This window comes from Gopherus evgoodei, chromosome 7, assembly GCF_007399415.2.
Source record: "Gopherus evgoodei ecotype Sinaloan lineage chromosome 7, rGopEvg1_v1.p, whole genome shotgun sequence".
In the NCBI taxonomy this organism is placed as follows: domain Eukaryota; kingdom Metazoa; phylum Chordata; order Testudines; family Testudinidae; genus Gopherus; species Gopherus evgoodei.
This window is the reverse complement of record NC_044328.1, coordinates 70,364,511-70,436,599: the sequence shown is the minus strand read 5'-3', so window position 1 is coordinate 70,436,599 and position 72,089 is coordinate 70,364,511. Positions and strand designations below refer to the sequence as shown.

At 47.0% G+C, this 72,089-nt stretch overlaps 1 pseudogene; it reads right to left on the bottom strand.

Moving 5' to 3' along the window:
• Positions 1-40,028: 40,028 nt before the first annotated feature.
• LOC115655208 lies at positions 40,029-71,707 on the bottom strand (annotated as a pseudogene).
• Positions 71,708-72,089: the final 382 nt, after the last annotated feature.

The following is a 72,089-nucleotide window of genomic DNA, read 5'->3' as shown; positions in this document are numbered from 1 at the left end:
CCGACGACAGTCGCACCATCTCCTCTCTCTTCCATAACTCAGCCCTCCAACCAGGTGGCAATATCTACGTCTGCCCATTTTAGGGTAATGGCATTCAAATGACAAAAGTCCAACAGATTCTTCCATAACCTCGTGCCAGGTCTCTGACCCCTGACTCTGGGCCCAGTGGCCGTGGCAACCCTCCGAGCTCTGATGTATCCTTATCCCTTCATGTGAGGGAATTTGGGTCACCTTCCCAGTGGCTGGTGGTGGAATCCAGGCCCTCTCTCAACACTGGGTTCTAGTCTAGGACCCTATAACTAGCAGCCAAGATCGGCACAATCTCACTCCTTGTTGCTGTTTCCCTGGACTTCTTCCTACTCGGCCTTTCTTCCCCACAACTTTTCAGGGCTCACCAGCCTTTCAGGGCTAGGATCCCTGGGCTTATTTTCCCCCTAGGTTTTCTTCCTACCACTCTCCATTCCCACACAGTGACTACAACCTCTCTCCCTGCAACCCCCTCGGATACAGACTTCCTCTCTTTATACTAAGCCTGCCCCTGCACAGCTGGACCTCATGATCAGTCAAGCCTGACTGTCCCTCCATGTGCAGCTAGATAACATAACTGGCCTCTCAGGCCCACATTAACCCCTTCAGGGCCTGTGTGCGGTACATCCCCCATTATTCACTATTTCCAGTCTCTACCGTACATTTGACATATAAATAAATATATTATGGCAAATCTGCCTTGCTCCACACCCTGAGCTGAGCAGAGACTGGCTGTAAGCCCCCTGCAGGGAATTCACCTAGAGTGAGAAAGTCCCCTTAGGCCATAGCGCCGTAGGCCTGCGCCTGTCTCCTCGGTCCCCCGAGACCTCAGTACACAGGCTGGGGACATGTCTAGTGGCCAGGAGGGGCATAGAGGAGCTATCTGTGATCCAGCTATCCTCAGCTGGTGGATGGGTCCTTGGAGGCCATTGCCAGCTGATGCATGTTAGATGCCAAGGCTGGGCATAGAACCAGGGAGCTGTGACTCGATCACCCAAGCAGGATCTGGATCCAGCCCATCGGAACTAATTAATTATTGCATTAATGAATACATGAAGGCAAGCGACGGGGCGCATGCTACTGCCGTGCTCACAGCCGGTTCAGAATGGGATCTCCCCAAGAAAACGGCGGTACCCTTCCCAGGGTGAACGTGCCGATGGGAGCTGGTGTGCCCTTTTAATTGCTCTATTAGCACAAAATAAAAATGCACATAAATGTTAGTGCTTTTCATACAACACTTAGGGCTGTTTGCTAGCTGAAGGTAAAGTGCTTTGAGAAGGAAAGCACACTTCCTCACTGGGGCTGCTTCCCATAATTACCTGGAGTATGACTGCTTAAATTGTAGCTGGGCAGAAGTGTTTTGCTTCAGTGAGGCATCAGCGGCTCCACAACAGAGCTGCCTTTCACGTCCACTTCGTAAGCGTAACAGCTCATTTGGCCGGGAGTAGCCAGGCTCACATAAACTGGGTTTACAAAGAGTTATTAAAAGGTTGGAGGATGGGCTCTCTCTCTGTCTCTTTCGTGCTTATTCCAGCTTTCCCTCCTGTATAATTAATGTAACCACAAGGCGATGAAGTCCAGTTTTTCTTGGATGGGGTGAATCTAGATCAATAAATATCAGGCACAGTATATTAATCTATCCACCACTGTGTGCTGAAAGAGAGACACCCCAGTTGTGTTAGTCGAAAGGAACCTCAGCGTTGGTTTTGTTCTCTGTTGGTGGGGCACAATGCCTGTGTTATGCAGGCACTGCTGGAATGGGAAAGAGCCAACATGTGCTATAGAAAATGAACTGGCTCAGGATCTGGGTCATAAGAGAAACGGCGTCTCCTCCGGGTGGGCAGGAGAACTCCACACCATGAAAAGACCGCTGTCAGATCAGCTGAGATTTGCAAAGCTGCCTAGGGGAGATGCATGTCCAGTTGGGAAGTTAGGTGTCTAAATCCCTAAGGCAGCTTTGTACATTTCAGCCAGTGCTATGCTCAGGAGTCCGTCATGCCCAGGGCACTATTTCCTCTCCTTGTGGGAGACAGGTAACTCCCATGGACTCCACTGGGTGCAATTCAGACATGGGCAGAGGGACAATGCAAGGCATAACGGCCACTTAACAGGCCTGAAGCAGGACTTAAGTGGTGCATAGTTCTTGTGCTGGCCGTTGCACGTGAGCAAATTTCACCCGTAGGGCCTGATCTACAGCTCTTGGAAGTCAATGAGAGTTCTGGGAAAAGACACCTATTGACTTCCACTGGCTTTGGATCAGGCCCATACTATATGGGGTGTACATGGCTCTTGGGTCAAGCCATGGTTCTTCCACTGACTGGAGCATCACCCCACTTCAGGGGGGGTTGCCAGCGTTGATTAGGATCGAACCTTCGTGCATTTGGTTGAGACCCCTGCATAGCGATGGCTTGTCTCCAGAAACAAGCTTTTGTCATCACAAAAAATACCAACGAAAAGGAATCCCCCTTCCCCTTTTAGTGGTTTCTCTGTCAGTTTCTCTGACAGCCTTAGAGTGTATATTAAGTGTACCAGTCACTCCAGCTTTTATATATTTGTATAAAATTCAGGACATTACACTATGTAAAACAATTGAGGTGTGTTTGTGTGTCTCTGTCACACACAAAACTCAGCTTGTTTTACATTATGTAATGTTCTGAAAAGATTCCCGCCTGGGACTGGAATGGGCACACGGAATCTATCCCATGATGATTTGTATGAGCCCCACAACATGCTGACACATGACTTCATGTGTTTAAGTTAGTGCTTTGTAGCCACCTGGCCAAAGTGGATGTGTTCAATAAAGCTGCTGGTTCTTTTATATTAATAGTGACTCTTAGTCATGTTTGTTCCAATTCCCGGCAATCTGGGACACAACACGCTGATGAGGTGCCAGGGAGACATCAGTACAGTCCATCTGGCTTACAGCTATGGAATCGTTATGGCAATATGTCATTAATAGAGAAGTCAATAAGTGTACGTTGCTGCATCACAGCTGATGGCACTTTGCTTTTTAATTAAGTCTGAAACTAATATTCTTTTGGTTTGGAAAGCCTCCAAGAGAACATAACTTTACATTTCATTGGCCGTGAACAGATTTATCAAAGTGTTCTCGTTTTTCTGACACCAAGTGAAAACACCTGATCTCAGGGACTCATGAGTAAAGGAGAGCCACAAAAGAAGCAGTTTGAGATGAATTCCAAATATAGGACCGCATTCTCTCTCCTTCTCCATTCCCATGATGCTGCTCCAGCAGTGCAAAAAAAGCAGAAAACTGGCCACCAACTCCTAGCTGCAGATTTCCTCCATGAAAGTTCCCCCAGCAAGTATGGAGGCAATGTGGTGAGCATCTATACCTCCTTCCCCCAGTCTTCGGTGCAAAGGGCATGGCCGGCAGGAGGACCATACCTGGGGCAGGGAGAGCTGAACAGCAGATATGGCATTCCTTGGACACCATTGCTAGTTGGTGTATGTTAGAGCAGCTCCCAGGCTGCTCTCTCTTGTTCTTGGGGCCACGCAGAACTACATGGAGCTCTAATCAGCTCCCAGACATCACCTCTGCTGCATCCTGCTAGATACAGCCGAATCTGGCTCACAGTATAAAAATAATATGCACCTAGATCAGTTCTTTCATATGAGGAGCTCAGCAGACTTTCCAAATGTTAATTAGTCACCAGCCCTTCAATATTGATAAATATTGTTATGAGCTGGGTTAAAACTTGTTCAAGCTGTGGGATGTAACAGCTGCCCTTAACTGATGAAAAGCAATTGAGCTCCTTTATGTAACTAGAAAACCTAAACATTAGGAGCCTCCACCCAAAACACAGGCATGTCACTGCCCAGAACAAAGGTACATGCAAGATCACAGAAACTGAGTTATGCGGGCAGAGAGGTTTTGTTTAGATGTCTGCTGAGAAAATCAGCAGAAAGACCAGAGGAGAGAGTCAAGCCATAGGAAGTCAAAGACACAAGCACGGAAGCACTGCTATTGTGACCCTGAGAGACAGATGAGGATAGAGCTTTTGGGCTAAGTGCTGCTTAGAAAGGGGATTGGAACCGTGAGTGAAGAAACTGTCTCCTGTCTGATTCCTGCTGTGATCAGAGAAATAGGCCTTCATATATTTTTGGTAAATAAACAGGATTGCACCAAAGAAATACCTGGCTCCATCATTAATTTCTCTTCACTGGAACGACCTGTTAGAGCCTGGAGTTTGGCTAATTGCTCATGTAGTGAAGGGGTAACACTATTACGAGCTGCATTTTACAAATGGGCCAACAGAGTCATGGTGGGATTACCTGCCGAGCCCAGAACCAGGCACCTGCAGAGCTGGGAAAGGGGCCAAGGGATTCTGACACCCAGTGCATTGTTCTAACCAACAGACTATCTCACAACCCCGCACCACCCTCTGACAGCAGAGAGCTGAGGGGCTTTTTTCTCTGTGAGTCTGAGCTTAGTGTAGAAGGATGGGTTCTTCCCAGCAATGAACTGAATCGAGAAGCACTGATCAGTTCGCACTGGGGAAGTGGAGCTGTGCAGCGCGCCAGCATTGCCACCATATGGGGAACGTGGGCTAGGCAGATTTTTGGTTACCTGGTGGCCTGATCTGGGCCTGAATGAATTCGATCAGTGGTTCCCAAAGTGTGGGGCACACCCCCCCCCCAAGAGGCGCATGGAGGAACATTCGGGGCGGAGAGCACGTAGAAGGGTCAGGGTCAGCCTACATCGAGGGTTGGGAAGGGAGTGCCACACTTCCAGCCCCGCTCCACCCCCAGACCAGCTCCATTCCCAGTCCTGTTCACTCCCTAGTCCTGCTCCACCTCCAGGCCTAGCACCACTCTCATTCCCTCTTTCCCCACCCCCGTCAGGCCAGCTCTGCCTCTAGCCCCGGCTCCTCCTCCATCCCCAGCTCTGCCTTCAGCCCAAGCTCTGCTGCTAAGGAAGCCTTGGCTCTGTGGTCACGGAAAGGGCACATGGATAGATGCCATTACTGGTAAGGGTGGGCGCAACTGGAAAAGTTTGAGCACCACTGAATTAGATAACACCAGTGAGTTAGGGACATATGGGCCAGGGGAGGCATTGTGTGAGACCTACAAGGAACTTTCAAAGTTGCTGAGCCAGGGCAAGCTAAAATAGAAGTGACAACTAGCAGCCAAGGCACAATTCTCTGCTATACACACAGCTTGGGTGTGTCGTTGTTTGCAGAGCACTGTGGAAGGGCTCAGGGGATTTCTCCAGCCATGCGAATGCCAGTGCTTTCAGCTAGGGGCTCACTCACTGGTCAGGCTCATCACTCACAAGCACCAGGAAAGTGAATGATCACATCACTTACACAGATTGCAAATCTCCTAGGGCCAGAGCCTGGCTCTTTCTGCACATGACCTGCCAGGAGCCCTGTCCCACTTGTCCACCTACTTGGGGACATCAGTGCAGGAGCTAGAGAAGTCAGTGGTACTAGATATCCCAAAGGAGAGGGACAGGCTGGAATGGGGCATTGCCCTGGCCCCTCCCCCTTCTCCACAGTCTGCTGAATCAAGATGAATAGAGTGCTGGATGGAGCAGTAGAAGCCAATCCTCAGTGTGTTTCCTTTAGCCCCCGCCTGAGGTTTTTCAGGATGTCTCACCAGCTGCCATCTTCATCCAGCTAAACATGGCAGTGGCTTAAGTTGTAAGCCCACAGTGCCTACACTGGCTTTGCACACATTTACGCAGTGTATACCAGGCAGCGATTTAGACCCAGGCTGAGATTTCCAAATCCACCTAGAGGATTTAGACACACAACTCCTGTGAATTACACTGAGAATGAGGCAACCAGACCCCTTAGGCATTGTTGAAAATCTCAAGCCTTAAACCAGACATGGTTGGAATTCATTCCTCCACCCAGAGCATATAAACATTTTCCATGCACCATACAGTGCATTCCACTAGCTCACACCATACAACACTGCGTCCCAGAACAATGAGTCTCCTATGGGCAGTGCCAGCGCCCGCCCCAATCTGACCTTTCAACCTCCCTCCTATTCCTCAGCTCTGGCAGCCAAGGTAATGCCGAGTAAGAGACATGGAAAAAAATAAATAAGACATCGTGACCCAGAAAAGCACACTTGGCTCTGACAGTGCGAGTCCTGGCGAAGGGGAAAATATGTACAAAGCGCGGCCTTTGTTTATAGGGCTTAGTAACTGGAACAGGCCAGAAAGGGAAAGTTGCAAGGAGCAGTTCTAACTACAAGAAAAACAAACGGAGTCCCTTTGCCTCGTTCCAATCTGAACTGAGATTTCAGTGAGAAGGACAGACCCATGCTCACTTTCCTGACTGAGACCAGCTAAAAGCTATGTAACAAGCAAAAATAAATCAAAGGAGCAGAGGAGGGTCAAAGGTTAGAGACTCAGATTTCTGCCCTCTGTGAGCCTATTCTGTTAGCCCTGTCACTGTCTGAAGTTGCTACAGCTACTGGATCATGAGGCAATGAACTCATAAATGCAATCAGTGCCAAGGAAGCAGGATTGTTCCATGCTATTAGAGGGAAATCTGCCTGTTGTTATCCATGATGAGAACTTACCAGCATTCCTTGCAGTATTGTTCTGAGAAATGCCTATGGCTCTACACACATCCACCCAGACGCAGTCCTCCCATACGTGCTCACAGTTGCTATGTCAATACATCTTCCTCACTCCCAGTATGCATGCATGCACACGCGCGCACGCAGACACACACACACATTCGTACAATCCTGAGGGAAAAAAAAACCCTACTTGAGTAGATCTTCCTTTGGTGTAAATTGAATAGTTCTATGGAAGTCGAAGCGCTAATTTCCACCAGCTCCACTTACAAGATGGGGGAATCTTTCTAAAGACCTGCTCCAGCTCAGCAGATGTTATGGGCTTGATTCAGGAATCACTGGATGAGGTTCTGTGGCCTAGATCAGGAGTTCTCAAACTGGGGGTCGGGACCCCTCAGGGGGTCATAAGGTTTTTACATGGGGGGGGTCGCGAACTGTCAGCCTCCACCCCAACCCCCCCTTTGCCTCCAGCATTTATAATGGTGTTAAATATATAAAAAAGTGTTTTTAATTTATAAGGGGGGGTCTCACTCAGAGGCTTGCTATGTAAAAGGGGTCACCAGTACAAAAGTTTGAGAACTACTGGCCTAGATGATTATCATAGACTAGAGGTTCATAACAGTCCTTCTGGCCTTAAAATCTATGGGTGAAATCCTGGCTCCACTTGAAGTTTTGTCATTTACTTCACTGGGGCCAGAATTTCATCCTATGAATCCATGAACTTTAAGCTAAGGTTGGAAATGTTTAGTTTGGATAAACAATGAATATTCATTCTCACCCCCTCCGAGTTCATTGGTAAATGTTGCAGTAGCAAACGCAGTCTGAGTAATGGGAACGTAGCTCAGCCTTTCTGCATTTTAATTGTTTTGTGGAGGGGCTGGCTGCAGCTCCATAATTAAAGCCTGAGCTGAGGTTTGGGAACACACAGTTAAGGCACCAAGATGACCTTAACTCTGCCCCGTAGCACTGCCATGAAGAAAAAGATAAAAAATCTGAACTCTCTTTAAAAATCAGTTTAATCTCATCTGGGACCACAAACATTAAAATGCCTTAATTGTAACCATATATTATTGTGTGGCATAACTACAGGGCAGAGTTGAAGTCATTGAGTGCCCTATCTCTGCACTGCTATCCCTTAATATGCCTGGATTTCTTTTAAGTTTACCCATAACTCTATTTCCCTGAGTTTAGTTTGGTTTGAGGATCCCTGTAATGGATTTTACCTTTAATTATGGACATGGACACCGAATTTTAACTTCAGTTTAAACATACTTTTTGTCTGGGAAGAGTATATCTATAGATTCATAGCTTCCAAGGTCAGAAGGTACCATTGTGATCATGTAGCTGGAGCTTCTGGTCTGACCCCCCTGCATAACACAGGCCAGAGAACTTCCCCACAATAATTCCTAGAGCAAAGCTTTTAGAAAAACACCCAATTCTGATTTCAAAATTGTAAGTGATGGAGAATCCGCCATGACCTTTGGTAAGTTGTTCCAAATGGTTAATTTACATTTTATTTCCAATTTGATTTGTCTAGCTTCAACTTCCAGCCATTGGATCATGTTACACCTTTTTCTACTATATTGAAGAGCCAATTATCAAATATTTGTTCCCTGTGTCAGGTACTTATAGACTGTGATCATGTCACCCCTTAATCTTCTCTTTGTTAAGCTTAAATAGACTGAGCTCCTTGAGTCTATGTTTATAAGGCATGTTTCTAACCATTTAATCATTCTCAAGGCTCTTCTTTGAACCTTCTCCAATTTATCAACATCCTTCTTGAATCGTGGGCACCAGAACTGGACACAGTATTCCAGCAGCAGTCGCACCAGCACCAAATATGAAGGTACAATAACCTCTCTGGATCTTGGCCTCTTTGCTTTACTCAAATCTGTTGCTGAGAAATGTTTGGGTATAAGGGTGTTTCTTGGTGGAGTTAAGGCTTCATTTTTATGAGACGTTGGTATTAGTAAATTTACCATTTGACTATAAATTAATGAGAATTAATATTTATTTTCAGCACCCTTAGCTGAGAATTTCCAAACATTTGCATGCTCAAATTTTGTAATTATTCCAAACCAAAAACATTTCTTTCCAGAAACTAATTAAAAATATACGTGATGACAGTGTCATTCCCTCCACCAATGACTGGATTACGTATTACAGCATTTTAATGACGACCTTTGCATCCATACCCTCTAGGAACCTCTCCCACATAGAAAACAGTAATGAAATCTTTCACCCTGCAGCTATTCACCTTGGCCCAGTCAGTTAGCACAGAAACCACTAATGACTTTCTGGGTTTAGACCAGTTCTGTTCAAAACTGCCCCATGCACCAATTTCTCTGGTAGAAATAGAGCATTAGAAGTTTGAATTTATAAATTCAAGCCATTTTCTAATAATAATATTCAGTCCATACCGAGTGGAAAAGATCATTCTTTCACTGCTGAACTGGCTGATCCAGCCCACGAGTTTACCCATATCCAGCTTTTCTCCAATGACAGGCTGAAAAGTTAGGCAGAGAGTCACACAAGTGCATCTCATAGAAGAGGGAGCAGTGTGACCTTCTAGCCTGAGCACTGGACCAGTACATAGAAGACGTGGGTTCAATTCCTGCCTCTACAACAGGCTTTCTGGGTGTTGTTGGGCAAGTCACTTCACTGCCCCATACCTCAGTTTCCCCTTCTGGAAAATGGGGATACAGCTCCTGACCTCCTTGGTAAAGCACTTTGAGGTCTATGGATGACAAACACTGTAAGAGCCTGAGGTATTGTTATAATAGCCAATATCTATTGCTAATTGGTTAACAATGTCTCCACCTCCTCTTTAACTTTGCAAACACTCAGGGCTTGTCTACATCAGAAAGTTGCAGCGCTGGTGAGGGAGTTACAGCGCTGCAACTTAGGAGGTGTACACATCTGCAGGGCACCACCAGTGCTGCAACTCCCTGTTTGCAGCGCTGGCCGTACTCCCGTTTTGTCTCGGGTGTAGAAGATCCAGCGCTGGTGATCCAGCGCTGGTAATCAAGTATAGACACTTACCAGCGCTTTTCTTGACCTCCGTGGAATAAGCAGGTATCCCAGCATACCTGAGGAAGCCTCTGGTAATCAAGCTGGTCTCCTTCCCCGGCTTGCTCTCGCGTTCCCCGAACCCCGAGCAAGCAGGTCTCCTTCCCTGAGGTTTGCTGGGTGGTTCCGGGAACGCGAGAGCAAACCGCGGCGAAGCTGGTCTCCTTTCCCGGTTTGCTCTCTCGTTCCCCGAACCCCCGAGCAAGCAGGTCTCCTTCCCTGCGGTTTGCAGGGTGGTTCGGGGAACGCGAGAGCAAACCGCGGCGAAGCTGGTCTCCTTTCCCGGTTTGCTCTCTCGTTCCCCGAACCCCCGAGCAAGCAGGTCTCCTTCCCTGCGGTTTGCAGGGTGGTTCGGGGAACGCAAGAGCAAACCGCAGCGAAGCTGGTCTCCTTTCCCGGTTTGCTCTCTCATTCCCCGAACCCCCGAGCAAGCAGGTCTCCTTCCCTGCGGTTTGCAGGGTGGTTCGGGGAACGCGAGAGCAAACCGCAGCGAAGCTGGTCTCCTTTCCCGGTTTGCTCTCGCGTTCCCCGAAACCCCCTTGAAGCCGCCCAACAGCGCTGCAGTGTGGCCACATCTAACACCACTTGCAGCGCTGGTTGCTGTAAGTGTGGCCACTCTGCAGCGCTGGCCCTATACAGCTGTACTAATACAGCTGTAACAACCAGGGCTGCAAAATTTTAGATGTAGACATGGCCTCAGAGTGTTGCTTTGGATATGTTTATATGCTTCCCAGGGATGGTAGGTGCAGTCAGATGGCTCCCCCTAGCCTGAGCATACCTTCCTCTGAGAGCTGAGCCCCTTTCCTGACAGGCTGATTGCCTTTGTGCATCACTAGTGCTCTGGCTTCTGCAAAGCCCTGAGCTCTGGATGCACATAAGAAGCATCTCCTCTTCCCTGTACTACTGCTCCTCTGCAGCTGTGTGGGGAAATGCCATGGAATCCTTCACATCTCCAAGCACCCTGGACACTGCTGCTGGTAGTACCATCTATAAAGTCAATGCAGTGCCCCTGACACCTTGCTGGGGGGCATGGGTTCCATTCTGACCCTATGGAACCCCGTCCCCCTCACCATTTCCTTCAGCAATCTGGGATTTGTTGGAGCGGGTGGATACAAGTACTGACCCCACTTAGTTTAACAGATGTGTTGAATCTGCAGAGCAGAGACAGGGTCTGTGTGAGACACTGGCTTGTCTAGTTTTTATTTTGAGCACAGGGCACTCCTCTTATAGGCCTGCAGACCTGGGTTCTTGCTGTTCACTTTACAGCATGGGAAATCACATATTTAATTTGTAAAAACACTTGTGACACCAACTCCTGGACAGATTCCCAGGTGCAACCCAGATATACAGCTCCACCAACCAGGCTATTGTTCTGATGCCAGACTGTACAAACCAGACTTAAGAAGACAGCTCAGCACAGTGGTGACTGCTCAGAGTGGGAAGAACGGCACTGTCCCTTCAGTGGCTTATTTCTGTAGCAAACTACCACACATCCTGCGATAGCTCTGCTGTTCCAGCCAGCAACTGTATGGGGAAGGGAAGAGGGTGGAGCCAAACCTATGCCCGTTCCCTGCCCACTTTTTATCAGGAGGGAGGAAACAGGCCGGTAGGCCCACTGAGAACCCAGAGCCAAAGCCACATATATTCTTTTCCCTCTTCTTACTCCCTTGTGTGGATGTCTAGTCCAAGTCACAATCCAGTCCTCTGTGCATAAGGCTCACTTTGCCTTCTGCTGCAAAACCACCCACCCTGGGGTAGAATGGAGCCGCAACAACTACATGACAAGATATTTCCAGCAGGAAATGAAGAGGGATAATGTCTCCAGTTGAAATGCAGGGTCAGGTAGAAGGGCAGCAGGCAATTGCTGGGGTTGGAATTCTTCCAATTCACAGTGGCTGTAACTGGAGCCGGGAGAACTTTTTTGTCAACCAAAAAAAAAAAAAAAAAAAAAAAATATGCAGATTTGAGTCAGTCAATCAAAACATTTTGTGAATTTACTGAATTATTTCAGCCAAGAAGACCCCCCAATAGAAAATAATCCCCACAACTCAAAATCTTTTGACCTTTCTAAATCAAACATTTCAACTTGTCAATTTGAAATGATTTTTCCCTTCAAATTCTATGTCAGTTCTATTCTCAGAATGTAAAAGGTGAATGCCTCAGAAATGAAACCAAATCTTTCCTTCAACCCAGACGAAATCTTTTTGGTTCACCTTAAAATTCCAAAAATGTTGGTTCCAGGTCGTTGAAAAGTGACTTTTGTTTTCAGTTCCCTTCAGCAGAAGAATCAGTTATTCACACTGTAACTGTAATTCGGCAGATGTAATTTGGTACAGGGTCCATGAGCCAAGTCATCCCTGGTGTAACTCAGCAGAGCTCCATTGGCTTAATGGAGCTATAGATCGCTGATTTACACTGGCTGAGGAACAGGTCCAGTATCTTGGTTTTATGTCTCATCCAAAAGACATACTACCAAGTAGCACAGTGCCTCCTAACAGCATTGTCAGGATAGCTCTGGGCCCAGGCAACTATAAAAGGATGACCCCCACTGGAGAGTTTTTGGAGCCCTCAGATGGCCACATGTATCTAAAGGAAGGGGCTGGGCTCCCAAAGGTTGGGTGGAAGGTGTGGTAGCATCTTCAGAGCTGGAGCTCTGGCCCTTTTGTTTTTCTGTGCATTTTAAACCTGAACTGCTTCCAGTGCCTCAACCCCGCTGTGCTTTGCCACAGAATCTGTACTAATTCAGAGGGAAGAGCGCCACCTATTGAATCACTGACAGCATTTCCTGCAGCAGCGAGGGCTTTCCCTGGAGGTCTCCTCTCCACTGATGGACCCAACTGGGTCATGCCTGCGGAGCGCAGATGCAGCTTTGTGCACTTTCATGGTTGTTTCTCAACAAAAATATTTCAGAGCCAAGGAGCTGGAGGATGAGGTGGTTACTATGATTCTGTCCTCAGACAAAGGGAAAATTGAGGTGCAGCCAAGTGAAGTAACGTACCTAGGGTCCCCCAGCAGCCCAGTGGCACAGACAGGAATAGACCTCTTGATTCCCAGTGCAGTGCACTAGCTACTAGAACACACTGCCCCTGAACATGTATTTACTATATACATGAAATAATAATTAGTAATAATGGATGAATAAAGTAATTTCTGTAGAATGTACCAAAGAAATGATTGGTGTTGAAAAAAAAAAAAGCAAACAAAACCCCATATCGTTCTAACTTGGGGAGAAAGTTTAAAATACAGACCCAAAGGCATCCCTCTCCTGAGTTCAAAGGAGTGACACCAAGGGTGAATTTGGTCCAGTATTTTATTCAATTTGTCTACGATTTGTCAAGCTCATTACTTTCCTCCTACTTCCTTCCCTGTTAGCCCAGGAACAACAGTTCTTTTGCAACAGACATTGAAAGCAGGAAATCTCTGAGTATGTTTCTAATTGTCAGACTTTTTTCCTCCCCTTCTGCTGTTCCTCTTCTTAAGGCAGCACGAGGGGGCTGAGTAAGGTGCCACTGGGGAAGAAAATCAAGGGCAAAGGAAAAACCACACAAGAAGCAAGAAGAGAAGCTTGCAGATAGGTTCATGACCTTAACATTTCTTCTGATTGTCCAGGAAAGGAAGGGAGGGAGAGAGATAGGAAGTTAATATTGGAGCAGATGTGTTCAGAACTCCTGACAAAAACCATCAGAGAACCAACCAGAGGGATGAACTGCATCAGCTACCACATTTTAGGGTTCGTACCTCTCATCATCTGGGGAATACCCAAGCAATGTGTCTGTTATTTGTTCCCAGACAGCTGGGGTAATTCCACCAGGTAAGGGCAGACCATTCAAAGCCTGGCTTCCCAAAAGGATTCACACAACAGAGAAGCCTTGAAAAATGTTTGGTAATACAAAACAATTTTGTAAGCAAAAACACCACCATTCAGATAAGAGCTCCTGATCACTTATGGTCATTAAAGATCCAAGGACACTTTTCATAACAGTAGACAGGTTAGTAACCGCTGGGTCTTGTCCAGATTCGAATTTGGGTAATCCTATTTTTTTTCCCTAATTCCTCTCCTCCTATCGTCTTACTGGGACAAAGTAATCTACATTTGCTGCTCCCTTTGGATGTAGAAAGTGGCCGGGCCTCTATTTAGATACAGAAAATGTTGATGAATCAATCAGTATGTGGCATACTTCTCCCAAAGTCAGTATTTATCCGGTGCTCTGACATGGAGGAGCAATCTTTCTGGAGACTTAACGCTCCTGACAACTTGTCATTTTATACATTCAACAAGACCAGTGTTATTATTAACGGTGGTGCCTTGGCTAAATTCCACGTTGAACGATACATTCTTGGCTAGTTAAAAACAAACAAACAAAAAAGCTTCAGTGAACTTTAAATTGGTACTAGATTCTTTTATTTTGGTCCTGTGACAGAGTGCTGGGAACCAGTAGCTGAACCAGCACTCTGATCACTTAAATACCAATTAATTCTGCCCAGTGTGGCTCTGACTGTGCTTAATTAGCAGATTAGAATGGACTGGGGAGGACTAAAGAGCTAATTAGTACACTAGCATGGAGGGTCGGAGGGAAAGAAAGGATGTGCTTGGGAGAGACAGGCTAGTGGAAGAATCTCTAGGTGCAGAGGTTTTGTCTCACTCCTCGGCAGAAGGTTGAGGAGGAACAAGTGTTATAAATTACAGGGTGGTGTTTATCACCCAAAGATCTCTAGATAGTCTGTGTAGAAAGAGCAGGACCTTGCCCTGTCACACAGCCCAATCCCTATTTGAATTCACTCAGAACTGCAGATGCGCTGCATCGCACAGGATTGAGCCCTTTATTTTCATAAAACGTTTAGTGTTGCTGTGCACTGTTGACCAATTCCACACCAGAGGTGACTGCATTTCAGTGGCAAAGTGATCCCCACATAATTGTGGCTCCCAGAATTTGGCCCATAGTTTCTACAATCTCTTTACAAAGTACTTTAAGAGCTTTATTGACAGATGCCACATAGATGTAATATTATGGGAGCTGGTTAAAAAAAAAGCAGGAAAAATATTTCATGGAAGTTTTTTCATCATTTCCCCTTTTTAACTTGGAAATTTGAATTTTGGAATATCATCAAAATTTGAAAAATTTCAGACAGTTGTAATCATCATGGTTGTTTTTTGCATATTAAAAATGCTAAGAGAATTCCTCGGAATGCAAGATGCGTTAACATGACCCACAAATCCCATTTCAAATGGAGGGCAGACAAGAATTTCAAGGCTCAAACCGTATCCCTGATGTGTGCTGTCATGGCAGCAGAGCTCTGCATAATAGCATGTTAAATCTCATTTTGATACAAGATCACAAAAGATGGTGGCATCTCCGACTGTGATCTGTGGACCCCAGAGATCAATGGAGCCTTCTCAGGTGGCCTCCAGAATGAAATATTGTACACATTGTGCAGTGGGCCTCTGGGAGGTTGGAAGAGAAGATGAGTCTGTGAGTGAACATTCATCTTCCTGAGTGCATCACTGTATAAAAGTCAATGTGCTGCTAGCGTAAGAAGTATTTTCCATCCCTCCATAACCTCACCCACTGCCCAGTCACCTGGATTGCCCTGGGGCAGCAGAATCTGTGCAATTTACAGATTCTCCTTAGTCTAGGCAAATACACTAAGAAGCTATGCAATGCACTTCAACTAAGTAAAAAAATATTCTGAGAGACATGTTGACTCTGTAAATTATAAAGACTTAATTTTTCCAACCACAACTAGCAGAAAATGGCTGTGTGAAATGATAAATGGAAAGAAACATTAATATATTTATGCTCTGGCTACCAGTAGCTGTACATCTTCCAGCTTATCCTGCATGCAGCAGAGATGCACCAGGATTCAATGAGCAGGAACCCCATGGGAGAGGTTTCTAATGCTTGAAATAAATACAACTCAGCTGTTACCCAAATCAGGTACCTGCAACAGGCTCCCCAGTGAAAGAACAGGGTGAGGGAATCAGGGAGGAAAGGAGAGAGTCGAAAGATGTGCTATTCTGTAAAAGGATAGTTGGTCATTAGCCAAAAGCAAACATTTCCTGGAATTTTTGAAAATATTTTCGTTTACCAGTTTTTGAAAAGAACTTGTTTGGAAGATGTTCGTTGAATTTTACACTGAAAATTATTTAAAAAAAATGCATTGGTGGGTATTTCTTTTTTTCCCTTTCCCCTCCCTTTTCTGTGTTTGCTAGAGGGGGCTAGGTAGCAGAGGAGAAAAGGGAAAGTGGGGGGTGGGGAGGGAAAAAAAATCGAAGAAAGAAAACCAAAAAGTAAAGACAAAAAATGAAAAATATGGAAACCAGAATTTTTCATTTTCTAAAATAGGCACTTTGAAAACTTTCAAATTAAACTTTTTCTTTGAAGTTCGTTCTTTCCATAATGTCTCTCAGTCCATTTCTAGAGGTCTTCCACAATCAGGGCCGGCTCCAGGCACCAACGCACCAAGCAAGTGGTTGGGGTGGCCAATGAGAAGGGGCGGCACGTCCGGCTCTTCAGCAGCAATTTGGCGGCGGATCCCTCGGTCCCTCTTGGAGGGCAGGACCTGTCACCGAATTGCAGCTGAATAATGAAGAGGTGGCAGTAAAACTGCCGCCTAGTGCTGAGCGCGACTTTTCCGCCCCGCCCCCACTTCGGATGGCAAAAACGCTGGAGCCGGCCCTGTTTACAATGCTAATGAGCTCACCTTTCTGCTGAGCCCAGACAGCCACAGATTGTAGCTTGCACACAAAGCCCTTAGTTCTTTCCTCTTTTCATGAGTTAAGACCATTCTGCCCCATCCAATGAGGAAGCCCAGAAGAAGGGGCCAGAGGGAATTGAGTGAGAGCAAGAAGGCATCAGAGGTCAAGGAAAACACCTAAATGAACATTTCCCACACTGCAACCAAGATCCTTTGCAAGTGGGATGCAAGATGTCTAACCTGGTTGGCTGGGAGAGAGGCTCTGGTGACTCTGTAGCTGGTATTTACATTAGCTGTAGGTCAGCACAGAAGCATGCATTATCCACCATTTCCCAAGTGGGACAGAGGCAGAGCAAGAAGGGGAAATTACAGTGGGACTCTCACCTGCACTGAACATGGAATTAATTCAGGGAAGTCCTAGGACCCATGGAAGCCAGCAGAAAGACTCCCACTGGGTTTGGACCAGGCCCTCTGTCCTTCATACCTACAATTCTATCCTTTGATTAAAAGTCCATTTGCTTGCATTTTTTTTTATATACAAGATGTTCGTTGAATTTTACACTGAAAATTATTTAAAAAAAATGCATTGGTGGGTATTTCTGTATTATATACTGTATGATCTGCATGGAGAGCATCATATGGCCCCTTGTCCAGAAGCCATTGAGAATTTAAATTAAATAGTTCCAGGTGAACTTGATTGAGAATGTAGCTGATGCTCAGCTGGGAAAGACTGAACTGGAAACATACAGAGTTAGATGGAGAGGAAGATGGTTGTTTCCTAAGGAGTTTACATTCCTGGGCATCAGAGAGGGAGGAAATCTTTTCCACAAAAACATCATGAGTGTAAGAACACAAGTTCAAATACACAGAAACTCAGGGAATTCTGAAAACATAGGATCATACAAATGTAGGACTGGAAGGGATCTCCAGAGGTCACCTAGTCCTGTGCCTGGAACATTGCCCAGCATTGCTGACAACAGCTCAGCTCAGCAATGCTAGAAATGGTAGGAGCTCTTGTGTAGACAAATTGACCGATGGTTTAAGACCTATGTCATGTAAACCTACTTCAAGCAGGTCTCATCAACAGCAGCAGCCAACAGCCCATCAACACTGGGTCTTCCACTCAGAACCTGGTGGAGCTGAGCTGGTGTTAGCAATGATAGAGAGAAGGCTAGAGAGGGAGTCTTAGACTAGGGGAATGCGAGTTAAGTCTTCTCCGTTTTAGTTCCTGCTGCTTCCATTGACTTGCTGTGTGACCTTGAATATGTCCCTCGGGGTCTGCAAGGTGATTTTCTTGTGATGTTTTAATGCTGATGAAAGTTACTATATTGACAGTCCTGGAGACCAAAGTCTTCTGCTTACTCACTGAAAGGATTCAGCATAAGAAATGCCAGCTCCCCAAAGACTGCCAGTGAGACTCAACCCTGGCCTGGAAGGACTGTCTCTAGGATAGAGACACTAGCTTCACCTCCATTGCCTCTTTACTAACTGGCATCTTGGCTGAGAACTGTGAGCACTACAGCCATTGTGATGATGCTTTTTGGGGATGTAGACACTTGTCTTCTAGGAACTGGACTGGGACCACAAACTCATCTCATATGGCCTACTCTATAGTCATAAGATGGTAGTGCTTTTGGTCCCTACCAGCCTGGAATGCACTCTGTATTCCATTGACAACTCCTTGAGCCATCTGGTCACCCATAACATTGAAATTTGATATGCAGGCAAAAGCTCAGATATTTAGTATTGTCACAAACTAGGTGTAGTGGGGCATTAGTATTTAATTCATAGAAGGAAACCTAAGGGTCAAGTTTTACTCCCCCTGAAGGCCAGGAGATTTTTGCCATAGACTTGACTAAGAGTAGGATTTGACCACGAGTTACTATTCAACACAAGCGAAATGGTGTTAAGGGTCTGATGACGGTCAACAATCCACCTCAGCAAAAACCATCCAGATTTCTATTTAATTTGGGAATTAATCGAAGCTGTGAAAACACCTAGCATCAATCTAAATGTTTCCACAATATCAAACTGGAATAAACTTCACATCAAAGGACATTACGGTTAAACTCATAACAGTGAGAAAATACAACGAGACCATTGGAAAGACAGGAAGCTGAATGACAAAAACATATCTCCAGACCAAGTATCTAATGAAAGCTTAAAAATAAGATTCATAATATCTGAGTCAAGATGAAGAAGGCCCATGTGCTAGCTTTGCCAGGAGATCATTTCACAGAAGACTTTCTTAGCAAGACCTATTTCAAGGAAGCTTCCCCCTTTCCCATAGCAAGGCCTATCTCAACAAACAGAAAGAGCAACCAGCACAAGGCACTTTAGGGAGGGAGGTTTTACTTATATTCCATGTAGAATGTGTGATTGATCTCAAAGAGCTTCCAGCACTTCTACACTGCAAGCAGATCGACCCAGAAGCTCCTCTTCCACACACCATATAGGCATAACATCTTCATTCTGGTCACATAAACAAGACCCTTCCAAGCTCACATTAGTACCATCTCTGGAATTTGGACATCCCCACAAAGGTCAAGGTGTTACACAATATTGAATGCAAGATCTGGGTATGCATATCAATTGATGTGTATGTGCATTTATCTCTCGGGGTATATGTATAGGAAAATGGAAGGTTTGGGTACATGTACCACAGACTTCTACTAGATGAAATGTCTCAGAACTGCCCCAAAATGGATTACAAGACTGAACTGATGGTTCCATAATTAAGAATGCAACTGAGGGTATGTCTGCACTTCATGTCCGGGGTGCGATTCCCAGCTTGAGGAGGCATACTTGTGCTAGCTCTGACCAACCAGGGGTGGCAGGAGGCGCTAGACACATACCAGGGGAAGGTAGCCCCTTGCACTGCCACAGCTACACTCTATTTTAGTGACTAGTGACAGGTATATCTTCTCCAGCTGGAAACTACATCCTCAGCTCACACTGTACACATACCCTGAGTTTTCATTTTAAGTCCAATTCTGCTCCCTTGCCTAAAATCCATTTTAAAAAATGGTTACTTTGTTGTGAAATCCTTCATTGCATCTCTAGTTACAGGACCTTGCTTCCCAGTGCATTGATTTCTTCTATTTTTGCTGCCACTGGCCTTTCTTCCCTGTGGGGAATTTGACTTCTTCTCTCCTTCAAAAACCTTTTTCATGTAACCGAAGGCCTGAACTTTCAAGCCTCAGTTATTCAGGCCTCAGATCCATTTGTGCAGTTTTCTCTGGAGGTGAGTACTGGCTACTGTTGTGGAATGCACCAAACTGAGTGAGGTCTACACTGGATGATTCACAAAACCTTCACTGATCATGATAAATGATACACTGGCTCCCCGAGGTGCACAAGCTTGGGAAATCCAATGCAATGGAAGCTCTCCTTAATTAAAGACATTCAGAAGCCTATGGACATTTTTTGTTCAAGTTGATGGAGAGATCTCAAAGGAAAGAGAACAGGAGAGAAAGTGTGGGCACAGTGCTCAACATTTTAGAACAGGTCGGTGAACATCAAACAGCATGGGAGCCTGTGTCTGATTTCCACCAGGTGTCAATGAGGAGTAAAGCCAATGAAGTCAGTGGGGTTGTAGCAGTGTAAATCACATCAGACCCAAGCCCTGGATGGGTCTCACAACTGTGGACCCATTCTTCCCACTTGTTCCTTACTCACACAAGTATTCCAGTTGACACCCATTACTCATACACAGGAGGGTTTGCGGGATCAGGCTTTGCAGGTTAAATCCTGCAGGCACTGAAATCAAACAGTAAAACTTCTGTTGACTTTATGGGAGCAGGACTGGCCCTACTTGGAACCTCTAGGAAAGTAGGCTTGAAATTGCACAAGGATGGGTTTCCTCACTAGGTTGCTGCTGCTCCCATCAGATGTCTCATGAGAACAGCCTTCCTTTCTGTATTTCAGCACTTCCTTTGCCAGAAGGAGGGCACAGAGCCATGCGCAAGGGGAAACCAAAAGTCAACTTCAAATGTGGTTTGGGTTCACAGCAACCTTTGGGGTGAGATTCAGGGTTTATTTCCAAACTGACTCAGCCATCCCAAGCATATGAATCTTGACTGGGAAACATTTCTCTTTCTCGTCCTTCTCAAATTAGCTTCTAAATGCAGCCAACTAGGGTTGCCAATTTTGGTTGGATGTATTCCTGGAGGTTTCATCACATGGCATCATCTTTAATTAAAGATTAACCTTTAATTCCTGAAGACTCCAGGACAATCCTGGAGGGTTGGCAACCTTACAGCCAACATTAACCCAGTGTGGGGGCTGGTCTACACTACGGGGGAAAATCGATCTTAGATACGCAACTTCAGCTACGTGAATAACGTAGCTGAAGTTGAAGTATCTAAGATCGAATTACTCACCATCCTCACGGCGCGGGAGCGATGTCCGCAGCTCCCCCTGTCGATTCCGCAATTCCATTTGGGTTGGTGGAGTTATGGAATCGATATAAGAGCATTCGGGGATCGATATATTGCATCTAGATGAGAGGCGATATATCGATCCCCGAGCAATCGATTGCTACCTGCCGATACTGAGACCCTCAGTCTCCGCCCTCCTCTAGTGGCTGGACCTCATAAAAAAGATCTTCACAAGCCTGCTACTGCCCACAAGCTAATGGATTGGTTCTTTAGCTCCAGGTGCAGAGTCTCATGTGCTTAGATTCAGATCAAGCAGGCTTGTAACAACAGTCCTAGTTGGGTCTCCTGCAGGGATTGAATCCAGAGCCTCTGGACCCAAAAGCATGGGCCATGAGCATGGAAGGAGGCTCCAGTAGTTCAGGCCCTGACTTGGGAATTCTGTGCTCTGCTGCAGACCCCTGGATGATCTTAGGCAAGGTCTGTCCAGCCATCTGTGAAGGATGATGCTTCCCTGCCTTTCTGAGGTGTTGTGAGGATATACACATGAGAGAGGGGCTCAGATACTACGGTGACTAGGGCTTCCCCCTTCTCCATCAGCCCCTCTGTGTGTGCAGACACATTTATTATATAAATCACTCACACAGGTGGCTGGGCCCTGACACTTGGGAGGTTTGGTTTCCAGAACACTGGCCTCTGGTAGAAAATCCCATTAGCTACTAGTAAGTGGGCATCAGCACCCAGAAACACACAAACCAAGATAGCGTTTAACGGAGCACGGGGAGTGGTGCTGAAAGGCCCTCGGACTGTAAGGAAATCAATGGGAATAAATGGACTATGATTTCAGTGGAAGCAGTAGCAGGGTAATTAGGACTAGATTACTGCTTTGTTTTCTGTACAGCGATTGGCTTGGGGCTGTCTGACAATGGGGGCCTCATGCATTGTTTAAATACAGGACATTCCAATTATTTACTCAAACAGTGATCTGGTGCTGTCTCAGCTGCTTGCTCCATGCTTTAGGGAGTCAGTGGCTACCTGCTCTCCCACTCATTTCGTTAACCGCTCCAAATGGCTCCTTGGGGGCTCTTCAGACTTGACTGAAAGGTGAATCGCAGAGCTTCCAAACAGTGTTTTCCCGTTACAACTTCAGATCTCAAATCAGGAACAGAACACAGAATGTGTGGAAGTTCACCCACAGGACTAACACATGTGCTTAAAAATAACAGAGACTGCCTGTGTCATGGCCACACAGCCGGCTGGCAATGCCCTTCTCTGGGGAGCAAACAAAGGGGAATCCTAGCTTTCACTGGTGGTCTTCTTTGTTTCCTAATTACCCAGAATTCTTTATATTAAAGGGAGATGGAAAAGTAGAGTTCATTATTGCAACAATTTTGAGTCTGCATCACTTTTATTGCCTCTTCCTTTATCCATCATCCTACTTTCTCTCCAGGTCCTGTCCTCCTAGACATAGCTCTTAGAGGCCTTCTCATTCTCCATAACCTTTTTATTGGGTATTAACTGATTTTTTGTTCCCCTTTATCTCTTTCCCACAAACTCGGACTCACTACATACTCTAGTTTGGCTACCTCTCCATGTTCCCATTGCTTTTGGAGACCATCGAGTGATCTATTGTGAAGCTGCGGGCACCATGTGGCTAGCTCATGTTTAAAGCTTTACGAGGCTGCTTCTGCCCTTAAACTACTAGCTCTGTTCATTTAACTGACTCTCCCTAGACGATCTTACCAAAGGCCTCATTACTCCAGTTGGTTGGAAAATGATTTTGCCCCCCTACAATCAGTTGACAAAACAAAAATGTTTTTCATTTTTGTCAAAAGTTTCCTTTGAAATTTTTCCATTTTTTATTGAAAAAACAAAATGTTGTAATTGATGATAACCAAAACATCTTCTGCTTTGGGGCAAAACCTGGAGATTTTCAATGAAAATAGATTTATTTATTTATTGGCTGGGGAAACATCTGTGTAGCTGAAAAGCCGTTTTCCATCAAAAAATGTTTTGATGGAAAATTTACAACCATCTCTAGTCATTTCATGCACTCTTATTTTTCTGGGTAATTGTGTTTTTATTATAATGTCTTTTTTATGATTCACCAATTTAGATTCATCTCCAAGTCTGGATCAGAACCTCTAAACCTAAATGTGAAACCACTACTCATGGGAGGCAGACAGTCTCACTGATGTACTTAGTATTTCATAGGAATGTTCACATTGGATCACACCAGGTGTATCTAGTACAGCATCCCTGCAGCACACAGCAGTTGCAGGCAGAATCTGTGAGCTCCCTTGGTTCACGCTTGATGTCTCCTATCTCAGTGCTAATGGTCTAACTCCTCTCACTGCCTGTCTGTTGTATACCCTCAGCAAAGCATCCGGCTCCTCCCCGTGCATCCAGCTTCCCCAGGCAATGTGATCAGTAGTTACCTGGATTTGCTCCCAAGTTCACAGAACCTGACCATTCGGACCTCAGTTCTGCTGCAACTGCTGTTATCACAGGCTCCACAATGCTAAGGAAATAGCAATGTCCCAAGTTGTTGCCCAGGAGAACACAAAGCTGTGAGCTCCACCCTTGCTAGGGGCAGGTGGAGGCAGCGTGTGTTGGAAGGAGGAGTATCTAGAAGAGCACCGAGCACAAAAATTGGGCATGGCTGTGGGACATAACGAAGAAGATAGGGCAAGTTGATTAAGTCCAGGAGGAAGAAACATGCTGCAGTAGAGAAAAGTCCTCATGGTCACTGGGGCTTCCTCCAGAGGGGTTGACAACACAGGAAGAGGAGCAGAGGAACTGGCTTTTGGAAATGGAGTGGGAGGGACTCTCAGGTGGGACAGAAGACCAGGAAGTCACAGGTGAAGGAGGAGGGGACCCTGGAGCCTGCTGAGGGGAGGGCTCAGAGAGCTGGGAGCAGGTGAGTGGGAGAAAGGATTGGAAATGATGAATGGAAGATCTGGAAGATGGGAATTGCTTGGTTGACCATGTAGCGCAGGGCAATATTAACATGCCTTATGCTCTTGGTAGCGAATGACTGAAGTTTGCTAGCATCTGTTTGCTACGGTGGCCTGTGTGAAATGAATTGGTGGCTGCAGGCCAGTTCTGAGTGGTCAGCAGGGCTGGCGCTTCCATTTAGGCGACCACTAGGGCGCTAGGACTTGGGAGAGTGGCAGACTGCTCCAGTGAACCTCTCGCAGGCATGCCTGTGGACTGTCCCCCGGTCCTGTGGCTCCGGCGGAGCATCCGCAGGCACGCCGGCGGCAGGTCCACCGGAGCCGCAGGACCGGCAAGCCGGCCCTGCGCCTAGAGTGCCAAAAACCCTTGTGCCGCTCCTGGTGGTCAGTGTCCAGATCACCCCAAACCCAGCCTCCCAACTGGCACTAATTGGTCCCCTGGTTGGCACTCTCACTAGAGAGACTACAGACTGAGCTGGCCTGCCTGTCACCCTTGGAGGTGGTCCCTGTGGCTTGGAGTGGAGGCGTCCTGGAAAGGCTGCGTGTGTGGCAGAGACACTTGCTTGTGTTGCGCCTATTCTACAGACACAGGACCACTTTCTGTAGGGTTGTCAGTCTGGCATTCACTAAAAGAAACGTGAGAAAGGAAGAGTCTATTTTGCCATTGCTGTTTATTTTAATCATACAATGAAAATGACAATTTTTATGTAGAAGCCATTAAGGAGGCAGGACACGTTGGTGCCTAGCCCTGGGGTTCTCTCTTTTTGCTGGGCTGTGGCAATGCAAACACGGCCCATCATGATATTTATACCTTTAGCTCTCCCATTCAGTGCATTACTAACACGCTGGTGGGCCCCTTGTTCTTGGTTTGTCTATTTCCTTAAACTTTCTGCCCCCTTTTTTATTTTTATTATTTTTTCTGTCATGTGCACAGTTCCCAAAGGTCAATCAGACTTCACGGATAGAGCCATTCTGTTCAGGGGCTCGCAAGCAGCTTGCTTATGAATGAAGAAGGCTTTGTGAACTTCCAGGGACCTGCTGAGTTTTTCTAAAAAACTACCAGTGAGACAAGAAGCTTGGGAAAGCGAAGGCCTCTTACGGAAACAGAAAACAGAGGTGCACTGCCAATAAACTCGAGCTGACATTCCGGTTTGTCAGACTCATGTCCAAGTAACAAGCCTCTAGGAAACAAATGGAGTAGCTATGTGGCCGAGATTGAGCCTTCTGTGCATGTGTGCTCAGTGCAGTATGTGTACTGCCACAGCGAGTGGTTACGTCAACAGTCGAGCATAAAGGTGCCATAAGATAAACAGAACAAAGATCAGGGCTTCATGGAATAGAAAAACGAAAGGATGTGACTTAAAATGAAGCCGTTCTGAGACAATGCCTGGAATGTAGGCAGAGCAGATACATACTAGGCCCAATTCAGTTTTACAAGGGTGAAACTCCAATTAACCCTCATATACACAAGTGTCAGAGAAAAACCAGGAACCACTGTGCTTATTACCAGACACTCCTCCCCAAAAAAATCTTTGCTACATTACAGATAAGCTTGCTAAAAGCAATTCAAGAGATGATGTATCATTAAATACATCCACAAACCTCTCCTGTAAACATTAAAAAGTATGGAAATCACAAGCTAAGGATAGATTTTTCCACATAACCTTAACTCCGGGCCAGTAGTGCTATTAATCACTTTGATACTTTTCTCATATTACATCTGGACGATTCAGTATATTTCTATATTTTCCAGATGGGGCTCAAAATGAGGTTTTGGTGGCCATGCTAAGCAATTTTAGACACTCCAGTTGAACATAGTGGTTTGAAAGTGACCCAGGTGATAAAAGATTTGATTTGGGAATAATCAGAAGGGCTGGGGGCATCCCTGCTTTTTGTAAAACTGGCTATTCTGCACTGACCATGAGTCACCACTGCATTTTTTTACTTCTAAACTGGTGTCATCACTCAGACTGAATTCACTGGAGTGGCACGAACGGAGAGAATTGAATTAACCCAAGAACCTGGAACTGAAGTATCCAGTTGGGCCCATTCACTTTTCTACCACCTTCATTTTGATTCAAGCAGATAAGATGCATAACTTATCATTTTCACCTGGTTCCTACTCACCCCAGTGTGATGGTGTAGACATGCCAACTCATGCCTGCAGCACCTCCTGCTGGTTGCCCTCAGGAATTAGCTCCTTCTCCAGCCAGGATCACCTTCTGCAGGCCGGTGATCTGCCTGTCCTCCCTGGACCCCGGTGCCTTTTGACTGGGGTGCTGCCCCCTGGCAGTAACCCCTCAGTCTTAGGGTCTCCCCTCCCCAAGGAACCCCCACCCACTATTCCCACCTCACCTTACCTCAGTATAAGGCTACTGCCAGTCATCATCTAACCCCACGCCCTGGGGCAGACTGCAGTAGCAGCCTACTCATCACTGGCAAGGAGGGTTTGGACCTGCTGCCTTGGCCTACCCCTGGGCTGCCCTCTGCCCCTCCCAGTACCTATTAGCCCAATGCTAGGCCGCAGCCTGGGGCTTTCCAGGCTGGAGCTCCCCAGCTTCTCTGCCTTTCCCCAGCCCTGCTCCACTCAGATACCCTGTCTCTAGCTCCCTGCAGCCAGGCCCATCTCCCTCTACAAACAGAGAGATACTCTTGAGCTCCTGGCTCCCATCCTCTTTATACAGGCCTGATTGGAGCATGGCGCAGCTGCAGCCACTTCCCAATCAGCCCAGTTTAGCAGCTCCCAGCCACAACCTTCGCCCAGGGCTGTTTTAAGCCCTTCAGGGCAGGAGCAGGGTAAGCATTCTGCTATAGATGACAACTATCCCCAGCTCCGTGTGCAGGTGGCGGAGTCCCCCGCGGTGTGCCAGAGGTTGGTCCTGGAGGAAGCTACCGGGGTCGGAGATCTCCTGGATTATGACCGGGGAGGCTGGCTGGATCCCCTGACGCTTGCTCAACACATGGGGTCTCCAGACCTTGCACTCCCCGGCGCGTATTCCAGGAAGTGGAGGCCACTTTGCCACCCGCTGCTCGGGCCTACCTCGACCGGGTCCTGCGGGAGGGCACGCCCCGCCCACCCGCCACCCCAAGCCCTCCAGACCTTTTCATCGGGCCTCTGTCCCGTAGGTCTGACCAGCCCCCCTGCCACTTCTCCGCAAGCCGGCTGCACGACCTGCAGCCAGTCCGTTTCCAAACCGCGCCAAGGAAACAGCTCTACACGCTCGTGCTCAACACCCTTCACTTCCGCACCCTCGTGTCCCGCCCCGATACGAAGTGGCAGGACCTCCTGCCACCTCTGGAGGGTGAGGAGCCCCGTTGGGTCAGCCTCTACCCCACCCTGGTCCCAAGGCCCACTGGGAATATCAGTTGGCAGCTCCTCCATGGGGCCATGAGCACGGGCGTGTACTTGGGGCGGTTTACTCCTGTCCCGGACACCTGCCCCTACTGCGGCGTGAGGGAGACCCTGGCGCACGTTTACTTAGAGTGCACCAGGTTGCAGCCCCTACACCGGCTCCTCATTACCATCCTATTACTTTTCTGGTTGCACTTTTCCCCTCACCTCCTTCTCTACGCACTCCCTATCCATGGCCCCATGAAGTCCCGGGACCTCCTGGTCAACCTCCTCCTCGCCCTGGCAAAAAAGGCCATCCACGCGACCAGGGAGGGGAGGTTGGCCGATGGAGACTCCGGTGACTGTGGGGCTTATTTCCGATCCATGGTCCGATCACGCATCCGGGCGGAGTTCCTCTGGGCGGCGTCCACTGGCTCCCTTGAAGCCTTCAAGGAGCAGTGGGCGCTGTCCGGGGTTCTCTGCTCGGTGTCCCCGTCAGGTTCCCTTCTCCTGACCCTTTGACCTCACTCCTGTCCCTGTTCTTTTCTTAGTTGTCCCCCGAACTCAGTGGGTTCTGTGGCCCTGTGGTTCCTCCCCTTAGGCTCGGGGAGGATCCTTTAGCAGTGGGTGGGCTTTGCCCGCCCACTTCCCAGACACCCAATAGATACAGATGACAACTATCCCCAGCTCCGTGTGCAGGTGGCGGAGTCCCCCGCAGTGTGCCAGAGGCTGGTCCTGGCAGAAGCTACCAGGTCGGGGACCTCCTGGACTATGACCAGGGGGACTGGCTGGATCCCCTGACGCTCGCTCAATGCATGGGACTCTCCAGACCCTGTACTCCCCGGTGCGTACTCCAGGAGGTGGAGGCCGCTTTGCCACCCACTGCTCGGGTGCACCTCGACCATGTCCTGCAGGAGGGCACGCCCCGCCCACCCCCCACCCCAAGCCCTCCGGACCTTTTCATCGGGCCTCTGCCCCGTAGACCCAACCGGCCCCCCCCCGCCCCTTCTCCGCAAGCCGGCTGCACGATCTGTAGCTGGTCCATTTTCAAACCGCGCCAAGGAAACAACTCTACACACTCATGCTCCACATCCTTCACTTCCTCACTCTCGTGTCCCGCCCCGATACAAAGTGGTGGGACCTCCTGCCACCTCTGGAGGGTAAGGAGCCCCGGTGGGCCAGCCTATACTCTATCCTGGTCCCGAGGCACGAAGGGGATATCAGTTGGTGGCTCCTTCATGGGGCCGTAAGCACGGGCGTGTACTTGGCGCGGTTTACCCCTGTCCCAGACACCTGCCCTTTCTGCGGCATGAGAGAGACCTTGGCGCATGTTTACTTAGAGTGCACCAGGTTGCAGCCCCTACACCGGCTCCTCACTAACATCCTCTTACGTTTCTGGTTTCACTTTTCCCCTCACTTCCTTCTCTACACACTCCCTATCCATGGCCCCACGAAGTCCCGGGACCTCCTGGTCAACCTCCTCCTCGCTCTGGCAAAAAAGGCCATCCACGCGACCAGGGAGGGGAGGTTGGCCGATGGAGACTCCGGTGACTGTGGGGCTTGTTTCCAATCCATGGTCCGTTCACGTATCCGGGTGGAATTCCTCTGGCAGCGTCCACTGGCTCCCTTGATGCCTTCGAGGAGCAGTGGGCGCTGTCCAGAGTTCTCTGCTCGGTGTCCCCGTCAGGTTCCCTTCTTCTGACCCTTTGACCGCACTCCTGTCCCTGTTCTTTTATTAGTTATCCCCTGTAATCAGTGGGTTCTGTGGTCCTCTGGGTCCTCCCCTTAGGCTGGGGGGGGATTCTTTAGCAGTGGGCGGGCTTCGCCCGTCCACTTCCCAGACACCCAATAGTACAGATGACAACAATGGAGGAAGTAGAAAGATTCTACTGGCATCTCATAGGTTCTGCTGGCCTCTTTTGGATTCATCTGGTGGACCAGAAGCCATAGGACCCAGTAGCCATGGGAAACGGTAAAGTCCTTTAGCTAGTCTGAATTTCCACTGCTCTGTTCTGAAACCTATCTGCCAACTCAGCTGCTGAAATTTTTGTACTGGAATTTCCACTGGCATGGTGGTTACACTGGCCACTGAGCTTTTAGGGCTAGTGTCCTCCATGGAAACAGATGGATGTGAGCAAGAGGGCCAGCAGAAGGGCTGTGCAAGACCCAAGGCTCTCATCTGCAACACTAGCTGATCCACTCATTCAAAACTGATGCCTGTCCCGCGGCAGGGGTATTAAACCTTTTTACCCTGACCTATGTCATGTGACATCTCGTCCACGTATTCAGACTTTAATTATAGTCTCTGAACTGAACTAAATCTGTGGCAAAAATGGAGCACACAAAGCTACCTGAATTCCTCAGGCTAGAAGGAACTTGGCAGAGGCCAGGAGCAGGGGATCGCAGCAATTCCAGATTTTCCTGGAAGCATATGATTTTGCAGAGAAATTAGAGTGAAATCTTCCCACTGCTACAGAGGACAGGAGCAGAGGCCCTGGAGAACTTCAATACCTTCCTGTGGGAACACAGAGTCATTGGGAAACGTCATGGATATTGTGATCTATGCGAGGACGTCACTTCAGGAAGGTGCAGATTGTCCCTCCATCACAACCAAACAAAATACTGAACAACTGCTCATTCCTTGAGCATCATCCACCCTGTGAACTGAATGAGGCAGGGGTTCAGTGGAAATAATAGTGCAAGATTGTGCATAAAAGACTATATCAACCAAATTCAGGTTGCTTGGGCAGCCTTAATACTGGCATTTCCTAGCTTCTGGGTGCTTGACTTTGCAATCTTAACATTATTTTAACAGGGGTTTTGTGTGTAATTTTCTAGAGGTGTTTTTTTTTTAAAAATCAAACTGAAACACCAGAAATCCCATCATGTACCAGCATATCGATACCCACCTATGTTACCAGCAGGGCTGGAACCTTTGGATCCACTGCACACACCTTTGCTACTTGAGCTAATGGAGTAACTGATAGTAGAGTAGGTTGTCATCCTCCCTAAGGACCAGCACTAGAGGGCAATGAAATACTTAGCCAGTGGGTTTCACAGTTATTTGCTGGCAGCAGCAAAGGAATGGTGAGACTCAGGAATTTCGGGTTCCATTCCGAGTTCTGGAGGGGAGCATGCTCTAGTGGTTAGAGGCCCTTCTGCCCCATTCCCCGCAAGCCAGAATCCTTCACCTTTTCCCCCTCCAGTCCATCCTTATCCTGTCTCTTCCTTCATACACATCCAGCTCCTCATCCTAGTCCCAGTCTCTCCACAGCTTCTCATCCAATCTCTTTCTTCCCCTATCCTACTGGCTGCTAGCACTAGTTTTCATCTCCCCTCAAAATTGCTTTCAGTTCTTCCCCCGCTGGCTTCTTGGCCTAATGCCCTCCTTTCACTAACCACCCCCCATCAGATCCTATTCTTGTCCCCTCTGCATCCAAGTCAGGCTTCCTTCTCCTTCATGCTGCCTGGTGTGTTACAGCATAGGAAAGAGAGAGAATTGTGGAGCCCACTGCAACAGCAGCCCCCTGCTTCCTTCAGCTGGAACATGCTTGGTGAAGACAATCTTCAGAGAGTTTAGCTGCCAAACTCTAAGAAATCTCTACTGAGCATGTGCAAAATCGTCTTTCAAAGGCCTATAACTTGGCTAAATTTGAGTAGGTGTCCCCCCTGACCACTCTGGAAAATCAAATGGCACGTTCCTGATACTAGGGCCAACCCACTGCTGAATTTCATGTTCTCTACTCCACAGTAGGGGAGTGCTAGAACTTCTCAGTGAAATGATTGCAAGAATTTTTGAACATGGGCAAACCAACTGATATTTGTGAATCTTGTTCTTAGAAACAGCTGAAATATTTTTTACTGAAACTTTCCAAAAAATTAATTCTAAGGCAGGTAACTGGCATGGAAAATTTTAGCCCTAGCAGTTTAAGTTTGTTAAGTTGTAAGTAGACTTTGAAGGACTAGATTTTTTCAGGAAATGTCAGTAAACATCAATTTCACTTTCCTCAGAAACGAGTGAACAAAATATTTCCATTGATAATAATCAAAATTTACAAAGGCTAAATAAGAAAAATGTTGCTTGAGAACATAGGGTTTGATTTAAATATATTTACTTTGTATATATTGACAGGTGATGTTAGCTATTTGTGTTTTAATAGTTATAAAGCTTTTTGAATCTACCATCATTAAATAATTATTGTCTGACATCCCCCAAGTTTAATCCCCCCATAATATTCTGCAATTGTGAAAAATTAAATTAATACAAATAAAAAAATGCTTAAAATAAACATCAATATTATCCATTGAAACTGTAAAAAAATAAAAATCGAATTCTACCAAGCCTTGTTATAAGCAACTGAAAACAGTCTTACAATGAGAAGCACTGGGCAACCTTAACTATAGACATTACTAGTAAAGCTGGGTGAAATTTTTCAACCAAAACCTTTCTTTCGGTGAAAAATGCAGTTAGGAAACATTGGAGTATTTTGCAAATCCATGCTGATTTTGTTCAGTTGAAAAAATCAAAGGAAATTCCAAAAATTGTGAAATGTTTAGTTTTGACTGTTTTAATGAAACATTTTGAATTTTTGTTTGAAATGACTTTTTTCCCAAAAATTCCTTTACTTATAAAAAATTTAAATGTTAAAAATGCTTAAAAGCAGAAGAAAGCATTTAGTTCTGCCCAAAGCATTTAACTTATTTATTTATTACTTTTCAGTTTGCCAAACATTTCAAAAAAGTTTGTTTTCAGGTCAGCCTGAAATGATTTTTCCCCAATGTTTTGGCATTTCCAGTGAACTGATAAATCTGCTATTTGCCCAGCTGCAATTGCTATCTCTGCCACGTGTAACTTATCAGCAGATGATCATTATCAATCATCTTGCATTGCTGCAGGGGTGCCAGCATTATAATAAAATTTGGTCTTTTCTCTGAGGATCTCACAGCACATTAGAAACATTAATTAAGCCTCCCTCCCTCCTTGCAGTGTAGGTGTTACATCAGTGTTTCTCAAACTGGGGTCACCGCTTGTGTAGGGAAAGCCCCTGGCGGGCCAGGCCAGTTTGTTTACCTGCTCCGTCCGCAGGTCCGGCTGATTGCAGCGCTCACTGGCTGCGGTTCACTGATCCAGGCCAATGGGGGTTGCTGGAAGTGGCGGCCAATAAGTCCCTTAGCCCACGCTGCTTCTAGCAGCTCCCATTGACCTGGAGCAGCGATCCACGGCCAGTGGGAGCCGCAGTCAGCCAGACCTGCAGACGGGGCAAGTAAATAAACCAGCCTGGCCCACTAGGGGCTTTCCTTACACAAGCAGCTACCCCAGTTTGAGAAACATTGATCCAGTGGTTAGCAGGAGCCAGTTTGCGCCAGTTCGCAGGAACCAGTTGTTAAATTTAGAAGCCCTTTTAGAACCGGTTCTCCCACGCAGGACAACTGGTTCAAAAAGGGCTTTTAAATTTAACAACTGGTAAAGCTCCAGCTCCCAGCCCCTGGCCCCAGCTCACCTCTGCTTCCTCAGCTCCTCCCCTGAATGCTCTGCCCCCCTTCTCCTCCCCCACCCCTGCTTCCTGCGAATCAGATGTTCGCGCGGGAAGCCTGGGAGGATTCAGAAACAAGCGGTGGCTTCGCAAGGTAAACTGGGGCAGGGGGGGTGCGAGGAGGGCTCCAGGGAGGCACGGCCCAGCCCAGTCCTGCTCCAGCCAAGCAGCTCCAGCCCAGCACCCTGGCCCCGGTGGAGAGACTCTGGCCTGGCCTCGGCTCCGGCTCCAGCCGAGTGGCTCCAGCCCAGGACCAGCTGAGTGCCCTGGCTCCAGCCAAGAGACTTCGACCCAGCACAGACTCCGGCCGAGCACCCCTGCTTCAGCTCCAGCCTGGGCCTGGCCAAGCAGCTTCGGCCCTAGTGGAGAGACTTCGGCCCGGCTCCAGCCAAGAAACTTTGGCTCAGCCCCAGCTCTGGCCAAGCGGCTCCGGCCGAGCGCCCCTGCTTCGGGTCCGGCCCAGGCCCAGCCGAGCAGCTCTGGCCCCAGCTCCGGCCCAGGCTGAGCAGCTTCAGCCCAGCCCTGGCTGAGTGCCCCTGGCCCAGCCTCCAGCGCAGTAAGGGGGCAGGAAGCAGGGAGGGGGTGTTGGAAGAGGGCAGGGGAGTTTGGGGGGGTGGATAGGGCAGTCAGAGAGCAGGGAACAGGGGGATTGCATGGGGGCAAGGGTCCTGGGGGGACAGTCAGGAATGAGAACAGGGGTTGGATGGGGCAGCAGGGGGCAGTTAGGGGACAGGGAAGGGAGGTGGATGGGGCAGGGGTCCCGTGGTGGGCGTCAAGGAACATGGGAGGTTGAATGGAGTAGGAGTCCTGGGGGGCGGGCAGGGCCACAACCCCCTCCTGGGGTGAGGAGGTGGGAACCGGTTGTTAATTTTTTCACAGCTCATCACTGCATTGATCTACATAGTACACATTGTAGCCCATGGTACAAAAACGAGGAAGCACAAAGCAGTTAAACAACTTACACAAAGGCACTTACTAAGTGGAAACGTCAGGACTAGAATTCAGGACCCAGAACTCCATGCCCTGTGTTCCAGCCACTAATCCACCCTTCCTTGTTTGTTAGAACAAACCTCTATTGTAAAAGTCCAGACGGGTAGCTTTGCTGCTAAGAATTCCCTCTGCACTGAAGTTTGCCATATAAGGGCTCTATAAAAGGAGCAGATTTTGAGTTGTGCCAACATCTATTTTGCTGTTTGGAAGTTATTTGAAATGTAACAGGCACTAATTGATTCAATATTTTGACTGAGGATGTCAGAGTAGCCAAGACCTTTTCAAAATGGCTTCATAAAACAAAGGCCACAGCACAGCTTGTTCTGTGCATTCAGCTCCTGGCTTTGCAATGTATTGGCTTGGCATACGCCATTCAAACGACACCTTCCTCCTCTGCTTACCTTCTGGGAATGTGCACGCTCCTAACAGTCACTGCTGCAAATTGCACCTTCTCCTCAGGACAGCTGTAGCTCACCCTCAGGCACTGGGGTCGCTTTAGCTTTCAAGTCCTCTTGCCTAGTGAGCTGCAGTTATCCCCATGCTCACCCCTTATAACTGCCAGAGCAGGAAATCCAGCTCTAGTACAGTTACAGGCCTTCAATGCAGTATTTATGGAAACCTGAGTTCTCCCTAGCTACAGACACCAGGCTTCCTAGAGCCAGATTGTGCAACTGGTGTGTGTTGTGAGTAAGGGGCAACACTCCAGGTAGCTGAGGGAACGCCTTGTGACAAGGATGCCTGGCGCTGAGCCCAAACCCTGCAGCACAGTTGATCAGGCCGTTAAAAGTCCAGTTGGCAGAGCTGGCAGGCTCCCTACCTGGCTCCGCGTGGCTCCCCGGAAGCTGCGACGTGTCCCTTGGCTCCTAAGTGTAGGGCAGTCAGGGGGCTTCATGCGCAGCCCCAACCCTGAGTGCAGCTCCACAGCTCCCATTAGCCAGGAACCGTAGCCAATGGAAGCTGCAGGGGTGGCGCCTATGGATGGAGGCAGCATGCAGAGCCCCCTTGCTGCCCTCCACATAGGAGCTGGAAGGACTTGTCGCCGCTTCCAGGGAACTACCCAATATCGGCACTGCCCAGAGCCTACACCCCTCACCCCTCCCACATCCCAGCCCCCTGGCCCATTCCTGAGCTCCCTTCTGCACCCAAACTCCATCCCAGAGCCAACACCCCCTCCCATGCCCTAACCCTCTGCCCCAGCCCAGGGCCCCCTCTTGCACCCCAACCACTGCCCCCAGCTTACAGCGTCCCCCAACTGCACTCCAAACCCCTCGGCCTCAGCCTGGAACCCCCTCTTGAACCCCAAATCCCTCATCCTGGTCCCACCCCAGAGTGCACACCTCCAGCCCGTACCCCAACCCCCTGTCTCAGCCAGGAGCTCCTTCCCACACTCCAAACTCCTCGGCCCTACTCCCCAGACTGGAGCCCCCCCTTGCACCAATAACCCCTCATTTCTGGCCCCACCCTGGAGCCTGCACCCTCAGCTAGAGCCCTCATTCTCTCCCACAAAGCCCCTGCTCCATCTCTGAGGCCCCCTCCCACACCCAAATGCCCACCCAGAGCCTGCACCTGAGCCCACACTCCAGCCCCTGTCCCAGCCCTGAGCTTCCTCCCGCACCCAAATGCCCTCCCAGAGCTTGCACCCCAAACTCCCTCTTGCACCCCAACCCCATCCCAGCCCTATGAAAATGAGTGAGGGTGGGGCAGAGTGAGCGACAGAGGGAGGAGGGATGGAGTGAGTGGGGGTGGGGCCTCAGAGAAGGGGTGGGGGTGGGGCATGGCCTCGGCAGGGGGCAGGGCAAAAGTGTTCGGTTTTGTACAATTGGAAAGTGGGCAACCCTGTGGAGCATGTGAGTGAGTGGGGTGTGAAGTGTGGCTGCTGCCCTCACCATCTTCATGGATTTTTCGGAGAGACGTCATCAGACTTTCTTGCTCCCACCCTGCAGCAGCGAGAAATACTCCAGCCTTGCAGCTGCCACTGGCTACACAATCTGAGTCTTTAATCTTTTGATTCCCAGCAGCGCCGAACAGCACCCAGGCATTCCCTGCAGCACCGAGCTCAGGTCAGGCGAATCCCCTTTTCCCCTGGCTCTGGCTCTCCCTTTCACTAACCTGTTAGCTCAAATCCAGGCTGGCAAAAAAGAGCTCAGCTAAAATTAACCAACCCAAGCCACACTGGGCTGCAGTGTACAGAGCTGAGCTCAGCACTGCAGGGAGCTAAGAAAATCTACTAGCCAGATCCCTTCCTAATCCCTCTCACTTCTAGGGTTTGATTTCTGAAAAGAGCTGGACAGCTAACCCCAGGCCAAACCCAGGGAAGCAGTAAAGGGGAGTCAAAATCAAGCTAGCTCGACCTTTGATCCTGTAGTAAGGGCTTTGTTCCTGAAGGCACAATGCCCCCTGCCCAATTGGGACACATGGCCCTGTCTCATACCACCCCACCTTCCATTTATGCAGCTCTCCTCGCTGGCTAACCTGCCTCTCCCACCCAGCCCGTTTCATTAGCCATCTTTCCCTGCATCACAGGGTGTACTACCTACTATGGAGGGGCAAGAAAGAACATGGTTGGGTAAAAACAAGCCCTGGCTAATGTGCTGCTCTCTCCAAAGTGCACATGGCTTTAGCAAAGTGTTGAATTAGCCTCCACAAACTTCTTTTCCTCGCCTGCAGATTATAGTGATCTCAGCCCAAGAAGCCCTGGAATGCGATTCCTTCCGAGGACATGCTCAGTTGAGATGTAATGACATTGACTTGGTGTGCAACAGAATGTAGTAAGAAGAGCATGGAATGAATTAACACTATTGAGCTGCTTGTGAATGATGTTGTGATTATAGATACTGGTGACTTCTTTCCCTGAATGTCACTGTAATTGGCAGTGAAAGTCACTAGATTTGTCACAAGTTCACTTTGACACTTATTTTCTCGCTAAGGAAACCAAAAAGTCACTAAATCTAGTGAGAGAGTAGCTAAGCTGGCAACACTCACACGCGGGCCGTGGCCCTGTCCTCTCCTTTCTCCTCTGTACGCAGGCCAGGCTTCTACCCCTACTTGCACGTGGGCTTTTGCCCCATGCCAGCCCCTTTCAAATGAAGGCCACACCACACCAGATTCCCCTTTGTGTGTGGCCCACAGCTTGTCTTGCTCCCCCTGGTATGTGGGACTTTACCTATCCCACTCTTTGCTCGTCCCACACAGGGCCAACAACGGGGGGCAGGGGGGAAGCCGGTACAAATTACTGGGGACCAGTGGTCCGGAAGGAGGCCTGGGGCCCGGGGCGTGGTTTCCCCGGCTTCGTCGGCGCTGTTTAACCGGTCCGCCCTTGATGGGGGGCCCGAAAAAAATTTTTCACTACAGGTCGAACCCGCTCTCGGCAGCCCTGGTCCCACACACCTAACATTTGTCCCCATAGACAGTCATTCCCTTGCTGGTGTGGGAGCTTTCTCCTCTACAGCTCCAGAACTCTGTAAGTCTTCCTCTGTATCTCCTTCTCTCTGTGCCCCTGAGGGTCTCTCTCCTCCTCCATTTGTCTCTTGCAGAGCTGGGCTAGGAATTCACAACAAATCACTGATGCAGCCATTTTTGCTTCTTTTTCAGTTCATCAGCTGTCCACAAATAAATCACAAATATGATTATAGGGCTAGGGTGACTCTCGCATGAGACTGAAAAAATATGGACTCTTTAGTTTAGAGAAGGTTTGAGGAAGTAGGGACATGACAGCAGTCTACAAACTGATTAATGGTTTAGGGAAAGTAAAATGGGCACTCCTATTAACCCTGACTCATAGGACAAGGAAGAGGAGACTGAAAGGCAATATTTTAAAAAGAGAATAAAGGAAAATTTATATAGTTGTAACCCTTCTGGCCAGGCCAAATTAATAGCAGCAAGGGCCGGGTTCAATACATAGGGGTCCCTTCCCTACAATGTAATGCAAAACCAGCTCGAGCCCCCACCCAGTGACCTGGGAAAATCTTACACACACCCCTGGGCGCTTCGATGAGGCAATGCTTCCCCTCTCACAAGCACAGAGGCTTGGTGTAGCAGAAAAGGTTTAATTACATGAGATAAACAACAAGCACTAAATTGGGAAAACACCTCAACTAGAGTTCCTAGACCAAACCGTGAGCAAAGATCCACCCCAGGAAATTGGGCCATGTCCTTTTCCCCGGGCTCTTGAGTCCAGCAACCCCCAAATCACCCCAAGACTCCAAAGTCCAATGCCCCAAATGTCCGTAGAGTCCAGCAACCCAAAGATCACCCACAGTACCAAAAGTCCCACAATCCAAAAGTCTCTGTCCCGGGTCAGTGCAGCCCCAGAGTTCAAGAGTCTATCAGCAAAGGTTTCTCTCCCCCCCCCCCCCGCCATAGCCTGGGTAGAAAGGGGCACCTTACATGGTCCGGGGCCAACTGCCCTGCCTCTCTGTGGGGTTCTGCTTCTGCCTTCTCCACAAACTGCTCCGCTCTACCAGCCACTCCACTCTGCTCCTCCAGCCGTCCTCACAAACTGCTCTGCTCTGCCAGCTGCTCTGCTCTGCTCCACCAGCCGTCCCGTGATCCGCTCCAGACGTCCCTGCAAACTGCTCAGCTCCGTTCACTCCGTGGGCCGCTCCACCCATCCCACAGCTGCTCTGCTCTGCCAGCTGCGCTGCTCCACCAGCCGTCCCCACAAACTGCTCGGCTTCACAAACTGCTCCACTCCGTTCTGCCAGCTGCTCCGCAGTATAGCTTCAGGCTCCCCACTAGTTAGCACAGTACTCAGTGCTCTCAGATCAGCAATTCCAGCTCTTTAGTGATTTCAGCTCACAGTAGGGGAGCCCCAGTGCTAGTGCACCATTAGCCCATAGTGAGTTCAGCTCACTAACCTGTATCGAGATTCTTAAGGGAATCAAAAACAAACTCTGATATTCCACAGTGGAGAGAGGAGTAGGTAGAAATGGTGCTTCTGTCTCACACAAGGCAGCTACGCCACCAGATACAGATACCCATCCCCAGCCTCTCTCAATTCACTGGCTTTTGGAACCAATGTCCCTTGTCTAGCAAGTGCTATTTAGTTGATAGTGAAACCCTTTATCATAAAACAGTTTCGTAGTTCCTCATTTACTTAATCAGGGTGACAACACTTTATTCCTCCTGTCCCAATAACAAAGAAATTGAGGATCCCACAGCTGTGAAAATAACCATTTTAGGCTGCCATGGGCTATGCTAGGCGGAGTGGGTGTGCCTATGCAAACCCACTGAAAATTCTTTTCCACACTCGCCATAATTCACCACCAGATGTCAGGGTAGAGCTCATCCTGACACTGTTTACATAGTGAATAAACAACCTGTGGAACTCACTGCCAGAAGATGTGGTGGAGAGTAAAAGTTTACTAGAATTAAAAAAAGACACATATTTATAAGAATAATGAGAACATCCAGGGGAAATTATGAGGGATATAGACCCTCATACTTTAGGGACTGAGCCGACTCCAATATAGAGTTCTCTTCAATTTACAATTGCCCTTTGCTTTACAACAAAGTTGTCTATTTATCACCCTGATCATTCCCTTCCTACGTTCTTTCTTTCTTTCTTCCATATGTTACTATAAGCAACACTGGAAAAATCTGTGAAGTGCTTTAGCTCAAGTTTCACAGGTTCATACATTTTAAGACTAGAAGAGACCATTATGATAATCTAGATTGACCTCTTGTGTAACATAGGACAGAGAATCTCCCCCAGCAATACCTACCTCAAGCTCATAACTTCTTTATAATAATATTTTTGCCTAACCTTTTTTGCAGTCCTCTAGTCCAGTATTTCAAGAGTTTTTTAAGTCCGCATTAATGATTCAGATTTTGTCGGCCAATTCGTTTGATACTCTTGGGTCCTGCACATTTAAAAAGGTTTAACTTCAATAGCTGCTGCTTACCAGCCTCCCTAGTTACTGATGTAGTGGAAAGTAGTTTGTTATCATGGCAAGATACGAATACACCATCCTGCTTCTTTCTGAATGCAGAACAAAACTATGTATTGCAATGTTTCTCAAACTGGGGTCACCACTTGTGTAGGGAAAGCCCCTGATGGAACGGGCCTGTTTGTTTACCTGCCCCGTCCACAGGTCCGGCCGATGGCGGCTCCAACTGGCTGCGGTTCACTGCTGCAGGCCAATGGGGGCTGCTGGAAGCGGCGGCCAGTAAGTCCCTCAGCCCAGCTTCCAGCAGCTCCCATTGGCCTGGAGCAGCAAACCACTGCCAGTGGGAGCCGCGATCGGCCGGACCTGCGGAGGGGACAGGTAAACAAACCGGCCCAGCCTGCCGGGGCTTTCCCTACACAAGCGGCGACCACAGTTTGAGAAACACTGATGTATTGAATAGTACTGCCTTTTCTGCATCACGATTGACAATTTTACCATCCTCATCTGATAGCAGACCTGTACCATTGCTAGGCTTTCATTTGTTCCTGGTATGTTTATAGAGTTCCTTCTTATTGTTCGTAACACTACTAGCCATGGGCTTCTGGTTACCTGGAGCTCGTGAACTTGATGATGGCCTTGGTGGCCTTGGGTATGACTAGCTTGGCTAGCAACCCAGGCAGCAGCAGCAGCAGCAGATGCACGGTTGTGTGGTTCACCCGGAGAAGCAGTTGTCGAGCAATTGTTGAAAAGCATCAGCGGGGACGTCTCCTTGCTGATGTGCTCAAAACCATCCCTGACAAAAGCAATCATGATGCCTGTGGTGTTGGCACAGGTGCCAGTGTTGGGGAAACCTGCTTCAGAACCTTGCATATAGAGATGGAGTAACTCTCCTTCCTGCTCCTGCTCCTTATCCCCCTTCTTCTGGGTCTTGGACACCACTTCCTTGGAGCCCTTCTTGGGGGCAGAAGTGGACTTGGCTGGCGCAGGTCTCCTGAAAGCTGGTTACTCCCTGCTGCCCAGAATTGGTCCTCTCAGCTGCACGTGCATTGACTCTGTCTGACTCCCAGATTCAGGCCCAGCATGGGCACTCCCTCCAATGCCTCTGTGTTTTAAACTGGAATTTTCAAAGGAGGTCATGGGTGATAGGTATCCAAATCCCACTGAAATTAAAGGGGAGCTAGGTCCCCAAAATCTCAAAAGTATTTAGGCATCTACATTGATTCCTATGGGGGTTAGGCACCTAAATACCTTCAGGATCTGGGCCTACCTCCCTTAACTCCTTTTGAAAACTCCAGCTTAAAAAGGACAAACATATGTCATAGCCAAAGCCATGCAAGATGCTATGGGGCCTTTGTGATCTCATGTAGCAAGAGCACACCTGTTGAGTAACAACTACAATCCCGGCTTAGACAGAAGTAATTCAGAATGGCAGACAGACTCACGGTCCCTGTCTCATCAAAGGAGGCACTCCAAGCCCAACACAGTTCACTGGCACTTCACGGGCTCTTATTGTTTTTCATCCCCAAATCTCCCTCTTTATAGATCTCAGATGAGAGCAGGTGTATTGGCCATAACTCAGGGTCTGCCCTGGAGGGGCAAACAGGGAGAAGCAGGTACAGGGAACTTGCTCCTCCTCCTTTCAGACCTGTGCAGGGGAACTAAAAATCCAGCTGTGTTAGCCATGGCTGCAGCTGTGTAGCCCCCCCACCACTAGAGGGGGACAGAGTGTAATCCTCAGTGGGTTACGGAAATGCCCGCACTGACCACCACTTAGCACCAAGGGTCTGGGCCTATAGCTATGGGACTGTGCCCAGTGTAGCTTGGGGAAATACAGGCTGCACACCCGGAAAGGAGATGTAAGAGCTCTGCCCTAGCCTCAGAAGAGGCATTGTGCTTGCCTGTGTCTTCTGCAAGCAGGCAGCCTCCAGGGACTGGCTCTGGAGAGCTTTGCCTCTGCATCTAAATGACATGGGATCTAAACTATTGCCAAATAGGGACCACAAGTCCCTAGTGTTTTCAGACACCATATCAAGGAGCCCTGTTGATCTTGTGGGTTCTCCAAAGGCTCAGGGGCAATACAGAAGCACACCTGGGTCCTGCCAGCCTTGCTACAGAAATTTGAAGGGCCCAAAATAGCCCCTCGCTCTGCTACACAGATGCAAACTGTATCCAAACATATAAAACATGTCCCACATCCAGTCCATGACTTCCCTGCCATGATCAGGGACCTCACAGAAGCAGAAGATTGTATTGCTTATAGCAATCATATCCTAGTCCCATCATCCCTGTAAGATGATATATTGGACAGGAAACACTAAGGACACCAAGGCCTCACAAGATGCTGGGAGTGGGCCTTAATTCTGATACATCTGAAAGCTTCTCTAATATGAAGGTCCTCTTCAGCGCTTTTTTCCTAAGCAAAACTCTCATTGACTTCAGGCCAAGTCACTGGGAGATTCGCTTGGTTGTGACATTAGCAGAGGGCTCTGAGAAAGTTGGCTTTGCTGCTCTTCTATCTACGCTGGATCAAGTGCTATTTTCGACAGTGACTCTTTGGCACCCTGCATGCACCAAGCATTGTTATTCTCTTTCGCTCATTTGGCGTTGATTAAAGAGTCACTGCTGGCATCAGCCAGGCGTGAGATTAAAGTTTATGGGGTTCAGCAGGTTATTAACAGAAAAAAATACAGAGCATCAAGAAATAATTCGGGTTTTTTCTGACAGGAGAAACACCCGGAAGCGGAGCCCCTCATTGGATGAAACATTCCCTTCTTGTTGCCTAGACAACGTTTCTGTAATTGACAAAACTGACTGTCATTATTTGAGTGTGTTTGGCTCTCTGGCGGTGGCTTTCATGTGATTGAGAATTGACTGGAAAGAAAAGCAGTGACTTTCCCAAGTCACTGTTTCATTCACACACCCCGAGCTGTAGGTATGAGATTATGAGGAGCTGACATGAATGGGGCTCCTTCTTTCTCAGACCTGCTGGAAAACAAAACACATACCGGCATATATTTGAGCAACTGTGAGTTGACTTTGGAGAGGGCTGGTATTTTTACACGATAACAGTCCATTGGATTCCCTCATAAGTCTTTCAGTTCTTCATTACATAAGGACTTTTCCTGAGCTGCAGGGCAATGAGCAGCATGTATGTAATCCCTGTTTCACATTAATGCATCACATGTGCTTCGGATTTCAAACGTCAATATTTTCAGGAGCATACAGTAGGGCTCTTTTCTGTAAGTGGGGTTTGGATTATGGCTCTGACTGCCCTGCACAGACTCTTTATAACTCACTGAGTGTAGGTTTTGCTTTGCTTTCTGTACATTTCTATGTTTGAAAAATGTTAACTTTATATTTTAAAAAAAGTACTGCAGTGTTCTCCAGTAACAATCCAAAGCACTACCCCTTCCCACAGTGATACTGCAGCATTTGCAGCTAGGAGTAGTGGTGTGTTTTTTTAAAATGCACCACCAGGCAACCTTAACTTTCTTTTCACATTGTTGTTTTGATTGAACTGGATAGGCCAGGTCCTTATCTATTGTAAATCCACACAGCTCCATTGACTTCAATGGGGCCACTCATCTACACCAGTTAAGGATCTGCCTGCTGATGAATACTGTTCTGGCTTCTTTGAGGGAAGCCTATAACTTGGTAATTGTAGTTATATCTTTTCATCAGGCTTGGTTAAGTGTCATCGTTCTCATCTCATAGATTCTAAAGCCAGGATCATCTAGTCTGTCCTCCTCTGTAACGTTGGTCATAGAACTTCCATACAATAATTCCTAAAGCAGATCTTTTAGAAAAAACATCCAACCTTGGTTTAAAAATGATCAGTGATGGAGAATCCACCATGACATTTGGTAAGTCGTTCCTATGGTTAATTACGCTCAGTGTTAAAAAAAATCCACATTATTTCCGGTTTGATGTGTCTAGCTTCAACTTCCAGCCATTGCATCATGCTAGACATTTCTCTGCTAGACTAAAGAGCTATTACTGAAAATCCAGGCTCAGAGTCTTGTGGCGAAGGGAGTGAGCTGGGATCCCAGCCAGAGGGCTCATTCTGGAGTCTCTCAGAGACTTCCTGTGTGAGCTTGGCCCAGCCACTCCATCCCTCTGTGCCTCAGGTCCCCATCTGTAAAGTGGGGATAACCCTCCACAGCTGCCAGACTGCCTTGACACAATCAGAAATGTCTAGGGCACTGAGATGCTTGTTGATTTCACAGAGTTTAAGATCAGAAGGACCATTAGATCATCCACTCTGACTTCCTGTGTAACCCAGGCCCTTACATTTCACCCAGACACCCCTCTGCTAAGCCAAATGACAAAGCATTTTAGCCCTCAGGTGACTAAACTGTGAGCCACAGGCAGAGATGGCAGAGACCAAGGTACCATCAGTGCCTGAAGCCCCTACAATGGCAGGGAATTCATCAGGCGGGATATGCTCACATGATCTGCACCCCCTGCTGCAGAAGAAGGCGCGTAATGTGAGTTTGATCTATGTTGCTCAGTTTGTATTATGCCAAAGGTATTCCCATCCCACGGGGCTCCCCCAGGCAAGGGCTTGGGTGCAGATTTCTGGGCTGACCCATGGGCCGGGCTGCTTAGTTCCTCATGCTGCAATGAGGGCAAGGCTGTGCACCCGGATGGAACTGTCTTTGATGCCCTGTATCCATGTGTGTGTCAGACATTCATGTGCATGGGCATACCCCTCGCCCCGACTCCCCCTTTCTCCTAGGATCAGTGTGGCAGTATGGTTGTGGGAGGGCGCTACTCTTGGGAGGACAGGCAGGAAAGAGCCCTGTTTGCCCTGTTTTCCTATTTCCTAGTGCAAGTAGTGCAGTAGCATGCTCCTGTTAATTGAGTTGAGGGGAGTGGGGAGAAGTGGGGTAACATGAGCTGTCTGCCATACCTAACCCATACTAGGGTTGCATGGTCTTCATCTCCTTCAAGTGACTGCTCCACATAAATTGTTAGCGGGTCTCCTACATCTTCTATCTAGAGGCGTTAGGGGGGAATTAGCATGTCATCCTTACACCTTTAGCTCATCTTATAGCACACGAGATCCTGCATTCAAACCTCACTGATATCCCAAGTGGGCTCAGTTACATACACATGGGTAAAATTCTGGCCTCAGATACACCTGTGCAAACCTAATGACATAAACAAGATCGGAGGGCAGATTTTGGCCCTATTCATCTCAATTATTTCACCTTCTGCGGTGCCAGACCTCAAGGAGCTCAGCGTAAAAAGCATCATGTTTCTAAAGACACTTCCCCACAATTAATGTGCAGGGAAATAATCCGACACAGAAGGTTGTATTTTCTGAGCTAGCCACCCTTCTTTTTCTGCTGTGCGCTCACAACGAAATCCTTGTGAGTGCTCAGCCCAGCAGACGGCTTCTGTTAGCTGCATTTCGCCTGCTGAGCTCAACAAAGGAAAATGTTAATGGTCAGAGCTTGTCAGCAGTGCACTGCCATTCACAGTTAGTTACACTTCACTATTGTTTTGTGTAGTTGTTAGGATACGGATATTTCCACCGCAGAGGAGACATTTCCTGGGCCGAGAGAGCCTGCTGGAAACTGTGATATTCCATCTCAGGCAAACAAACCAACCAACCCCAGAACCTCAACAGAGCAACTTCCAAACAAATACATACAAGGACAATGTGAGAAATGTCTGTCACTTTTGACTTACCATCTCAGTGTAAAAGCTGCTGTGCCTTTTATAAATGCACATGGTTTATGTGCTTGCATTGTAGTGAAAAATAACAGTACCACATACTTTCCTAGTGCCCTTCATCTTGGGAGCTAAACAGGATTGATGTAGGAAGAAGGATAGCTTTATGGGTAAGGAGGCCCAGGACTGGGACTCAAGCAATCTGAGTTTAATTCCTGGTGCTACAGCAGACTTCAGTGATGATGGGTAATCCATTCAGCCTTTTTGAGGGCTTGGCTACACTTGAAACTTCAAAGCACTGCTGCGGGAGTGCTTAAAGTATGAGTGTGGTCCCAGCGCTGCAGGTACTCCACCTCCTCGTGGGGATTAGCTCCCAGCGCTGTGGCACTGTTTACACTGGCGCTTTACAGCGCTGTATCTTGCAGCGCTCAGGGGGGTGTTTTTTCACACCCCTGAGCGAGAAAGTTGCAGCGCTGTAAAGTGCCAGTGTAGCCAAGGCCTGAGTCTCCATCCACCTCTATTTTGATTGTAAGACCTTTGGAGCAGAGACTGTCCCTTGCTATGTGCAAGACTCAGTCTAGCACAATGGGACCTTGATCTCAGCTGGAACCACTAGACACCACTGTATTGTGTGTGTGTATGTGTGTGTGTGTGTGGGGGGGTGTGTATTAGGGCTGTCAAACAATAAAAAAAATAATTGCGATTAATCATGAAATTAAAAAAATAGTCATGATTAATCACAGTTTTAATCGCACTGTTAAACAATAATAGAAGACCAGTGCCCCAGCCCCTGTGAGTTCTCCCATCCATCACCCCTGGCCAGTATGGGCTCCCCAGCCTCGCCAACCCTCCATCACTCCCAGATCCCACTGCCTCCCCCCAGTGCTTAATTTGTATCAAAAGAGGTGGTAGGGCTCAGCCCTGGCACAACTTAAACACTGGACATCTCGTGCTGGTTGAGCCCCAGCTCTGAAGGCAGTGCTGCCGCCAGCAGCAGCACAGAAGGAAAGGTGGCATGGTACATGGTGTATTGCTATTCTTGCTTCTGCACTGCTGCTGCAGCTTGTGGTACCTGGAGCTCGGTCTGTGACTCAAGGTGGGCTCCGTGCTATTGCATGGGGGCTGCATCTTGCCAGAGCCCATGGCCCAGCTGCAGCCCTTTCCTTGCTCAGTGGGGCACCATTTCAGTTTTTCATTTGGTTTGAGAAAGTGTGTATGTGTTGGGGGCAGCAGGGGGGGAGCACTTTCTCTTTAAGCAGAAGACTCAGGAGCCTGAACGCTTATTCAGACAGTAGCAGCTGCTCTTGGCAGCGTTCACTCCTGAGCCAGCAGCAGCAGCTCAGCAGCAGACAGGGTCCCTCTGTTCCCAGAGCCGGTGCAAGGATATTTTGTGCCCTAGGCCAAACTTCCACCTTGCACCCCCCATCCCTGCACATCGGCTCATTGAGGAGCAAATCCCAATGAGCCTTTATAGGCCCCCAGGGCCAGCCTTCCCAAGGGCTGGCCATGCCCAGGGGCTGCTCCTCAGACCAGGTTCCCCCTCCCTGCCAGAACTCCCCTGGAAGGTGCACAGCTCCCCCGCGAGCCCTCCCCACTACACCCCGGCAGCCCCCACCCTGAGTCCACTCACCGGCTTTGCTGGGCTTGGGCCGCTGCAGCAGCTCAGCAGGGAAGAGCCGCCTTCCGGAGGCACTGGAGAGCCAGAGCATCCTGCTTGCGGTAGCTGTGAGCCCCAGCCATGGAGGAGCCGGCGCGGTGCAGGGGGACAATAGCCCTGCAAAGGCAGCCGGGCCACTAAAAGGGAGCAGCTGCACCACCCCCCAGCCCCTCCTGCCCAGGCTGTGGCCAGGTGCGCTCCCCCCCCCAGGGCTCCTGCAGCGGACGCATGCAGGCGGTGTCTCCTATGTGCCCCCCAGCTCCCACCTCACCGCACTCAGGCTCTGTGGCTCCCGGGAGTGTGAGCCACCACTGCCTCTCCCAGAGCAGCTCAGGGTCCTGTGCCCCAGAGGTGGCTCACATGACCGGGAGCCGCAGAGCCCGAGCGTGGGAGGGTGGAGCTGCGGGACACTCGGGGGCCTCTGCCCGCATGCATCCGCTGCAGCCTACAGGAGCTCTTGGGGGGGCGCCAGGCTGCAGCCTGGGCAGAAGGGGCAGAGGGTGCAGCTGCTCCCCCCTAGCGGCATCGCCGCCTTTGCAAGGCTCCTGGCCCCCTGTACCATGCTGGCTCCTCCATGGCTGGGGCTCGCTGCCCCCACAAGCTAACACTCTGGCTCTCCAGTGCCTCCGGAAGGCAGCTCCTCCCTGCCAAGCCAAGGCACCGATTTTTGGCACCCCCAGGGCCGTCCTTAGGATTTATGGGGCCCTATGCAGTATTATTAAACTGGTGCCCCTATGCCCAACAGCAGCCTGAGCCTGCAGCCTGGCAGGGGTGGAAGGACAAGGCAGAAAGAATAATAAGATGCCTGACCTGTCTCACGATGGCAGAGAGTCACAGTTCCCGCAGAGACTCCTGTACCCTCTCCCTCACGCAGAATGGACATGCAGAAGGTACCTAATTAAAAGCACTAACTTTGGGAATAAAAAATGTTAGTCAGAGGTCTTCTGATATGCCCCGAAGTTTGTCAGACATATATTTGCAAAAACTTTGTAGTAAGGGTGAGTAAGCTGTCTTGCTGAATACAACATTAAATATTATGGAACACGTGATGCAGCTCTTCTCTGTTTTACATTTTCTTAATCAGTATTTCTAAGCTGATTTTATGTTTTAAATGTACTCTTAAGCCTTCATAAAGTAATCATTCTGGATTACTACATATTTAACTCACTGAAACAGACATTATTTCAAATTAATCAGTCACAGAGGTTTAGTGTGTTCATAACAATGTTCATTGCTTTTAGAAAAAGGGAACACTAATTTACTGTGTGTAATCTCCATAACAATACACATATTTATGAAATTTCACCAACTTTAAAAAATATGTTTCCAAAGATTTTAGGCATAACGAAGGATTTTCTATCTTACTAAGGTACTGATTTTGCTGAAGGGTTCTCTTAAAACTAGTTAATCAGATATTCAGAAGAAAAGAAAGGTAAACTCTTTGTCTAGCTATCTAGAAGGAAAGGGGAGTTGTCCCTTTAAGGGCTCTCTTCAATGTGGCGGGGAGAGGGAGTGAAGGGAGAAATGGATGGACTGAAAGGACAGGAAGACTTTGGAAGCAAGTTTTTTTTACTATAGTAATTAAAATGTGTATTTTAGATAAGGGTGGTCTTTTGAAGGATATATTTAAAAAACTATACATCTGACAATCCAAGCATTTAAGGCTAAAGATGATTGTGCATCTAAAAATCTATGCAATGAATTTTCAGAGATATGATTTTATGATCTTCACCAACTCACTAATTAAATATTTTTACAGTAAATTTTAAACTAAGGTCCTGTAGACTGACATGTCCTGAGTAAATATTACAGTCATGCACAACTGTTTTTGTCAGTAAATTCAGAAACTCACAGTGTATACCTGGGGGTTGGCAAATGCCTGTTAAATGGCTTCATTACCCTGTGAATGGCTCTTTAACAGTTTCAGTGTTGTGCTAATAGGTCTGGCAGGCTGGAGACTTTTTCTTTTTTAACTACTGGAGCAGCTTGGCCAGGGGTGGTGTGACGGGTTGGACCCCCCCTTAAGGTGCCACCTGATGTACTGAGTTACCACTGAGCCCGCTAGTTCTGCCCGCCTGGGCCCCCTTTACCCTGTCTTGCTGAGCCAGGCTCTTAAGCCTCCTCTAGCACACACACAGGCAGGCCCACACCCAGCTGCAGAAAGCCACAGACCCTGAGATCAGCTCTGGGAAGACTCAGCTTAAGGGACCTGCCCCAGCACTCAGGTGCCCATCTCCCTGGGAGAGCAGACCCAAGGGTATATTGTCTGGCGCTGTATAAAAAAATCTGCACAGCACAAGCTCATAAAAATTCACCCTCTCCCTCAATGTGAAGAGAGAGATGCACAACTTCTTGCCCACCCCACAGTTAGAAATTGCACAAACAGGATTTAATAATAAACAAAACAAATATATTAACTATAAAAGGCAGATTTTAAGTGATTATAAGAGATAGCAAATAGAACAAACAAATTACTGAGCAAATAAAAGAAAACATGAGACTAAACTTAATACACTAAAGAAATTGGCTACAAATGGTAATTTCTCACTCTAAATGTTGTTTCAGGCAGATTGCAAAGATTCTTGAAAGCCAGCTGCATTGGCCTGCAGCTTGAAACTTCAGATATTGTTACTCACAGGCTAGATACCTTTTCAGCCTGGGCTCAGCTCTTCTCCCCCCAGTTCACTTCTTGTTTCCAGGTGTTTCTCAGTGTCCCTGTGGGCAGGGAGGCAGAGGAGAACCTTGATAATGTCACTCCCCTGACTAATATAGCTTTTGTGCATGGTGGGAACCATTTGCTTTCAGTGGAAAAACATAGCCCTGTCTGGCTTTTTCATGGTTGTACCTGAAAGGCTAGTTGTGGGTGTCACCCAAAGTAGCACATTTGAAATACAGATACATGGTCAATATTCCTAGCTTCAGATACAGAAATGACACGTGCATACAAATTGGATAATCACATTCAATAAATCATAACCTTTCCAATGATATCTTACATGAGTCATCTTGCATAAAGTACTTCTTAGTAATGCCATATTCATATCATAACCATAGTTCTATTAAGAATATGGGGTGAAGCGTCACAGGCAGCTCCTTAGGGGGAGGAGGCAAGAGCAGCAGTGGAGCAGAGTGGCAGGAGGAGGGACTCCCCTGCCCCAGAGGCACACAGCAGTGCCCCCCTGAGCATGGTGAATTGGGCAGTGGCTCCCTTTGCTCACTGTTCAGGCCGGCCCTGTCCAGCTGGGAGGGGATTGTGCAGGTGGTTGGGGGTGGACTCCTTTCCCCCCCAGAAGGTGTTTAACTGGCTCTCCCAAATTGCCAGAGATCATGTCACCCTCCCTGCCTGACCATCACTGAGTCCTATCTCCAGAGGTGTGCAATTAATGCTTGTTAAAAAAAATAAACACATTAATAACTCAAAGAGCTTGGTTTGTTTAGCCTAACCAAAAGAAGGCTGAGGGGAGATATGATTGCTTTCTATAAATATATCGGAGGGATAAATACCAGGGAAGGAGAGGAATAATTTAAGCTCAGTACTAATGTGGAGCACAGGTCACTTGTTGGAGGATTCTCTGCACCTTGAAGTCTTTAAACCAGGATTTGAGGACTTCAATAGCTCAGACATGGGTTAGAGATTTGTTACGGGAGTGGGTGGGTGAGATTCTGTGGCCTGCATTGTGCGGGAGGTCAGACTAGACAAACATAATGGTCCCTTCTGACCTTAAAGTCTATGATTCTATGACATGCGTTTTTGGCGATTAATTGACAGCCCCTATATATATAAATTTGTGTGCTTTTGGGGTGCAGAGGGGTACATGCAAATCTTCACTGAAAATGATTATGAAAGACTGACCGGAAACCTCTCTAAATTCCCAGGTTATACCCCCATTTCCTTTTCATTAGACATGGATTATGAAGCAGAATGAGCCACACCCTAGCTGAAGATGAGACTTGCTTTCCAATGTAAATCCAGTTTTGCCTTCTTCTCCTCTAATCCCTCTCCTCCCTCCATGGAGTTTCAAATTTGGCATATGTGGCCCATAGCCATCTGATAATATCTGACCAAATTTGAAGTTATTAAAACAAGTTGTTTCAAAGTCACAGGACCATGGGGAGAAAAATAGATATTTAGGAAGTCCTTCTGTGTTTTTTTGCTATGGCCTTACTACATAACAGATTGAACTAGAGACTTTAAATGAGATTTATATGAAAGAACTTGGTGAAACATGGTCCACAGGTGCCTGATAGCTGTTGTAAAGCACCTTGAAACGTGTTTGATGTCAAGTTAGGAATGTCAGAATCACACATGTGAATCCAGCAAGTTTCCAGAAGGGTCAGCTGTTGTGGTGATCCTTAGCAAATTCACTAGACGTTCAACCACAATGTGGAGACAAAAAGAACGGGAGTACTTGTGGCACCTTAGAGACTAACAAATTTATTGTAGCATAAGCTTTCATGGGCTAAAACCCACTTTGTCAGATGCATGCAGTGGAAAATACAGTAGGAAGACAAATATACACAGAGAACATGAAACAATGGGTGTTGCCATACCAACTATAACAAGAGTAATCAATTAAGGTGGGCTATTATCAGCAGGAGAAAAAAATATTTGTAGTGATAATCAGGATGGCCCATTTCCAACAGTTGACAAGAAGGTGTGAGTAACAGTAGGGGGAAGCCAGATGAGCTCTCCCAGCACTCTCAGAGGCAATGGGCTTGTAACAATCCCTATGGGAACAGCTGGTGGGGTGCAGCCCATCCTCACTCCTTCCACCCTAAAGCAGGCAGTGGCTTTCCCTCTGTTATGATTCTCCCTCAACTTGAAGCATCCCCTGGTGGCATAGCACAATAATGCCAAGGTTACTGCCTCAGTTTCCCCTCTCAGGCTCCTCAAAGACTCCACCACGAGTCCTCCTGGAATCCAATATTACCCCTACCCGGGGCCAGTTTATTATCCCACAAAGTGCAAGGTGTCCTTGAAAGCCCCAAACCCCCTCCAGGTATCCCCACCCACACACACACAGAGTTTGTAGAAGTACCAAAATACAGTCCAGCGACACACTTTATACCCCAGCTTCGGTGTCTTCTGCCACTCCCAGCTCTCTGTTGTTCCCCATCTGATCTTCTATCAGACCATCCAACCCAGCCCTTCCAGCAGGAGTCTTTGCCAGTCTTTGGGGCTTCCAAGTTTCTGCCTGGGAATGCTCAGCATCTCTTCCCACTGCAGTCCACCCAGGACCTCTTCAGCCTCCCAGCCCTGGCTGTCTGGCTCAGGAAGGTCTCCTCACCGATCAGAGCTGTCTTCCTCTCATTTATTAGCCCCAGCTGCTGCCCCACCCTCTTAATCAAATCCACTTGGAATGCACCTGTGCCAGCAAGGGGAGCTGAACTCACTTCCCTTAAAGGGCCCAGCCACCCGTGTCCTCCCTCTAGGTCTATCTGATAAAAAAAGCTCTTTGATATGGGAAAGGTTTCCTTGTCCTTCATATCAGCAGCAGAGGCCTGTGACAGAGGAGCCCCTTTAAGCCCCAAGTACGCATTGAGTCTCAGGGATGAAATACTACATTCTAATGGTCTTGGCACTTGTTGGACCATGCAGTGATGGTGGGGGTGAGTGGTACCTACACTCACACAGCAGTAATACCACGTTCCAGGCCCTGCTTAATGTTTCCCTGCAAACACACACACATTCTGGGTACGCTCCATCACTGTGTCATGGCCATACTGTGCTGCTCCGCTGGCGGAATCTAGCCCTACAGCTGGAGTATCTGGCCCCAGCAATTCTCCTCCAACCCCAGGCTCATCTGGTGGTAGAGCAGCTTTTACACCATGCCTCCCTCCCAGCATATAACGTGGGACAGAAGCACATGAAGCATGACCAGGACTCCCCTATATTCCTCCTATCCCTGACTGTCCTTTCAGTCCCCTGCAGCCATTAGCCACCAGCATCAGCTACAACAGTCCTCAAGCTGCTTTAATTTATGCCAGGGACCAGAGCACCACACAGAAACCCCAGGATGGGACAGGCACAGAGGTAGTCCCACACCGCCTCAGTGCAAACACCTCACCCTATTTGGACTGTGGGCTCCTAACCTACGCCATAGCCCAGGAACAGGTCCTTTATCCATAACCCATCCTGGCAGGTTCCAAACAGTGTGAAAAGTTTGGCTGTTTCTTTAAAATGTGTCATTCATCTCTATGCTACTGAGTTCAAACAGGGACCCAAAGGGCTTGAAATCTTTGCAGAGCCAATAATTTGCAACAAATCACTTCAGCAAGTGGCTTTGCCTCTTTTCCCCTGGACAGAATATCCAGGAAAAGGTCATGGTTTTACAGGTGCATTCCCTGTTCAGGCATGCGTTTGTTCACCTGTTTCAGTCCCTCCCTGGCTTGCTACTTAAAATTTGGAATCTGAAACTCAAGCTGAGTTGCTTTGTTGTGATTGGTCACTGAAATCACATGGTATTGTTTCTCTCCCCAGATTGGATGAATGTAGGTCTTGTATCAAATTTCTGGTGAGGCCAGCTCAGTTGCGCCTTGGTACAAAAGCTTTATGAGATGAGAGTGTGTGCCCTCATTGCATTAGAAAGCCCTTTGTCTTTTTACTGCTCTATTTCTATCTCCTCACCAAGCCTCCAATATCGTCCTTCTCTCTCACACTTACAGCCCTGGCATGGCCCACCACTATGGTTGTGAAAAACAACTATTGCTGGGGTTCCAGCCATGATAAGCAAAAACAATTCTTACGTTATAGTCTCGCATTTAGTATTTAAGACTCAGGGCTCATGGCAGAGAGCCAACTGAGCATGAGCTCCCACTGTGAAATTGTAGCTAAAAAGGTGAAGGCACAGATGTATAAACAGTGGAATATCAAGCGAAAATAAGGAGAGGTTATCACCTCCATACATGGGATTCATGAGGCCATTCCTGGAACACTGTGTCCAGTTCCGGTGTTCACCCTTCAAAACGGAGGCTGGCAAACTGGAAAGGGTTCAGAAAAGACCTACAAGAGTGACCTGAAGTATGCAAAACATCCTTACAAGAGACTTAGAGATTCCTAGATTCCAAGGCCAGAAGGGACCATTGTGATCATCTAGTCTGATCTCCTGCCTAACACAGGCTGTAGATCTTCCCCAAATAATTCCTAGAGCATAAACGAAGGAGCTTAAACTATTTAGTTCATCCAAGAGAAGGTTAAAATGTGACTTGATCATGGTCTACAAGTACTTACATGGGGAAGAGATTTCTGATAGTAGACTGCACTTGAACTAAACAGACAAAGGCATAAAAAGATCCAGTGGCTGGAAGCTGAAACTGAACAAATTCAGTCTATAAATAAGGAACAACGTTTTTAACAGTGAGGGTAATTAACCACTGGAACAACTTAACTAGGGATGTGGTGGATTCAATACCATTGGAAGTCTTTCAAACACAACTGGGTGTCTTTGTCAAAGATTTGCTATGGCTCAGACAGGAAGTTCCGATCTGGATGCAGAATTACAGGGTGAGGTTCTCCAGCCTGGGTATACAGGAGGTCAGGCTTGATGACTGCAATGGTCCTGTGATAGGCAGGGCCCTTCTCAGGAGTCACTCTCAGGCACCTTCAAAGGTCTTTTGGGGTTTTGGTTTGTCTTTGTGAACCGCGGAGGCTTGTCAACTGTTCCCTCTCAGCTGTGCTTTAACAAGAGTCAGCTGCTACCAAGGCACAGCAGCTTTCCTCTCAGTTTGTTTCCCCTTCCTGTGGCCAGCTCTTCTTTTTAAGCTTGTTTCCTCCAGCAGGCTCTGCAGGTGTGTCTATTTGGTAGGGGTTAAGCCCAGAGACGCTCATTAGCCTTCTCCTGATTGAGTTGGGAGCATGTCCCATCGCAGGTCCCTTCTGCTTTTAAAGCCTATTCATCTATTAATCTACTTAGAGAACATAGGGCCAGGCACTGTGAAGGGTGCAGGTCTGTGGCAGGATTCGAAATTGGTGGTGGTGAGAGTGCTGATCGTGCCAGAATACAATCTCAAGAGGACAGAACAGGCAGAGACTTCTTCACTGAGGCCCCATGACTCTAGTATGCTTTTGCCATGGGCAAAGATCAAGACTTCTTGCTTTCCTCTTTAGTTAATATTTTAGCTTATTTGTTTAGATTTCTGAAATGCACCCAGTTATGGAAGTCAGGATGCACATACATTATTTAATAGTACAGGTTCTATGGAGAGAAGGATTGGTAGGGTTTGCTCTTGTGTTGCTTCTGGTATCGTCTTCTGCATTGACCATGTAACTTGCTCCAATTGGGCCATAAGTAGAGTTTGACCCTGGGACCTATAGAACAAAAACCATTCGCGCTGTGAGGGAAATGGTTTAAGCATCCTGGGGACACTTTTGAGATTTAAAAAAAAACCTTTCCCAAGCTGAAACAAGACGAAAAGTTGAAGTCTCAAAACATTTAGCAAACCTGCAATCCAAAAATAAATAAATAAATAAAACAGACCAGTTCCATCAGCATGTTTTGTTTTGACGTTTTTGAAATGTTTCATTCTGATTTCAACCTTTTGCATTTTTTACAAAACATTTTTACTGTAATTAAGCTGAAATTTCTTAATGTAAAGCGGTTTTGAACCAAAAAATGGATTTTTTTTTGTTTTAAAAATGTCATATCAGTACGTTTTCATAATTTTGAAACTGTTTCTTCCAAACTTTTTTTAAAACATGAAATTTGTGAAAACTTACTGTTTCCTGCAGTTTGTTTTGATGAATCATCATTTTCTCATTTAAAAAAGTCAATGAAAATTTTCCAAACATCTAAAAACAATGAGCTGTTACTACTTGAGGAAAAGGACTAAATCAGTTATCTGGAAGCAGTAACAGACTGATAAAGTATTACATGGAGAAGCCACTAGATGGGGACAAAGAGCCACATTTGCTTAGGATGGGTTAAAAAAAGCTAAACCACAAAATTCAGATCCAGATACCCCAGCATTTGGGATTATTTAGATCTGGGATTTTATTGCATCCTATTAGAAAGAGTCATTTACAAAATGTGACTCCAGAATCAGGATTTTTAACAGCCCCGCAGTTTGGAAGTGCTGAAACCAGACTTTGGGGCTGAGTTCTTCTCTCATTTTTTGGTACATCTTTTCTTGCTGTGCTTTTTTATTTTGGGATTATTTGGTGCTCAGTGGAGACTTTTGATGTCTGAGCATCTAGAAAGTAACTTTTATTGCTAGTCATATTGTGAGCGGTACTCTAGACTTCCTGTTAAATGAAAAGCTACCTCCTTCTGCCTTCCTGACAGAGAGTAACTGTGCCAAGCCACAATCTCCAACTCTTTGGCTCCCCTGGGGCATGCGGCCACGTGATCATCTCACCAGCACTGACAGATGAAGGTCAACACTTTGGGATAAGCAAGTCTAATGCTCCTTATTTGCACACCTATGAAAAATCAAAGTCGGTCATTCATCTCTTCTGTTGGGTAAACACTGAGACTGGCTAAACGCTGCACTCAGTTCTCCAGGGGGTTGTTTTCACAAGACTTCATGTGAGGATTTTTGTTGCTGATTTTGAAAACGTTTCGAGTTTGACTTGCCAATGCGATGTCCTCATTTACAGCCTTTCCTGCATCATAAATCAAGAGATCTGTAATTAAATTGAACAGATAGTCAGGCTCTTGACTAAGCTGTTTATTGAGTCCTGGAAGGAGAAGGAGAGTTGTGGTTTCACAAAGGTCTAATATTAAAGCTCCACATAAGTCAAGGAGTTCTCAAGGCTCAGCCCTGCTGGTATTAATGCATGATAACAGCTAGAACAGTACATTAGCTAATAGTGATGAATGCTTTACTTGGAAGACAATTCCACAGCTTTGTGGGGTGGGAACACATTTACCTAACCGAGAAATTGTAAAATGCTCCATAGGGAACAATTCTGTTCTGTCAGAGAGATGAACTAGAGGGTCTTTTCCATCTCTTGTTTCTGGGATACTCTGGGTGATGTGGTGTTTCTTTTTCCCCCCAGTATAACTCCTGTCAAGTGTTTTAGGATGTTTTAAATACTTTTAACCTATTCATCAGTATGACTGTCTTTTTTAACTGCTGCTTCTAGGAGGAGCAAAGTCAAACCAAGCCAGCTGCACAATACAAGGTAACTGGCAGATAGTACCCCATTACCCCATGACTGCACTGTTGCTTGTCTTAGCAGCATTTGGCTGGGGCCCCTGTATTGTGGCCCAGCTCTGTCTGGCAGGTAGTCAGTTCAGTATAAGCTCAGGGAGTGTTGGTCTTTCTGCTCTGCATCCGCCCTTAGGAGCTGGAGGGGCTCCACAGATGGACTCATCTAGAGATTTTACATCCCATGAAAAATTCTCTGAGATTTTTCGCAAAACAATTTCCCCCTCCAAAAATGTCACGACAGGTCAATCCAGGTTCTTCCTTCCAGTACATTCACAATGCATTGTTGCAATGTTGAACCTTTGTATTTTTATGTTCTTTTTAAATAGAAAACAAGGTACATTTCAAAAAGGAAAAGAATCAATTTTTGTTCTGATTTTTGTCAGAACCTAAACTTTGAAATCAATGCAGTTCTATGAAAAAAATCAGTTTAGCCAAAGCACCATTTTCTGCCTGAAAACTGGCTTGAAAATTGCCTGGGGAACATCCAGAGAGTGTGCCTGGGCCAGGCTAGTGTTAACTGCAGAGTCCTGGGACACCAGATGCCCTGAGGCCACACCGAGCTCTCCCAGCTCTTGTCTGACCATTCACCTCCTGGCCTTGTCTCAAGCCTGGGTTGTTTGGGGAAGGATATTGAGAAGGCGATAGTATGGCAATCAAAGATCTGCCTAGGTCCCTGTCAGCCTAGGGTTGTATCAGTTCCTCTGGTTCGTCAGCCTCATGCAATGATGTGTGAAGGTCAAGTCAGGTGCTAGAGTAGGCCAGCAGGAAGATGCCATGCCAAGGCTCATTGCATTGCACTGGTTTCCTGTCTGCTTCTGCCTGGAGTTCAAGAGGTTAGTTTTAACCTGCAAAGTGGGAAAAGGTTTGGGAGCTGGCTGTCGGCAGGCCTAGTACCCGCTCTGGACACCACAACGATACTGCAGACCAGCTGAGGCAGTCCCAGATGACTGGGTGGCCTGACATTAAAACTACCTCTGGTGATCCCCCCAGAGCCCACGCTTGCTAGCCTTTCAGGGTTTGTCTAAGCTGCAGTTAAATACCCATGGCTGGCCAAGATCAGCTGACTCAGGATCACAGGGCTCAGGCTAGGAGACTGTTTTATTGTGGTGTAGACATTCAGGGTCAGGCTGGGGGGCGGTGCTTTTGGACTCTCCCTCCTCATGGGGTCCCAGAGGTTGAACATCTACACTGCAATTAAGCAGCTCCATAGCCCAATCCTACATGCTCAAGTCAGCTGACAGGAGTCAGCCACGGCTGTTTCACTGCAGTTCAGACATTCCCTCAGAGCACGTTATATGGCTTAAATCTTTTCTAGCGTAAGACTTCTCTTTCCTTATCTTTCCACATTTGCCCTTGAACTGCTGAGCCGTACTCCATCTAGGTGCCAGTGAGATGGGCTTATTATACATTTATTAAAAGAAAAGCAATAAACAAAGCAACAGGTATTCCTGGGTTCTATTCCTGAGTCTGCCACAGCCTCTCCATGTGTCACTTCATCTCCCTAGGCCTTGGCTAGCTTCTGTGAAGGGTCAAGAGACTGGCGTTCTCCTGCCACATGAGCCTGTTACGAGCACAATCCATTAGCCCCCTGGGAACTCATCCCAGGATGGGCACAATCAATGCCCCCCTGCTGCAGCAAAGTTCGTACGCAGGTGCTTACATTTCAGCATACACTCACATGCTTTGCTGCACAAAGGTGGATTTAAGCCCATGCTTAAAACCTTGTAGATCTGGGGCCTCAGTTCTGGGCTCTGTACTACTGGAAAGATTGACCAACAGCAGGAGCTTCAGGGAACCCCATGCTCTGCATGTCCCTAAGGCTCTGATTGCCAGATGCTGGGAGTGGATGACAGGAGATGGATCACTCCATAAATTGGCATTCTGTTCACTCCCTCTGAAACATCTGGCACTGACCACTGTTAGAGGACAGGCTACTGACCTAGATGGACCATAGGACTGACCCAGTATGGCTGTTCTTATGCAGGGAAGAGCAGCCAATAATCCAGGAGCTGGAGGCTGGTATTGACTTATGGGAAAATATTGCAAGTGGTAAATAGCTTGGGTAAGTATCACTTGAGTCTATACATACTGAAAAGGTGTCAGTACCAAAGTGAGTGGGGAGCCAGTGCTCATGGACTAACATTAAGAAAGTGAGAACTATTAGGCCATGGAGGAGTTTCTGAAGGGAAGCAAAGGGACTTTGGCAAGCACTCTGCCCAGTCTAGTGTTAAATGGACCATAGGGAGCGATCGTGTGCAAGCAAGGAAAAGGGCTGAAGGATCTATCGAATGGGGATTTTCCATCTCAGACTTCTCTGACATGTGTCAAGTTGATACATTTCTCATTTGTGATTTGTTGTCTTTGAACGGCTTCTTGAGACTTTGGGTAACTGCTCGGAAACTTTGTGCAGCCTGCCCGAATTTCTGTTTTCCTTTGGCTCACAGGAGAGGAGGAGGAGGAGGAGGAGCTGGGCTGCCCAGGGAACCTATGGAGAATCTTCGGTCTCAGCTCTGATCTCATGTACACCAGTGAAACTCTACTGACTTTGCAAGGGTTACTCCCAATTTACACTGGCACAAGAGCAGAATCTGGCTCATAGATTCTAAGGATTCAGTTCCTTTTGTTGCCCTTTTTTCATACCCTGTTTGAAGCAGTTATGCCAGAAAAGTACTTGAATAAATCTAGATTAATTTGCATTAATTGTGAGGAGTTTGGGTCTCTTCTGTTCACCTCTGGTGTTGGGAAGGAACAAGGTTGGGGAAGTGGGGAGCCGGGAGAGACATGTTCAAAGGAGGCTGGTGATGTAGGGTGACAGAGAGGGAGGTGGTGTGGCAGGTGCTCAGATGGGCCACAGAAAGGAGCCCTAAATAGCCAGTGGCATGTGGCTCCTATTGAGTTCAGAGCTTGTGGAGACAAAGATCTGAAGTTATGAAGTTAATCTCCAGATTGATTCCAGTTTGTCACAGATCAAAGCATGATATCTTGGATGCATCCTCAGCTCTAGGGAGCCAAGGTCCCTCCACCAGGGACACCCACTCCCTGTATCAGCTGGGACGTGCCTGTGGAGTGCAGCTGTCACATGGATATGCACAGAGAGGCATTCAGTAAAATAGGTAGCTCATTGAGAGGTTTAACAATAGGCCCAGTACCTTGAAGAGGGTCTTCAGTATGTCAATGTGCAGCATGGAGCACGTGCGCAATGTTATCTGGAGGAAGCAGACTGTTTTGTATTTTTGACCATCTGGAGCTGGTGGGTGGTCTGTGCAGGTAGAGTGCTGCAGTAGCCTAGATTAAACCCTGTATTATTGTCCTGGTGGCCAAGGGGAAAAGGTATGTCCTTCCGGCCAATGGAAGAGAGATAAAATATATTTCTGGTCATTGCAGCTACTTTGGTGCCAAGGGCACGACAGGGAGTTCAAGAGGACAACATCTCGTCAATTTGAAGGCAGATGTTCTCCAATGAGGGTGATGTCATGGCGGATGTCATGGCTCCAACTAGTTCCCTGAAGTGCTTTCCCTTTCCCTTCTGCCTTATTTTGATCCAACTGCTTTCCATCCAGGCCTTTATATCTACCAGGCAATGGAATAGTGGCATCATCTGTGCTAAATGTTGCAGAGTGGGTAGACAGGGCTGGGTGTTCTAAGCAGACTGCTGGAAGCCAATTCTATGTGTCTCTAGTGGACTGATCTGTGGAATATGTTAAATAGGAGAGGGGACAGGAGTGACTTGTCACATAGTCAAGGAGAAAACCCTACAGTAAGATTTTGTTTTTGTAATTCACAATAAGACCCACCATGGCCAGTGAAACATTTAACCTCAGATCATAGTGCCCTGCTAAATAAACAGGTCTTTAGGCTCTTTTCAGAAGGTCAGATCTAGAGAACGTCATAGGCCAGGGACCAGACGCAAAGCCCTGGACTCCGAAACTTCTACACCAGTTGGCTCTCTGAACCAAAAAGCCCCACTCAGGGGGCTCCCAAAGCACCTGCAAACTGTATGGCAGGTAGAGCTGAGCAAACTTTTTTCAGATGAAGCATTTTTTGCTGGGGAAAAAAGTTAATTCAGGCCAATGGAAACATAGTGCTGATTTGGCCATATTGTTTCAATAAACAAACAAACAAACAAACAAACAACAAAAACCCTAAAAAAAATTTCCAATCAAAATGTTTCATTTCAATATTTTTCAAAATGGCCCATTTTAATTTGTTACTTTTTTGTTTAGAAATTTCCTCCAATTTTATTTTAAAATTGTTAAAAAGTTACATTTAAAAAGCTCAAATTCTAAATGAAACTTTTTGAGTTGAACAAAATGTTTCATTCAACCTGAATAAATGTTTTTTGATGTTTTGATTTGCCAGGTTTATTTAGAAAAAATGCCAGTTCAGGTTGAATGGTAGCGGGTGACAGCACAACAGAAGCAGCGACTAAAGTATAATTTGTATCATGCCACATGCGATAGGTGTACACAGAGATTCACAGATAGCTCCCTGCCCCTGAAGACATTTCAGCCATTGGTTCCCGATCCCACAAAGCAATGTATCTACATCGACCCACGTGCCCGCGTGGAATCCGATATAAAGTCCATACTGCTTCAGGCCAGGCCTGTCCCCACTCCCTCTGAGCCTAAAGGGTTAGATAAGCATTTCCCAAACATTTTTGTCCTCAGAACACTTTTTAGCCTATTACAGAACACTTATAATATTATTCTGTAGTCTTCTTTTGTTTTCAAATAAAAATTGTGTTATTTATGCAAATATCTTGTATTTTATGAAACAAAGCAAAAATACAAATTTAAAATAACTTGAACTAACAATTTCTAACTGGAACGTGCGTATAAAGTAGTACAAAAATCAAGTGCAAGAGTCAAAATCAAAAACAGTGTTCTACTTTAAAAAACCTGTTTTTATATACACACAAACACCAAACAAAATAGATTTTTACTAGGAAAATCTATTTTTATAAACAGAAATTCAAATTTGGACTTAATGGGATTGGTGTTTCTGAGTTTTTCTATCACAAATTCACTTAATATTAGGAATAATTCTGGAAAGTTGAATCCTCACGTCAGGCGCAGCATCAAGTCTATTCTTGTATTTGGTTTTTGTTGCAGTATAATAAGAAAATCCCGTCTCACACAAATAAGTTGTAGCAAAAGGAAGGAGCACTCGAACTGCACGTTTAGCCACATTAGGGTACTCTATTAGACTGCCCCCAAAAGTATTCAGCGGAAGAACCTTAAATTTTTGTTTCAAATCAGGAGTCAGAAATTAAGTCAATTAGGCTTTCATAATCATGCACAGTAAAGCCGACTGGTTTGGCTGTAATTACAAATGGATTTGGAACCCAAGCATCAGCATCAGTAGTTGTAGGAAAATATTCTAATAAAAGGGCCTGCAAGTCACGTAAGTGCTGTAAAATGGTGCTGGAAACTTGTTCATAGACTATAGAATTTATTTCAGTCAGAAATTCATGTACCATAGGGAAGGGGTCGAAGTTATTCTGTTCTACAGAAGATGCCCAGAATTCCAGTTTCTTTTTTAACGATGAAATTTTATCCACTGTAGTAAAAATGGTCACATTCTTTCCTTGCAGCAACAGATTAATTTCATTTAAATTTGCAGAAATATCTGCAAGATATGCAAGCCTCATTAGCCACGAGGAATTTGTCAGACAGTCATTACATTTTCATCCTGAATTATCTGAAGTGAAGAATACCAGTAGTTCACTAAGAAGCTCGAAAAGCCTCACAAACACTTTTCCTCTGGATAGCCACCTCACTTCCGTATGTAAAAGAGGCGTTTTGTGCTGACTACCCATTTCCTCGCACAAAATTTTAAATAACCTGGATTGAAGTGGTCGAGATTTGACAAAAATTGATAATTTGTACTGCTTCATCGAGCACAATTTTCAGATATGCTGGTATTTTTTTTAACTGCAAGTGCTTGTCTGCATAGAACACAATGGCTCTTAGTGCTTTTTGGTGCCACACTTATAATTTGCGTTACAGCTCCCTTCATCTTTCCAATCATTGCCTGAGCACCATCAGTACATACATCAATACATTTTCCCCAACTAATGTCATGCTTTCTGATAAAATTGTTGTTGCAGTTGAATACTTCTTCTCCAGTCAAGATGCTTTGCACAGATTCACATAAGAGCAGATCCTCTTCAGTAATATTATTAAATCTATATCAGACAGATACGAGTAGCACAGCAAGTCCTGAAACGTCAGTGGACTCATCTAGCTGCAATGAATACTCATGGCAAATTTTCAGTCGGCAAACTAGCTCTTTTTCTCTGTCATCGGCAAGATCTGTAATATGGCATGCAACAGTATTATTTGACAACTGTTCAGCATCAATTTTTTTACCACACTGCTCACTCAACATGCACATTACAATATCTTTCACGCAAGGCTTGATAAGTGTTTCTCCAATAGCGTGAGCTTCTCCGGCAAGCGCTATATGGTAACTTACTCAATAAGATGCCTCTGATGCACTTTCGTTGTCTGTTTTAGCAATTTTAATCATCAAAAGTTTACAATTTTCCAAGTGAGTCACGCTGCTTCTTGGAAAAAAACTTATATCTTTGTCTTTGTATTCATCCTGCTTGGTTTCCAAATGCCTACAAAGTTTAGCAGGAGCCAATAAACTGTTTGCTAGTATTTTGCTGCACACAACGCACTGCGCATCAGGAACATCTTTATTTCCAACAAACGTAAAACCAAAAGACAAATAACTTTCATCATACTTTCATTTTGATCTCTTAAACACCTGCTTCTTCTTGGTTTTTGATATACTTCGGTGGAAATTCTTTCACCTTGGATAACTCACTAGTACTAACAGATTTTTCGGCAAAAAAAGACTGCGATTGTTCATCCGCACTTTGAAGTGTCGCAATATTTTGCTCATTTATTTCAGCCACAGTTGGAGTACCAGAAGAATTTGCTTTTCGTTTCAAAGTTCCTTCTTTCAGCCACAAATCCATGGTGATTAGGTTTAGTAACAATATTTAGAAATACTGATTGTCAAATTTTGTTACAAATATTTATATTGTTTTGAACAAAGCGTGTTTAGTTGTGCTTATCACACACATGGCAAAGGCCCACAGGTTTGAAACGTGTTGAGTGAATCTGTTATAATCAACATGGCGTAAACAGAATGGTGTGTGCATACCGCTGCAGTTCGCACAGCCTCGAACGGAAGGGGTACAACGTCACTAACTGAAACTTACCCGAAAGGAGCAAACATCAACATGCTTGAGTGCCGCATTCTCTTTACGCCATGATATTCAATACAAGATCTATCAATAACCGGAAAGAGAGTTTTAGATTAATTATAGTCATTCAAAAAGAGTTGTAAACTATGCCTAATTTAAAATAAAAAAAAATATAAAGACCCTTTTTTTAAAAATTACGATTCTTTCACGGAACACCTATTCACATCGTGCGGAACACCAGTGTTCCATGGAACACAGCTTGGGAAACACTGGGTTAGATGATTGTGTATAGGGTGCAAGGAGCTCAGTAAGGTAATGAGGACTCAGACGGTACAGGTTCCTGCTGTGAATGGGCACGGTACAGCAAGACACTAGAATCTCTCCTTCCACTCAGATAGGGCCTCCCAGATTCAAAACCTGAGGTTTAAAGGGTCTCTGGAAGTATTTACAAGGCACACTCATCTTTCATCTCCTCTCATATACTTTCACAAGAGGCTCTCGGGCCCTTACCCCCTCTAGTGTGTCTGTTAGCTCTTGAAGAGGCAGCAAAACCAAACGAAATTAAAACATCAAAGCAACAGGAAGGGCAAGACCCAAAGTCAAACTTTCCCTTGGGAGGGTTTTGCTCTCTCATCTTTAATTCTAGAGGGTTGCACGCTACGTTGCTTCTGCAAGCCAAGCACATTCCATACCCCAGCAGCTCCTTGCCTTCCTTCAGTCCCCCCACAAGCTCCCTATGGGCAGCCCTCCCATCCCTCTCTATTCCAGGCACTCTGCAGTGCCCCACCCCCTCATGTCAGGGGCTCTGGGTGTCCCCTTTTCCCATGTCCCCCATTCCCTTTACCCGTACCCCAAAGCCAGAGGTGTTTGCTGATCACAATCACAAGGTGAAGGAAGTTCACTTCAAGCACTTGGCCTTTCTCAAAATTAGTTTGCTAGCAGCCTAAGAAAGGCGCTGTTTGTTAAAGTAGAGACTCCCAGCCTTTTCTAGACAGCAACCCCAACCCCTCGGTACAACAGAAAACAGTTCTGAGCTGGCCCCTCCCAAAGTTTCATGTTCTCCTCCAGCTAGCCATAATGAAACTATGGGTAGCTGCAATGCCCCTGGATCTGGTAGTGTCTCCCTATGGGGGAGGGGGCACTACCCTGACACTGAGTACCCCTGGTCTGGAAAACAAACCACCAGTAGGACACAGGCTGTCTCTGCACAGCAATCTGCCATTTTCCACCCCATGAGGTGCCAGACAGCTCCAGGAAGTGCTGGGCGCTATCAGGTCCCACTGAGGGGAGGCCACTCAGGACTTCTAACAGTTGCGCTTCACCTTATAGGATGGAGCCCTCGGAGCTAAAGCAACTTCTTGCTCCATTCACTCATTCGAGGGTTAAACTTCATCAGAAATCGCATGCTAATTTTACCCTTGAGATATTATTAGTCTAAACCATCCGGGGAGTAGTAGAATTGATGCTTCCGTCAAAGAGAACAACTGATAAACTCCATTATATCCACGCAGTTAAATACCTACACTTCAAGCCATTTGACTTCTATCCCATGCTCAGCTGGAGAAACGGCTCCCCCTACCGAACCTGCCAAAGCTATTCTGTTATACCAGCCTGCCTCAAGGCTGTTGGCCAGAGCCCGGTTTTGTGGGTAATCTTCAAGCAAACAAAATGTGGGCCAGACGAGTTGGTGCACGTGTGTCAGGATGGCATGTTGTGTACCTGCTTCCACTACATCCCAGCTGTTGGCCAGAGGATGCCCGGTTTGCAATGCACCATCATTAGTCTCTCTCATTAGTTTCATGCTGCAGGTCACAACAGTCATCCAAAAACAAATGTTTTCACTTACAGGCTGAGAAGCTGACTGGTTTTTTCCCCCCTTTTCTCTTACTACTATTGTATAAGATAATGGTGAAATGTGACAGATTACATCTTAGAGACTGAAACCACTCAGGGTAGGAAAGTTGGTGGCCTGGGTTCAATATTTGGGTCAGTTGCAGATTCCGTGTGTGTTCTTGGGCAAATCTCTCTGTAAAATGGGGATAATATTCCCTGGCTTCACATCTGTACAGCGAGGTAATGCCAGTAGTGAGCATGAGCTGCTCAGATACTATGGTGAAGAGGGCCATGTGGTATCCACATCGATAGATCAGGAGCACACAGTCTAATCCTATGTCTCAGTGGAAAAACTGCCATGATTTCAGTAGGGCTGGCACAGGCCCTAAGGTTAGAGTCGTCCTGTTACTTCTTTCTTTATCACCGAATTCCTATGGGCGGTCAGTGAAGGGTGTACGAGGGCAGGCATGCGTTTGCAATGATTAATATACTGTATCCTCTTGGGATATACCAATACTTAAACCGAAGATTGCACATCACGCCACAGGCCCAACACCCCATCCACTGGGAACACACATAAGATAAGTTAAAAAAAAAAACACACACACACACACACACACACACACACACACACACACACACACACACACACACACACACACACACACAGGAAGAAGAAAAGTGTCCGAGCTGCTCCCTGCAGCCAAAGAAGCTTGTTACAATTTGTTGACTGAGCCCCTTTCAGCTTTGGTTCACAGGCACCCTCGTGGTCTGCTCATTCTTCCTGTTATTCTACAGCAGGCGAGATCAGACGAGCTGGCAGCCCCCAGGCTTGTACATCAGAGAGCTGGTGGCTTGGCCCCAGTTGACTGACCTCCCGGCACATGGTAAAGCCTTTTGGGGAAGTGAGTGGGGCACTGAACGGGGAGAGCCATGGCGTTGGGGGAGCGAGAGAGGGGTACTGAACAGGGAGAGCCGTTGCATTGGGGAGGGGGCACTGCCAGTGTGGGTGTTGGGCTGTGATTTCGGTGCAGGTGGTGTACTAGGGAGACTGACAAAAGAAAATAAGAGCCACAAACCAGCCCTCTCCCTAACCCCAGACTAACCCCACACTCCTGTGGGGGTTTCATGAGGACTGGGAAATCATGCACATCGTGCACTGGACTTGCAACTGGCACTGGGTGGATGCATAAGGGAGTTGAAATCAGGAGCAAGACAGGACAGCACGTCTTGTCCCCCCAGCTTTCAGCCCAGAGGGACAACGTGGCCTTTTGTGCCACACTGTTGGGGGGGGTAAAGGGGTCCAACATCCTGAAGCTGCTGCTCATCAGAGCCTTTCACTCCGGTTCCAGCTCAGATCAGCCAGGGCTGAAGATGTGTCACTCTAGCAAGGGAGGGACAGGGCCGCAGAGAACAGCATGGGGAATTCTGGTGGGGTCACCGCCCTATCAGCCTGGCAATCCGTCAGAGTACCCACCCCACCACCATGCAGGAGCGAGGGAGAGACCAATCCCACCAACTACCCATCCCCCAGCCTGGAGCAGCAGGACAAGGGAGGCCGAGAGCCCAGAAGGGAGGGAGAGCACAGAGAAGGGATTGAGGACTCATGGGCAAAGGGGGCAGAAACAGAATGGGCATGACCGAGGGGCAAAAGGCACTGGCAGGGAACCACAGGGAGACAGGGGATAAAGAGGCACATGGTGGGGTGTCGGGAGGAACCTGTGGGAAGCGGAAGGGGAGCAAGAGACTGGAGGATGGGGGGAGTGCAGGAGAGAGGGACAGGAGACAGAGGCTTCTGGGGGACAATGTGAGAGCACAAGGCAGGGGAGAGTAAGGGAATCAGAGGTTTGGGGAGAGGAGAAAGATGAAACACAAAAGGGGAGAGGAGAGTATGACTGGAGAGGCAGCGTGGCCTACTGGATAGGGCAGTGGACTGGGACTCAGAAGACCTGGGGTCTGCTCCAGCAGCTGCCTCTGACCTTGGATCTTTGGGGCAGGTCTTCTCGCTATCTTCACTGCAGTGTTAGCCCAGTGATCGGCACCAGGCCAGCCTTGCCCAGGCGTGAGCAGCCACCCTGCAAAGCCCAAGTGACCATGTCCTCACTAGTGCTGCACTGTCCTGTATTTGGTGCTAGGACATCTGGGGGCACATCCCAGGGATCTTAGCGCTGCCATGAGCTGAGCCGCTCTGACACTTTCCCAGCGATGTGTGGTAGAACTTGTCTGTCCCTGTAGGCATGGGAGAGAATTGTGGGAAGGCACAGGAGGACTACCAGCAATCAAGTAGTTTAGCCAATGTCCTCACTACAAAGTGGGCAGGTTACCAGCCCCAGTGTGAGTAGCAGCTGGGCTTTAGCCTATAGCCCAGCCAGAGCATTCACTATAGCTATCTCCTTTGCATCCCCCCACTCAAACCCACACTTGTAGCACACACCATACAGGTGACGGGGAGAGACAAATCACGTCATTCGCTGCTTCAGCCTCCACATCCAAACAGCAGTGCCTGAAAGGAGGTGATTTTACCCAGGAGAGACTTTAAGGGAACAAAACCTAGCTTTGTTGCATGTGCATCTCTGGGGACAATTCAGTTTTTAGGGGAAGAGAAATTTACTGACATTTGACACTGCCAGGATCTGGGGACAGCCTGGAGGCAGGGTATATAACAGACGCACCATGGGTACAGTGCACAGCTGGGCGGGGTGTGAGCGACAGTTAGTCTGTGGGAATTTTACAAGATGTTCTAGTGTTTTACTAGATTGACTCAGGCAGAGTTAAATTTATGGTGCAAGGCTCTGAAATGGAAACTTTTTGCACAGTCCAGATCAGCCTGTTTTGAGCATGGCTTAGCCCTAGCAAGAGGCGCCGCCTTGGAAGCTCAAAGTGGCTCCGGACACAACGCAAGAAATAGGCAGAATTGGTAAATGCCAACTTTTTTGGTTTCACTAGCACAAAGAGACTTGAGACCACGGACATGCCTCCCAAGGACTTATAGTGAGACCTGCGCAAGTTGCCACTGCATACCTTTGGACTGAGTGAATTATTAAGGGGCCCTGAAGAAGGGGAAATAGAGGCAAGATGCCACTGAGTAACCTCCAGCTACAAGGGGGTGCTCAGGAGGCAGCCTGGCCCTGCTACAATGCCTCTATATAGGCTTAGGCTCCTAAGGTAACATTTTCAAAAGCACCTTAAGTCCCATTTTTAAAAGTGATTAAGGCACTTAGGATCCTAAATCCCATAATATCCATGAGATTTAAGCGCCTTTGCAAATCCTAGCCTAAGGAAGTTGGGAATCCAACTCCCATTAAATGTCAATAGAAGGTGGCTGCCTAACTCCCTTAGGCTCTTTTGAAAATCCCAACCTTAGGCTTCTAAGGGCATGAAGTCACTTTTGAAAATGGGACTTAGATGCTTTGGAAAACCTAGCCTTAGGATCTTGGCTTTAGACTTCCAGTTTTAAGAATACAGCCTGCCAGGGCAGAAGATCCAGCTTCTCCGCCATAAAACCCTAAGAAAGGTCAGATTGTGCCTGATAAACACAAGGCCCATAGGAGCCACACCGAGCTGGGGATGCTCCAGGAATGATTGTGCATCTCAAGAAGACCAAAAGGAATGCACATATTCCACCATCTCCTAGGATACCAAGACATGGACCCCCTGTGTGACAGCCTCTCCCTGACAGGTGAGGAGGAGAGGTGAAAAGCCAGGTCTCTTGCCCATCTCCATTGGGTTTTCTTCTCCATGCCACCAGGGTGCTAGGAAGGAGCAGTCCTTGCATTTGCCCAAGCAAAAAGCTGCATGGTACACTATTTTCCTGCACCAGGACAAAGTCAAAATCTGTCTTTTTTCCACCATGATCATGAACATTTTTGAGATCGAGTCAATCATAACATTTTTTTCCAATGTTGATCCTTATTTTAACTATAAATTAATGTAAATTTCTAAATAAAAAGTTGTTTCAAGCAGAAAAACAGACCTTTGCATTTAGGAAATGTCCAAACTGATGCTTTTTCAGGAACAGCTTCAAGTTCAATGAATATGGACCCATGTGTACAAACTCCAACATACAAACGTGCCTGAGCAGAGAAGATCCTACCCCTCCTTGTCTCGATCAGTAGCCTGTCTCCAGCAATGGCTAGTAACTGGTGGAAGACACTATGCTGCATCCAGCAAAGGTATAACACTGCGCAGGGGGATGAGGATTGTTCTCCGAACCCTGCAGGCTCTCAGCTTATATCTTGAAGCATGAAATTTGATTATCCTCATAATCCCAGGGGACATAGCTACCGATATGTCTAGCCATTCTAAAACCCAGTCACAAGGCTTAACTTGTCCTGCAGCAGAGAATACCATAGGCCAAATATGCTCTGGATACAGTAGCCTCTCTTTCTATATGTATACCCTTTGAATGTCATTGACAGACCCCTTCTCTCATCTTAGGGGATGGGGTAAAAGGAGAAGCTTGATTACTTTGCCCTCTCTCCTCCCTGATTTTGAGTTCCTCAGCCTAATGGTTCTCCTTTCCGGGCTAAATAAACCATCCTGGGTTTTTGCCACTCTCATCAGATGTAAATCTAGCCCATGCCTCTCATCTGGTTATGTAAAAAATGGGGAGGGAAGGCAGATCCCCTAGCTGATGTAAATCAGCATCAATCCACTGAAGTCAATGGAACCATGCTGATTTACTCCAGCTGAGGATCTAACCTGTTCTATGTAGACAGTGACACAGCGTGATGATAACCACACTGCTTTGGAGAAAGTCCAAGAGAACTTCATGTAGGAGTCAGTCGGCATCTGAGTGACATTAGCAAAGACACATCCAGTTCCCAGTTGGGGAAAACATGTCAGCTATAGGCCATAAAGAAATCCCAGATTTCATAAAACACAACACAAAACAGATCAACACTGGCAAAAGAAAGCTGGGAGGTGAAAAGAACGTGCATGTAAAGGAAGCCATGGTAAGACTGCTTTTTACCCAGCCACCTGAATGGCAGGCTGCCTTCAATAACATAAACCCTTGACAAGAATGGAAAGTGCATTTGAACACCAGAATTACAGCAACCACAAATATTTCCAGGCAGATGCAGATGAATTTTGCACCAAAAGTAGAGACTGGAGAGCATGGAAAGATTCAAGATTTGGAGAAAATGAAAGTCAGACACTGAAATAACAAATAGTGTCCCCCCAGAAAACTGTTTGAAAGAACAAGCTGGTATATCAGTGTCATTGTTCAGAATCATTTAAAGTTGCTCAAAAAACAGGAATTATTTTCCTCAAAAAAAATTTCAGACAAAATGAAAAATGTTCATTCAATTCAAAAGGTTTTGGTTGATTTTGCCAATATTTCATCACAACTATCTGAAATGAAAAACTTTCATTTGGATTCCAAACAAATGGAATGAAAGCAGAATTTTTTTGATGGGAAGGGAAAAGAAGAGAAAAAATGTTTTGTTTCAAATTTAAATGAAAATATTTTATTTTAAATGATTTTGTTGAAAAATCAGACTATTTTGAAGAATAATCAAAATTACATACATGCACCATTTTTTCCACTATGAGTATTTCTCTGCCCTCTGCACCTTTCCCCACTCCCTTTGTCCTCAAATTCCCATTCTGGTTTTCCATTGGACAGTTCTCCTCTGAGCCTTTTCTTGTTGAACACAAACCCAATATCCATTTCAGTTCTAGTTGAACTTTGCACAGTCATACATGTTCAAAAATTATGAGAACTCACCTTCAGAAAGCATGGTGGGAAATATCAGGTCTTCAACAATCTTTCTTTTCCTATCAACCTTCCTCAGTGCTGAAAGGGACTTGGATACCTTCTTGAATGGCTGAGGGAAAGATGTCCTCTTTTGATGTCCTTGTGACATCATTTGCTGCAGTCAGCCAATCAGAGCCCATGCAGTGCGTGGATGATGCTTAACACTGAATGTTTTCCCCATGGCTGGCTAAGAACAACCCGGGTTTCAGGGCCCTGCTTTTTGGGGCAAGGTCCCCATGCATGGAGTAGTATGATCAGTGACAGGACTCAAAGCAGAGCCAGATTACTCTGTATTTGCTCTTACCAGAATGAGCAGGCCTAGAATTAAACAGATCTCAAACCATCTGCCCTAGGAAAGTTGAAGG